At 37.0% G+C, this 72089-nt stretch overlaps 4 protein-coding genes across 8 annotated transcripts in view; 3 read left to right on the forward strand and 1 right to left on the reverse strand.

The window, feature by feature from the left end:
- The first annotated feature begins 10613 nt into the window (after positions 1-10613).
- LOC122306990 (aldehyde dehydrogenase family 2 member C4-like) lies at positions 10614-14973 on the forward strand. Of its 2 annotated transcripts, none has more exons than XM_043119579.1 (9): positions 10614-10906; positions 11750-11892; positions 12217-12600; positions 12708-12812; positions 12927-13100; positions 13492-13629; positions 14108-14245; positions 14365-14426; positions 14534-14973. In XM_043119579.1, exons 1-9 carry the CDS (start codon positions 10804-10806, stop codon positions 14805-14807), a joined length of 1521 nt encoding a protein of 506 aa, XP_042975513.1. In that variant the 5' UTR covers positions 10614-10803; the 3' UTR covers positions 14808-14973. The 2 variants fall into 2 exon arrangements, with proteins under 2 accessions (XP_042975513.1, XP_042975514.1); XM_043119580.1 differs by having other exon boundaries at positions 12708-12797.
- A 1345-nt stretch (positions 14974-16318) lies between these two features.
- LOC122306492 lies at positions 16319-16897 on the forward strand. Its single transcript, XM_043118923.1, has one exon. The coding sequence runs from the start codon at positions 16319-16321 to the stop codon at positions 16895-16897; it is 579 nt and encodes a 192-aa protein (XP_042974857.1).
- A 33622-nt stretch (positions 16898-50519) lies between these two features.
- Positions 50520-55704, forward strand: LOC122308162 (aldehyde dehydrogenase family 2 member C4-like). Its single transcript, XM_043121346.1, has 9 exons — positions 50520-50622; positions 51203-51345; positions 51694-52077; positions 53620-53709; positions 53839-54067; positions 54363-54457; positions 54950-55087; positions 55207-55268; positions 55386-55704. Exons 1-9 carry the CDS (start codon positions 50520-50522, stop codon positions 55594-55596), a joined length of 1455 nt encoding a protein of 484 aa, XP_042977280.1. The 3' UTR covers positions 55597-55704.
- A 15015-nt stretch (positions 55705-70719) lies between these two features.
- LOC122308316 (trihelix transcription factor ASIL2-like) overlaps positions 70720-72089 on the reverse strand; it is a 2858-nt gene continuing 1488 nt past the window's right edge. Inside the window, exons 2-3 of one of the 4 annotated variants that reach the window (XR_006241982.1) lie at positions 71576-71848; positions 70720-71028 (exon numbers count right to left, since the gene is read on the reverse strand). Coding sequence is in view for 2 of the 4 variants with exons in the window: in XM_043121575.1 (XP_042977509.1) it covers positions 71000-71031 (32 nt within the window). In the remaining 2 variants the exon portion in view is untranslated. Of the gene's footprint in view, positions 71032-71575; positions 71849-72089 lie in introns of all 4 variants that reach the window. The other 3 variants (XR_006241981.1, XM_043121576.1, XM_043121575.1) reach the window with 3 other exon arrangements.

Below are 72089 nucleotides of genomic sequence, written 5' to 3' on the forward strand. Positions count from 1 at the left end.
AACCTGATCCCCGCATGTTCCACACGAGCATATGATCTATCATGGATTAAGTTTCTAGGGTTGGGCCTTAACCCATCTAGACTTGCGCACAGAACCGCCATTCATGCCTTGTAACTCCGTGACACATAGACTTGACCCAGGGTCAGATCCATAGTCATTTGCTTTGTCAACCTCAACCACATTTTCCTCTTAAAAAAGGACCTCAAAACGATTACTATGTGACACACGTTCCTCTCCCTCCTCAAAACCATCCAACTGGGCATAGAGGTGAGTTCGGTCCAGTCCGGGAAGGTTTTGTGGACCGGACCGGACCTCTTCAGTCTAAGGTTTTCCCACCCTGGACCAGACCGAACTCCCTCAGGTCCGGTCCGGTTGGTCCATTAAGTCCACAGTTGACTTTTGTTTTTTTTTTTTTAATCTAATGACATTTTTTTAATACTTATGTAATATATTTAATATATATACATATAGTATACTATTATATATATATATATATATATTAGTAATACACCAATACTATTAGTCTATTAGTAATAATACTATAACTAATAACTATACGTAGTAATAGTAATAGTGATAACTATATATGTAACTATATGTAATACTAATAACTAATACTATTAGTCTATTAGTACTAATAACTATACTAGTACTAATACTATAACTAATAACTATATGTAATGATAATAATACTATATGTAATACTATATTATCTAATAGTAATATTCTTATTACTAATACTCTATGTAGTTATAGTGATTTAATACTAACATATTACATATTAAGCTAACTATACTAATACTATTATAAATTTACAAATATATGATGTATTATAATTTATTCTATAACTTTTATAATATGTTAATACATTAATATATATACTAGTACTATATATATATTTTTGATCGGTTATACTAGTATTATAGATTATAGTTAATAGTTATACATTAAAGAATATAGTAATACATTGATTCTAAATATATATAGTTATAGACTTATAATGATTTAGTTATTATGAATTTATTATTAGTATAACTATATAATTGTATTAGTATTAGACTATTAGTAATTCAATTTGGTTATATTATATTTGTAATATTAGTTATGTTGAATCAATTAGTTAGTATAACTATATTCTACATCATTAGTATTAATATAAATATTAGTATTAGTTATAACTATATAGGCTATATTAGAATTGAGTCTTAGACTATATAATAGACTAATAGTATTAGTACAACTATATAAGTATATTGTATAACTATATATTAGTTTTAATTATAGCGATTAGTAAAACTATATAATAATAGACTATTAGTATAACTATATATTAGTATTAGTTATATTGTTACAGTGATTTAGTATATTATAATTTATATATTATATTTATACTATAACTCTTATAATATATTAATATATACTAGTACTATATATTATAGTTATATATTAAATAATATAATAATACATTCATACTAAATATATATAGTTATATTTCTAGTGATTTAGTTATTAACTTATTATGATTAGTATAACTATATAAATTATAATAGTATTAGACCATTAATATAGCTATATATTAGTAATATTAGTTATGGGAAATCAGTGCTTTAGTATAATTATATAAGTATTAACTATAATGATTTTTATATATTCATTAAATATAAGTATAGTGATAATTAAATTATATTAATTAAAGTGATAAATATACTATATAGCTATACATAGTATTAATTATAGTGATTAATATAACTATATAAATTATATAATAGTATATTAGTATTAATAGTAAATTATTAGTCTAGGTCACTATAGCTATTGTTGAAGTATTAGGTATAGTGATTTAATATAACTATATTAGTATAAGTATAACTATAGTCTATATTAGACTATTAATATTTTTTTATATCACATATAATTATATAATTAATTATATACAACTATTATATAAATAATATTTTTTTTTTATTTTTATTCGGTCCGATCCGAGGTGAAAAACCCCCAGACTGGGACCAGACCGAATCCTTTTGGTCCCTTAAAAATTGGACCAGACCGGACCAGTCCCAATTCGATCTGATCTGGTCCGGTCCAAACAGGACTGGTCCAATCGGTTTATCCGGTCCGGATCGTCCGATTCTCAGCCCTAACTGGGCAGCCTCAAGCCCAACCCCTCCAGGAGAAACTTATCGAGGATTCGCTTCATCCATAACCTCCTCAATCCCCCAAGTCACCAATTGTTTACACTCCCCATCCTAAATCTACCCTAACTCGCACTCTGTATCCATATAGCCATTGTCTCTCCGAGCCGACCCCTCATCATTTTCTTCCACTACAAGAAGGTCACACTCCTCCACCACAACATTTTTCCTTTTCTCAACATGTACATTCATTTCCTCACCTGAAACATCCTTCTCAAGCTCCATAATAAAGACCTCCACAATCTAATCTCCCACAACCACTTCCTTCAATCTATCTTCCCTACCAACCATCTTCCACACTGCATCAATACCATGTTTCCCAACCACCACTGCATTCTTTTGTTTAATAGGCCTGGCCTTAGCAAGTTCTCCCACCCTGCACACGACCTTAGTGTGTCCTTGACGAAAGCATTTTTTGCAATAAAAACCACATTTCTCGTAAACCATTTCTTGCCACACATGATTATTGTGCCCTATCACCAAAGGAAAACCTTTGACAAGTTCATCTTGAAGATCAATTTCAACACAAATTCTAGCTGTAGTCACTCTAGGATGATATAGCATCGCGTTATCTATTCCAAGGAACTTCCCAAACCTAGTCACAAATATTTGCAAGCAATCCAACCGATACAAATGCAACGACAGATCCAAAAGAAAAATCCATTGAGGCATAATAGAGGGTTCCTTGTTCATATTAAAATCCACAAACCAGTTGAATAGCCTAAATTGATTCCCATCAACAGCCCTTCCCTCCCTCACCTATGCATGCAAATAGTCCTTCTCATTGGTTAGGTGCAACAAAACATGCCGATCATTCATGAAACTGACTGTGCGAACCTCAAAAAAACCCCACATCTTAATAATCTTTAACTGCAAAACATCAATCGATGGCCAAGTTGATAAGAACTTCAACACAAGGGCACTTAAGGTCCTCAGCCACCCGATCCATTTTTCCATGTCCGTGAAAGCAAAACCCAGTTCCCCATGAATCAGTTCAGGCTAACCTTGATCCGCTACCACCTCCACTCTAGGCTCGCTCCCCAGAGAGCCTGAACCTTCCCCCTGATGTCCAGACAAAGGATCCAACGCAACCCCACTGGCACCAAGGGTCACCGAAGGGCCCCCCAAAAGGAGAAAAAACAAAGAAACCTAGGGTGCACGAAGAAAATCGAAACCCTAGCAGAGCCACAAAAGAATGCCAAAAATACCCTCCAACACAATTAACTAGAATTATATAACAAATTATATTGCAATTAGGTAATGCAAATGGCTAATTGACACAATTTTAGATAAGTACAATCCATGAGGAATCAAACCAATTACATGGTAAGAGGTCATGAAGAGAACAATACATCAAGTTGTGCTATGCATGTAATGAGGGGTACATAATTTAATCATTGCCCAAAATCCTTCGATATTAGAAAAATAAAGAATAGAATCCAACAAGGAGATGTCAAAAAACATAAAAGTGTAAACCAGGACTAATATAGTCGAAGAAGGCCGACAACTTTAAACATCCAAAAAAAAAAAAAGTCTAAACCTGGTGTTGTGAAACATGCGGCAATTGCTGATGAATTGTACGAAATGATCAAAAAAAAAATAGAAATTGACACATAGATTTAACGAAGTTCGGTGATGTGCCTACATCCACAGGGAGTGAGCAGCGCAAAATTCACTATTAGTTAATAGGTTGAGACGTCTCCCATCTAGCACTTGGAGACATTAATCAAGTCCAAGCAATGCTTGAACTTATCTTTGCTAACGGGCTTTATTAACATGTCTGTTACATTCTCAAAAGTGTGAACTTTCTCAAGTAAAAGTTCACCAGAAGAAACCAATTCCCTGATCCTGTGAAACCTCACATCTATGTGCTTGGTTCTCGCATGATACACCTTGTTCTTTGCCAAGTAAATGACACTCTGACTATCACAATGCAACTAAACTCCACCTTTGAATACCTAGCTCCTTGACCAACCCTGTAAGCCACAAAAATTCCTTAGCAACTTCAACCACTGCCATATACTCTGACTCAATAGTAGATAGTACAACTAGAGACTAAACCATGGACCTCTAACAAATAGGCCCACCCACAAGAATGAATACATAACCTGTGGTACACCTCCTGCCATCGAAGTCCCATGTATAGTCTACATCCACATATCCTACAATTAAAGGATCACCCTATTGTCTACCAAACACGATACCATAATCTAAAAATCCACTTGACTACATCTAATGTTGTCATCCCGAATTTTATAGAAACTTGCTCACCACACTAACAGTTCGTGCTAAATCCAGTCTTGTACAAACCATAGCATACATCAAGCACCCTATTGTATTGGCATGTGAAACCATTGACATGTCTTGAACTTCATCATCTATCTTCGGGCACTGAGCAGTAGATAATCTGAAATGATTCGCCAAAGGTGTACTTATTGGTTTTGCATTACCCATGTTGAACCTATTCAACATCTTCTCAACATAGCTATGCTAAGATAGCCATAATCTCGTGGAAGCTATGTCCCTACAAATCTCAATCCCAAAGAATCTTTTTGGCCACACCCAAATCCTTCATGTCAAATTCTTTGCTCAACAAAGTCTTGAACTTGTTGACCTCGCCCATACTCTTAGTAGCAATCAGCATATCATCTACATAAAGTAACAAAAAAATAGATGAATCATCATCAAGACTCTTCACATAAACACAACAATCATACTCACATCGTCTGTAGCCAATCCAGATCATATAGGAGTCAAATCGCTTCTACCATTGCCTCGAAGATTATTTCAGCCCATAAAGTGATTTCCTCAATTTACAGACCAAGTGTTCCTGTCCAAGTTAATTCTGGCTGTAAATCTACTCCTCTAAATCACAATGAAGAAAAACTATCTTTACATCCATCTACTCCAATTGCATGTCAAAATGTGCTACCAAACCTAACACTGCCTTGATGGAAGTGTGTCTGACCACAGGAGAGAAGATCTCATCATAGTCAACCCCTTCCTCTGTGAGTAACCCTTTGCTACTAGACAAGTCTTGAACTTTTTCCCCTCTTTTTTTGACACTGCTTCTTTCTTCTTATACACACATTTGCACCTTATCTCTCTCTTCCCCTTTGGAAGCTCCGCTAATTCCCATGTCTGATTCTTATGCAAAGACTCCGTCTCCTCCACCATAGCATCCATCCATCTACTTTTCTCTTGGCTGTGTACCGCCTTCTGAAAAGTAGTAGGATCCTCTCTACTATTAATGAGTGCATAAGAGACCAGATCCTCAAAACCATACCTGGAAGGTGGCCTGATAGTGCGTTTGGGCTTGTCTGTGGCTATAATGTGATGCTGCTGATCTCCTGAGCTAGAACTTTCTGCATTCTGAACATTGTTTTCTCTACCATGGTTTTCTACCTCAACCTGCACCACATGTTTATTGGTGCTACAATTTTCTGGCACCTGTTTCTCATATTTTTGAGTACTTTGTAACATGGCTTTTTCATCAAAAACCACATCTCTACTGATCACCACCTTGTTTGCCTTCAGATCCTAGAGTTTGAAGCCTTTCACCCCTTTCTAATACCCCAGAAAGATACGCTATCTAAACTTCGCATCAAGCTTGGATCTCTCCTCACTAGAAATATGCACGTAGGCTGGACATCCAAACACTCTCAAACCAAAGTAGTCTACTGCACTGTCTGTCCACATCTCCTCTGCTACCTTCTCATCTAGTGCTGCCCTCGGTTATCTGTTAATCAAGAAACATGCCATATTCACTGCTTTTGCCAGAAGTTCTTTGCAAGACCTACATTCAACCTGAGACACTGAGCTCTCTCAGCTATTGTTCTGTTCATCATTTCGGCCACATCATTCTACTGTGGTGTCATGCATACTATGAAGTGTCTCTTAATCCCATGCTGGTCACACAACTCCGTGAATTTTGAATATGTGTACTCGGTACCATTGTTGGACCTGAGGCATTTGATCTTCCTCCCTATCTAGTTTTCTACTTTAGTTTTCCATAAATTGAACTTGGCAGACATTTCTAACCTATGCTGCATGAAGGACACCCAAACTTTTCATGAGTAGTCATCAATAAAACTTACAAAACACATATGTCCTCCTCGTGATGCTACCCTTACTGGCCCCTAAATATCTGTATGAACATAGTCAAGAATCCCCTCTGTCTTGTGTGTGCTTGTCTTGAACTGCACTCAGTTTTGTTTCCCAATGATACAATACTTGCAGAAATCAAGCTTGCATGTTTTGACACCCTTCAATAGATTTCTCTTATAAAGCTCCATCATCCCACACTCACCCATATAGCCTAACCGCATATGCCACAAGACTGTACAATATGACTCAAACTCTGCAACTGCAGCTCCACCTACAACTATCGTACCTTGTAGTATATAAATATTTTCAGATAGTTTCTACCCTTCATCACTGTTAAGACATCTTTACTCACCTTCATTACTCCACTTGCAGATTTTTAACTATACCCATTACAATCTAAAGTGCCCAATGAAATCAGATTCTTCCTTAGATCCGGTATGTATCTAACATCACAAAACGTTCTAACAACACCATCAAACAAAAGATCCAGAATTTACCAACCTGTAGGTGTCAAACAAATCTTTATTAGGTGTCATGTGATACGAACATGCTAAATCCAAAATCCAAGAATATGCAAGATGATCTGAACTTGATGAAACATAAAGCATATCCCCATCACCGCTCTCTGAGTCTTCTTCTTCCACTATATTTGTAGACTTTTATGGACCCTCTTTATTCTCTGAATTTCCCTTATTTTTCTCTGGACAATCCCATTTTATGTGCGCCTTTGTCCCGCACTTAAAACATGTTATGTCCTTCATCTTCCTAGATTTAGACTGAGCTTTATTTTTACTCGATTTGCTCTGGGACTTGTTTCTTTCCTGTTCTTGATTACCCTTCATCACAAGCCTTTCACCTTGTGAATTCTTATCACTAGCTTTCTTCTTTTGATAAAAATCTAATAGAGCAATTGTCATCTCCTCCAATTCGAGAGTTTCTTTTCCCTACATTAGAGTCGTAACCAAATTTTCGTATTTAGGTGAATTCAGTAGGGAATTCAATAACATCAACGCCTTATCTTCGTCTTCAAACTTCGCATAAACCCACCACAAAACACTAATGATCTGGTTGAACACGTTGATATGTTGCCTTAAATCCGAGCCCTCTGACACCTTAAGACCATACAATTTTTGCTTAAGATAGAGCTTATTCGTCAACAACTTGGACATATACCGACTTTCCAGTTTTAACCAAACTTCCACTGGTGATTCCTCATTCATAACGTGATACATCACGTCATTAGCCAAACAAAGCTTGATAGTCACCACAACCTTCGCTTCCAATTCCTTTCAATCCATGTCGTCCATGCCCACTAGTTGCTTTTCGTATAACGCCCCCACGGTGCCCTGCTACACTAACAGATCCTTCACCCTCCTCTACCATAATCCGAAATTTCTAGATCCATCGAACTTGACCATGTCGAATTTCATAGAAGAGATCCCAGACATCATAACCTGAGCTCTTGATATCAGTTGTTGTGAAACGTGTGGCAATTGCTGATGAATTGTACGGAATGATCAAAAGAAAAAAAATAGAAATCAACACAGAGATTTAACGTGGTTTGACAATGTGCCTACATCCACATGGAGCAAGCAGCACGAAATTCACAATCAGTCAATTAGGGTTATATAATGTATATTTATACTAACCCTAGCCGTATGCTCTGTCATCTACCTACTTTCAATATATGAGCCATATACTTCAACACCTGACGTGATCTCGCTATTTGGAAACACCTTATGCAGCATGGCCTCTATTTGTACAAGAAAATCCTCATCGGTACTAAGAGAATCACTGATGCCACTCTCTTTAACAGAGACCCAAGCAGCTTGATCTATTGCTTTCTTTCCTAGCATATTTGCCTACAAGGACCAGTCAAAAGATTTATTATATCTAGCATGTATAATTTCCTGAAACTTCAGTATAATACTTCTCAGTGTCTACGACAATATACAAATCAAATGTCAAATTCTTTCTAAGAAAATTCGGCATCAACTAGTAGGCAGCAACCCATTGATGCCATGCATTTCAATCATAGAAACAACAAAGATAAATTATTATGGCAAGAATGTCAAAATTGTAGTTCAAGGTTGGCTTTCAAATATTAGAGTTTCACTAACATATAGTAGTTCAACTCATAAGGACAATTTCAGGCGAAACATATATAGAAAAGAGAAATACTTTTTGCAGTCGGCAGATACAGTCGGCGTGCAGTCGGCTGTAAAAAAGTGAATTAATACGGGACTTACATGAAAAAAAATTATTTTTATAACTTTTTTTTGTTCATATAGGTCCTCCTGAATATAAAAAAAAATTTATAATTTTTTTTTATTCATTCCGTATAGCCAACTGTACACTGACTATATTTACCAACTATATATAGAAAAGTCCTATAGAAAAGCAAGGACTATATTAGGCTCATATTTGAAACAATCTATTCAATCTCAACAGACATCCAGTGGTACAAAAGGTCCTTTATTGCAAGTACAATGTCTCTTTTGTAAACATTAAAGCACACGACAAAAAGTGGTATACACAATTTTCAACCAACCATATGATAAGTTTGAGCTATATTTTTGCGTTTTCAGGACAAGACAAACTCAGGGAAGCTAGGACCAAATTAATGGCGGCTAGTGGCCTTATTCACGTGGTTAACAAGGATTACATCACCACTGAGTACGACACACAATCTTACAAATATTCAATTTACAATCAATAAACGTCAGTGCCAATAATCACCAAGGATTTACGAGAAGACATTTACTTTTTGGAACAAAAGGGTAGGATATTTACTTTTTGGAATCAGTCTAGCTAGTGAACTGCCAAATGAATATGTCCCAATTAAGGACCTCATCATTGACCATGGGAATGCTGTGCACTCGAGAATTTCACTGTGAATTTGCAATTAAATCTGGACATCTATCCCTAGAGTTTCTTTAGCTAATTAATCACGGGTTTCTGAGGTTACAACTGTAACGTGCAGCCCCTTTTGAACCAACTTTTGTTCTTACAGTAATACGATTACAACTCATGTCCCAGCAATAAAGCTTGTTGGTTCCCTTTTCTCTCATGTCAACTCACGTTTCTGCATCATGCGCATCCTCAAATTATTTTAACCAAAAAGTCTGAAAAAGAATCATGGTCATTGCACTGTACAAAGAAAAGCCACCACATGAATATATCTCCCCGTTTTATTGTACTTGAAAAAGTATATGTACTGACAGAAAAGGGAAATTTAAAAATAAATAAATTTAAAATTTACATAATAAAATTATTTTTTTAATCATAAAATCTATTTATTTTTTAAAATAAATATGCAGGACTTACACACGTCACTATAAAAAATGATGTTATTTTTTTAATATATGGGTGTGTCTACCAATTATTATGTTCTTAATATTTCTATTTTACCTAACCGATGATCAAGATAAAATAAGTGTAAAACACTCCTACAACCAATTCAGACAAATAAGTTGCAGCACATACCGTTTTACTGTGACTTTTAGTCACAATTTAATAATATATTTAACAGACTACTCAAAAATTTTTTCAAACAGCTTTCCTTTAGTGAGAAATGAGTGTGAACTAATTTTTTGTTACAAAATTTTCTTTTTATTTTTACTAGTGTTGTATTTTATTTATTTTAAGATGATTATTGGGGACTCGATCCTATTAAAATTTATATTATGCAACATTTAGGTTTATTTATGAAAGTACTCTTTTTAGTTTTAAAAAAAAATAAAAAAAAAATAAAGGAAAGAAAAGACAAAAAAAGAAAAAAGAAAAAAAAAAGAAAAGAAAAGAAAGGAGGGTCATCAACCTGCACGCTGCAAAAGGATTTACGGACAATTAAAATATGGGTGGTCAAATTAGAGGACTGCAGTACAACCCGACGTTACCTGATGGGGGCTTCTTTCTCTTTTTGCGGGGCAGTACAAAGTCATATTGAAAATAAGGTGAGATATAAAAGAGTTAGTAATTAAGATTATAAATAAAAGTAAGAGAAAAAATTAATAAAAAAATAGAGATAAAAATGAAAAATAGGACGTATGAAAGTTTTAAAAGATAAATTTAAGAGAATATAATTTTAAATTAAATTATAAAAAATTTTATGGGGAGCCGAACGAAATCCTCTTACACAATATTGAAACCAAGGAAATCATCCACCAATTGATTTTCCATTTTTAGGATATTTGACTTTCATATAATTCGTGTCAACTTTATCATTTATCATCATCTTTGATAAGTGCGTTAAACTTAAGAGAATAATGAATGTCATTTTTCTTTATAAAAGTGTAGCAAACAATATTATAGATCGACCATCTATGGCAATTTAAGGTTGTCCCTTCCCTTCAGCTTCCTAGACCGTGGGGATCTTTTACAACTTTCATCCAACTCCAAGTGACAAGCTGGTTACTCTACAGCTATATAAGGGAAAGTGTACGAGTTGCATATAACTAGGAACACCGAAAACCAGCAGCCAAGAGAAGGAAATAGATTAATGGAGAGTAATAGCAACCAGAGCTCGGTCTCTTTTGTCAAAATTCCAACGATTAAGTTCACCAAGCTGTTCATCAATGGGGAATTTGTAGATGCCGTTTCAGGTTTTTAACTGATCTCTCTGTACACAGTTTACTACTTCATATTTTTACTTCTTTTAGATCATATTTTTCACCGGGTACACTATTTTTAGTCTTGTCTGAGTTGTATTTCATGATTGAAGAGATTCGACTCTAGGACAAGCAATTTCTGTTACTTTGTGCCGAAGAGAAGATACGAAATTTTCTGATTAGTCTTGTCTGTGTTGTAGTTCAATTGTTCTTTCACTCCCAAGTGGTTATAGAATCACGACAAAATATGAGGAGAAGAAGAAGAAGAAGAAGAAGAGGGAAACGAAAGCGACGACCTCTTTTACCTGAATAGGATAATGACTTCCTATATTGAAACATCTTTTAGATAGTCCAAGGCATGTGTAGGAAGTAGAACAGAAAAATACAGGGGAGGATAATTAGCAAACTCCTCATACAGTACCGATGCTCTATTGGACAAACTTCCACAGATATTCCATTGAAAGAAAAAGAAAGAAGGGAACCTGCATCCCCTTCCACAGAAATCTATGATGATTTTGAATACATTCGAGTGACTATATTACATCAGCATCCCCTTCCTTCTCTTGGCAACCCCCATACTAAACTTATTTCTGAGAAGACTGAACTAAACTCTCTCTCTCTCTCTCTCTCTCTCTACCTTATAGTTGGGAAATTAATAGGTAATCCCAGAAATAAGAATTTCTCGTACTTATGCCTTTTTCCGTGTGATTTTATTTCATTCTAGTAATGGATTCAAAAGCCTTCCATTTTCTAGGCTGGTTGTGGGAATTGTGGTAATCGCTGAAATTCTCTTTTGTTAATATATTTTTTTTTTATCACAAAATCAAATCATAATAGGGAAAACATTCGAGACAATTGATCCGAGAACGGGAGAGATGATAGCAAGGGTTGCAGAAGGAGATAAGGAAGATGTTGATTTGGCTGTGAAGGCTGCACGACAGGCTTTCGACCATGGCCCATGGCCTCGCTTGCCAGGCTCTGTATGTGTACATTATTTTTGAAAATTTTTTTAAAACAACAGAGTACAATAGTTTTGGAAAAACTACATGAGAACTCGCACTTCTATAGGATCGTAGGTCAATGTATCAATACCCCCCACAGCTTTTAGAAAGGAAATTATAAAATTTGTTTTGAAAAGTTTTATAGCTGAGTTTTATCGATCTTAGAAACTTCTTATCAAAATTTAAAGCCACATATGATGGGATAATGGTATTGTTATTGAATTGATTTCCCATTATGCCTCTGATTACCATATTTTGCCATACGGGTGATGAAAATAGTAACTGGGTACTTAATGATGCAAGGCAAGAGCAAGGATAATGATGAAATTTGCGGACTTAATTGAGGAAAATGTAGAAGAATTAGCTGTCCTGGATACAATAGATGCCGGGAAATTGTTCAGTATGGGCAAGGCCATAGACATTCCTATGGCAGCAAAGAACCTTCGATATTATGCAGGTGCAGCTGATAAAATTCATGGAGAAGTGCTAAAAATGTCTCGTGAATTTCATGCATATACCTTGCGCGAGCCTATTGGTGTCGCAGGACTTATCATCCCCTGGAACTTCCCTAGCGCCATGCTCATGTGCAAAGTTAGCCCTGCTTTAGCCGCAGGGTGCACCATGGTTGTCAAACCTGCTGAACAAACTCCTCTCTCTGCTCTCTATTTTGCTCATCTTGCTAAGCTGGTAAGTTTGTATGTATGACCCTTTCTGCCTCATTGTCACCCTTTATGGTTTGTATGGGTGTCTCCTGCGAAACTTTTATTTTACCCCTATTTTGTTTCTTGTTCAAGGCTGGTATCCCTGATGGAGTGCTCAATGTTATAAACGGATATGGACCTAAGGCTGGGGCTGCCATTACATCTCATATGGACATTGATGCTGTAATTCCTAATTCAGTTTAATATCTGTTCTTATTGATTTAGTTATGGCTCCCATGGTGGCCACTTGACACACTTCATTGCTTTGCATTTCCACTTAGAATCTTCTCTGTGCAAATTCTTGTTTTTCAGGTTAGTTTTACCGGCTCCACGGAAGTGGGACGCAAAGTAATGCAAGCCGCAGCAACAAGCAACTTGAAAGTGGTTTCACTTGAATTAGGAGGCAAGTCACCCCTTATAATATTTGATGATGCGGATGTAGATATGGCCGCTCAGCTTGCTATCTTCGGCATCCTATTCAACAAGGTGAAGCTGTTTTCTTTTTTCTGTTATCTTAATAAACGTAGCATTTCTTCTATAGGTTTATTTGCTAGCTTCTTCAGAACTATACCTTGACTTTAACGCACTCTACTAATTAATACCATGTTATAATATTATACTTACGTGTAATCCACTAAGCTTCACTGTAATTTTGTTCCTTTTTTCCATTACTATATATAAGAATCATGCTCCTCAGTTCTCCACTAGATATTTAATTGTAGTATATCATTAGGGTTGTGTACCAACTCCATCAATGAGTCCACACACGTCATCCACGTTCTACCTACTGGCATTTAAATATTTGATCTCCTTTTTTGGTCATATGCAGCTAACCATTACTTTGTATATATATATATATATATATTTTTATTTGCAGGGAGAAGTGTGTGTATCAAGTTCTCGTGTTTATGTTCAAGAAGGGTTATATGAGGAGCTTGTGAAGAAATTAGTGGAAAAGGCAAAAGCATGGGTGGTTGGGGATCCTTTTGATCCTAAAGTTCAGCAAGGACCCCAGGTATGACTTGAGGCTTTCATTGACAGTAATGGAGACTGTATCCCAATAAAACTGGAATAGACCAGAATAATGATAAGCATAAGCATAAGAACAAACGAGTTACTAAATACAAGCTTGGGTATATTTATTTCTGCATATAATATGTTTTTTGAATAATGCTGGATACAGTCGAAGAGTCTGCAAGTACAGCGCACTCTCTTTTAGAAAAAATGAGGTCCATCATTAAAAAATATTTTTTTCATGTGAGTTTCAGACTTAACCACTTTTTTCAAAAATGGTACACGAGACTTATACATTCTAAGACTGTGAATATCATTTCTCATATATCTTGCATAAACCTTTCTTATAAATTCACAAAATTTAAATAGAATTAGTCTATCATTAATTCATGTATGTTTCATATAATCATATTAATTGTTCGATTTGATAAATTTTTTTCAACCTAGTTTATATGAAACCCTTAATTTTTTTTGTGTAGATCGACAAGAAGCAGTTTGACAAGATTCTTTCATACATTGAGCATGGCAAGAGAGAAGGAGCCACCCTATTAACAGGGGGTAAGCCCTTAGATGGGAAGGGATATTACATTGAACCTACGATTTTCAGTGAAATTAAGGTATATATATTGCTCGCGTCACAACATGCATGCACGTCAGTATCATAATTTGTCTCAGTTTTCCTATGTTGTTTTATCCTCATCGTCTAATTTGTTATTCTTGTGGAGTTGATGATCAGGAAGAAATGCTTATTGCAAAGGAAGAAATATTTGGGCCTGTTTTGGGGCTGGCAAAGTTCAAGTTAGTACAATTAATACTTGTGAAACATCCAATACAAGTCATTTACTTTTCCAAGAAAAAATGAAAAATGGTCGATGGTTGAGATAGATTTTTTGTCATGAATACAGAACAGTTGAAGAGGCGATTAAGAGGGCAAACAGTACTAGATATGGACTAGCAGCGGGAATCGTGACCAAGGACATCAATGTGGCTAACACTGTATCAAGATCAATCCGAGCAGGCAGTATTTGGATCAATTGCTATGCTGCTCTCGATTTTGACTGTCCTTTCAGCGGGTATAAGATGAGTGGATTCGGAAGTTCTCTTGGATTAGAAGCCCTTGACATTTATCTTAAAGTTAAGTCGGTTGTAACTCCCCTTTTTAATACTCCCTGGCTTTGAATGTATAATGTTTGCTACCATCATCATGACAATAATGATAATACCTCAGAATAAACATAGTCAAACTGTATTTGGTAGAGCCATTTGCTTCGGACATCCAAAGTTTACTGGGAGTTTGGTTGAATTTTCACGATTATATGCCATCAGTTGTCCAGTTTCATATGTACCTTACTACTAACCGATAAAACAAGCTCCCAAAGGAGCTCATTTTCAACTCCAGAAACTTATGATCAGGGAGTTGAGACTTGGATCGTTTTGTTGTCATATAACTCACGTTTCATAGGCAAATTATGTCTACTATAAAGAAAATGTTGTTATTTTTTAATTAATAATACTTATTAATTACGTTTCTTTTTATAGATGATCATTACCAACCTTTTCTTTTTAAGAGGTCATTACCATTTGTACCGTTGCTTTACGTTTGAATGTTTTTTCTCTTTAAATTTATCAGTTAATTTCTTACCGTCTCTTAGTTAATGGTCCTATGAAGTCGGTTTTTTCTTTTAAGTTGGTAATAACTGATTTCGTCTTTTCCAGAGGAAAACGTAAACTTTTCTTCAATTGGTTGTTTGATTCATCGCACAGTTACCAAATAAATTGAGGTTGGCGTCCAGAGTATAGTTTCGAATTAAGAGTGATGTTATTTCTATGTTGGATGTAAGCAGTGTGTTGTTCATTTTGAGAAAAAGAGACAGGAAAATTGTGTGTACATTTTTTAGATATTTTCCAGATAATAAAGAGGTGTTTTTTGAGTAGAGTTTTGGACTTAACCACTTGCACAGAGTTGGTTCGGGCTATACAATGATCAGTCAGTTTGTTATATCATGGAAGAGTCAAGTCAGGAAGAGTTCTGTGGCATTGGTGAATTTGAGATTTTATACACTGCAGAGAGCTTGAATCTCCTTAAAGAAAGCGAGATTTTCATGCCTCAATCCAAACTGGCTTCGTTTCAATTTTAACTTTATTGAAATTTTCATTACATTATTGTTTAATTTCACCAACAGAAAAGAATGTGTTTTGTTTTTGTTGCACTGAAGAACTGTCCAATGGAGAAGAATTTAAAGATACTGGATCTAATAGCCGATTCAGTGCTTAGGAACTGGGAGCATGAGTTTGTGTTTCTAGCAATACAAGCAACTCCTCTTCATTGCAACTTAGTTTTTGCCCTTTTCCCTTTTTATGCTCTGCTAGGGTTCAAAACAGGGTAGCGCCGTATGGCTGCAACTGGAGGCCCTGGGCCAACGGCGAACGCTGGACGGCAGAGAAACTTCGCAGACATGGTGGCACAATCCCCTCAGCCCTTACCGGAGGTCGATATCCCTTTTCGTCCGGCCAAACTGATTGATGGAGAAATTTGTGTGATTTTTTCTAAAGAAGAGATTGAGAGGTCTGCCGTCCCTTTCAAATACTCCATGGTTTTGAAGTTTATCAAGCAAAGGCCATCTCTAGATGTCATTCGTGCCTTTATTCGGAGTTGATGGCGCTTAGAGTTTCAACCTGTGATCTCGGCAATGAGAAGAGCCAGAAACGTGTTCATTCGGTTCTCAAACGAACCAAATTTTGTTAAGGCGTTATCGAGGGAAGCAACGGATGTAGATGGAGTTCCTTACCGGGGCTTCCACTGGCATCCGGACTTTGATGAGGAGGCCGAACCATCCCTAGTTCTGGTGTGGGTGTTCCTTCTAGGTTTGCCTCCTAATTTTTACCATGAATCTCTTTTGAAAAACATCACCTCTCCTTTTGGGCGTTTCCTACGCCGTGACAATGCCACAAGATGCGCCACCAAGACGGATGGAGCGAGAGTTTGCTTGGAGATGGACGCTGCTGTAGAACCAATCCGAGGGATCTGGATTGGCATGCCCAACCATAGTTCCAGCCTGTACGTGAATATTGAGTGTGAAACACTCCCTGCCTACTGCTCTATATGCAGAGTCCAAGGCCATAATCTCCAGAAGTGTAAACGGAAAGAGGGGGCCAAGAGCGTTGGTGTTAAAAAAGGGAAGGAAAGGGAGGAAAATAAAAAAACTTGCCAGCTTCAGAACCTAACAAATGGAGAAGAAGAAAGTAAAGAAACAGAGCACTTACCGTAGCTGAAAATGGTGGGAACTGGGGGTGCTGGTCCGAGTGGTTTAAAGGTGGATAATACCGTGAGTTTACAAGCGGAAGCAAGAACTTGTTGGATGGAAATGGAAAAGGAAAAATATAATAAACAGGGTGCAAATGTAGAGGTCGAAACAAAGGCTAATGAGCTAGTGATGTGCTCAGAAATGAGGGAGGTAGCTAACGGGGAAAATGGTGAGAATAATGAGCCAGTTATTATTGAGTTGCTGAACTACCGAACGGAAATGGGGGAGGTAGCTATTGGAGAAAAAGGTAAGAATAATAATTCAGTAATTATTGAGTTGCTAAACTACCCAAATACATAACCAGTGATTGCCGAACCAATCCAAGAGACAGAGACTAATTTTTCGAGAATAGGGACGGTCTCAGCTACAAGGAAAAAACTAATAACAGAAGGGCTTTTGACGGAAAGAGAAGAGGTACAAGATCCTACAAACAGGGAGGTAAACACAGTGGAACTGTGGTCGTATGAAAGGGAACAGGAAGCAGTGATGGGAAACATTGAAAACCAAGTAACGAAAGCTCAAGGTAATTCTCGTAAAACTCCAGAACTCTCACCGATAGGGGAACATACTGCAAATTTGCTCCTACGCTTAGTGATGAACTAAGTGTGGAAATGGTGCCAGAAGTGATGAACTAAGTGTGGAAATGGTGCCAGAAACTAGACCAGAAGAAATATTTATTCAAGAGACGCAAGATACCGGACAAGGGGATCAATATAACTCCGGCAATATACAAGATGGTACGGCCGAAGCAAGTTACTCAGAACCAGAAAAGGAAATTGCGGAACACTTGAGTAAAAATAAACAATACCCATATATCGGACAGTGATGAAAATAAGGAGAAAATTCGAGGAAAGAGTAGGAAAAAACTCAGAAGCTCAACTCGGGTTCCTCGCAAGCCCGTATGCTTGGATTTATGAACTGTAGTCCATTATATTGGAATATCTGGGGCCTCAAATCATCCCAGATAAGATTGGGTAAGTTGGTTAGAAAGTTGAAATTAAATTTAATTATGCTTGCTGAACCTTTTGCAAATGAGAACAGGTTGGATATGTTAAAAAATAGACTGAAGTTCGAACACAGTTTCTCCAATCAGCGTGTTGGTGGGAAACTTTGGGTACTTTGGGAAGGTGGATTACATATCACAGTTTTTAATTTCAGCTCCCAACACATCACCATATCATTGGTTATAAATTCTCAAAGTTACTACATATCAATAGTTTATGCCCGATGTAGTTATTTGGAAAGACGAGAACTCTGGAGGTCGTTACAACTGGATGCTGTGCAAGACACTCCTTGGCTATGCCTTGGAGACTTTAACATTATTCGCAGGAGGGAGGAGAGAAGGGGCGGGAGACCTCGTTTGAGGATTGCCATGGATGATTTTAATGAGTTTATTGGTGACAGTGGACTCATGGAAATGAAATCAGTAGGAAGTAAATTCTCTTGGTGCAATCTAGAAGCTGGTCGAAGATTGACAGATGTATGCTGAATTCACTGGCTACCAACTGCTTACCAGATGCTTTTTGCAGGTACTTAGCTTGAACAACATCAGACCATGCCCCAATGTCTTTTGTTCTAAATCCCCTTGGTACTCGGTATGGTCCAACTCCCTTTAAGTTCCAACAAATGTGGGCCTCTCATGAGAACTTCAAAGATGTGGTAAAAAATGTGTGGAACGACCCAATTGTGCCTAGAGGTATTTTCAGTTTGACTACCAAATTGAAGAAAATGAAAGGGATCTTAAAGGAATGGAATCGGCGGGTTTTCGGGCACACTGAAGCCAACATACAGAATCTAGAGAAGCAGATTGAGGATTTAGAAAACCAACTTCAGATTGGTTTCTCGGAATCTATTGAATCAGATTTGTTAATTGCTAAAGAGCATCTTGCTACATGGCTTCAGAGAGAAGAGATCAGACTAAACCAACAGGAAAATCTTAACTGGATAGAAAAAGGAGAGGCATCGGCACAATTCTTCAGAACCTATGTATCAAGATCCAAGCCTGTGGTTCAGAAGATGAGACTTCAGGATAGTTCACTTTTGACCACCCCGGAATCCATTCATTCAGGTGCAGTGGATTTCTTCAGCTCATTTCTTCAAGCGAGACCTCATAGAGATCTCCCAGATTTGTCGGCCTATGTTCAGACCACTATTCTGGACGAGGAGAATGACAGCCTCCTAAAGCTCCCTTCGATCCTAGAGGTAAAAGAGGCTATGTTTTCGATCCCCGTAGATAGTAGTCCTGGTCCTGATGGGTTTGGCTCAAGATTCTATAGAGTGTGTTGGGATTTGGTTGAATCTGATGTGGTGGCAGCAGTCAGAGACATGTATAGTGGGGTTCCAATGCCAAGATTCTACTCAGCATCGTACATCGCTCTCATTCCGAAAATGCAACAACCCACAGGTTTTGATAGGTTTCGACCCATAAGTTTGTGTTCGGTAATTTACAAGGTATTTGCAAAAATTCTGGTGCGGCGGATGTCCCCTATCCTAAGCAGAATTGTATCTCCTAAACAATGGGCCTTCTTGCCAGGGAGAAGCATTTTTGAAAATATCACTTTGGCCCAAGAAATGATTCACATGATAAACAGAAAGACTCGTGGGGGAAATGTACTCATCAAAGTGGACATAGCCAAAGCGTACGATAGTCTTGATTGGGATTTCTTATTACATGTAATGACATCTTTTGGCTTCTCTACAAGGTTTTGTGAATTAATCCGACAATGTATTTCGACTCCATGGTTTTCAGTGGTTATGAATGGGTCAGCTAAAGGTTTCTTCCCCAGTGGTCGTGGATTGTGCCAAGGTGACCCTCTGTCTCCTTACTTGTTCATTTTAGTTCAAGAAATTCTATCTCGCTTGCTAAAACATAATTTTGAGATGGGGAAAATTGCACCTTACTCCCACCCTCGTGGCACTCCACTGGTCTCTCATCTATTTTATGCTGATGATATTGTGGTCTTTGCAAACGGGGCTAGAGCCTCCCTGCAAGCCATTTCTGATGTTTTTGCCTTGTATGAAAGCTGGTCTGGTCAAGTGGTTAGTAAGGAGAAGTCATCCATTTTTTTTTTTCCCAAATATGTCAACTCGGCCCGAAAAAGAAACCTCCTTCAATTGACCTCCTTCTCGGAAGGCCTATTCCCAGTTAAATATCTGGGTGTTCCTCTCTTTAGTGAAAGGATAAAGGTGCCATATTTTGAGGACTTACTGAACTGTATCTGTGATCGTCTAGAGGGGTGGCAAAATAGGCTACTATCAATTGGTGCTCGTCTCCTTTTACTACGCCATGTGGTATCAAGCATCCCGGTTCATCTACTCTCAGTGTTACATGTTCCCAAGAAAGTGGTCTTCTCGCTAAACAGGATTATGAGCAACTTTTTTTGGGGTACCTCAAATGGCAAACAGAAGCGTAAATGGGTGGCTTGGCAAAAGGTTTGTATGCTGACCAAGGAAGGGGGGCTGGGCCTTAGAAAATTTGAAGAAGTTCAGTATTCCCTATTCATGAAGCTTGCTTGGAACCTGTTGTCCCGTGACTCTCTATGGGCAAATTTTTTCACGAAGAAATACTGTAAGGGAGAGCATGTGACATTAATTGATAACACTAAAGGATCACCTCTTTGGAAATTTATTATGACTATGGTTCCGAATATTCTTAATAATGTCTGGTGGCGGGTTAAGGAAGGACAAGTTTCCTTTTAGCGGGATCCCTGGTTAAAGTCTGGCCCCTTGGTGGAGTCTTGCGAGATGAGTGCACAACCGTCTTTAAAGGTAAGGGAGTGCAGAATTCAGAATGGTTGGGATGTGGATTTGCTAGTAAGCCTGGTGGGGGAAGCAAAAGCAGAAGAAATTCTAGATAGCCTGGGGGCACACAAAGAAGGCACAGATGTACTAATTTGGAAACCAGCCTTGAATGGGGTTTTCTCATCTAAGTCAGCTTGGGAGTGTATTCATGTTCATGCGCCAAAATTTGAATGGGCTAACTGGATAAGGCACCCCGCCCTTCCCAAGAAGTATTCGGTTACAATCTGGAAGGCTTTGAATTATAGCCTTAGTGTTGATGATCGCATTCGAAACCTGGGAATCCCCCTAGCTTCCAGATGCGAGTGTTGTGAGCATGGGTGTATAGAAGATCAAGACCATATCCTTGCTACAGGGAAGACCGCTTCCGACATATGGAGACGCACTTCTATCCTTATGGGCATGTCGTATAACCATAGAAGACCGTGGAAGGCAAATATGGAACTATGGTTTCGCAAAGCATCCCATTCAACTCAAAAAGGTACGCTTCTTGGCACTATTCCTAGTATTATAACTTGGTCTCTTTGGATTTGGAGATGTAAAGCCCGTATGGAAGGAAAGAAGCAAACTGGGGATCAATTATGGGGGACCATAAAAGCTGCCTTAGCTTGGGTTGGTTTAAGATTACGCACTAGCAAAAAGTTTAGTGATGAGGATGACAAAGTTTTACAAAACCTTGGTATCCCGATGAAAGTGGGACATAGTCTGTCACCTTGTTTGGTAAAATGGAACAAGCCAAGTGTGGGGTGGGCTAAACTTAATGTGGATGGGAGCTCTTTGGGTAACCCGAGTCAGATGGGCTCTGGTGGCCTAATTCGGGATGATAAGGGTTGTATGATGTGGGCCTATGCAAAAGAGATGGAGGTTGGGACCAATAATGAAGTCAAACTACGAGCTTTATATCATGGGTTAAAAGGAGGGAGATGTAGAATATGGTACCTTGAAGACTATTGGGACGAGATACAGGACATTCTAAATACATTGGATTATAAGGTGATGCATGTTTTTAGAGAAGGTAATGCAAGGGCAGATTTTCTAACTCGCCTGGCTTCGGAAAAGAAATCTGGAACTTGGGCAAATTTCAATTATGTTCCTCACAGACTAAAAGGGATATTAAAAGTGGACAAAATGGGTCTGTATGCCCTCAGAAAATAAAACTTGGTTCTTATTTTGGCCTTTTACACACGATGGGATGTGGTTCTTTGTTGTTGAATTTGGCTTTAGCTTAATGTATCTTTTTTTACACTTGGGTTTTGGGTGTTTCTTGTAACCTCCCAAGTGTCTGCTTTGTTCCACAGTTTTCATCCAACATACGTGAGGGCCTTTTGTATAAAATTGGGGCAGGGTCACTGGACATGTGGCCCATCCTCTTAAAAAAAAAAAAAAAAAACTCCTCTTCGAAGGACAATTCAGGAGGGTCTTGGATCTGCAAACTTTGCAATGAATTTATTTCTTAAATCCAGGGAAGCACTTAGAGAGACCAGCTTAGCTTTGCTAGAATAGATATGAAACCATGCGATTCTAGCCCTTCAAAAGAGCTTCACACTGGCTAAGGAATTGGATTTCATTTCAACCAACTGTATTAACTGTTTTAACCCTGTGTCCCTTTTGCCGTGGTTGGCGATTTACATGTAAAAAACATCAAAATAGTTAGAAGGGAGAAGTTAGGGAGGGAAAGGAGAAGTATGGAAGGGACTCTAAAGATTGTAATGGAGCTCTTGAAAGGTGAAGGAAAAGGCGATATAGTGCAGAGGGAATGTGATAATTTCTTGGAGATTACCTATATTTAGATACAATGGATAGCTCCTTCACTCAAGGAGGAACTGTTTCCTGAAGGAAAATGAAAATTGGCAGGATTGTTTGGTCAAGTTTATGGGCAGCTATAGAGAAGACAGGCTATTGTTCTCCCTCTTTTCCTCCTACAACAATTTTGGTTTTTGTGTTTCATGTTTTTTTTTTTTTTTTTTGGTTTTACTTTTCTATTTTTTCCATTAGACTGTCTGATGAAAAAATAAATAAAAATTCATTAGTCTTATCCCACGTGCACATTAGATATTAAATTGGTTTTATTTATTGCTTGAACTTCTCATATGCACGTACACATATTACAATTCTGACTCGTAGTAGACAAACCTTAAACTCCAAGTTGACATCATTTCCCCTCGCCACTCTCCCAAAGGAGAGGATGCCAAGTAATTAAGAAAAATTCTAGACGCAGTCCCAATTCTGGGCCTACGTGCTCACGAAGTGAAACGCTTCGTTTCATTTAAGTAAAAAATGCATAGAAGTAAAAACCCTCGTTTACCTTGGCTACTATTTTAATTGTTCAAGCTCTTCTCCTGAGTCCTAAATTGCTATGTAAAACTTGATTTGTAGTTCTATATCTCATAGTCAGTACATGCATTATCATTTGTATAAGCAAAGGCGACACAAGAACAATTCTTCAAGCACAGTGCCTGGCAATCAGAAAGACTTGGGTTGTCACTTTTGCTGAATGCGAATCCATTTGTAGACATCATACCCATTTTGTGAATGGTATTTTTCAAATTGAAAAGGCTTTTAGAAAAGGAATAGCGTGCCAAAATACACACAACATCTTTGTTTGCCTTGCATTGAAACTGCTAGACGATCGTGTTCATGTTGTATGCAAAGAAATCATCACATTAAAAAATGTCCGGAGTCAGATCGCACTTCTCTTCATCCTGATGTTACAAAAGGAAGAATCGCATGAAGGTCCAAATAATCTCCTCAGCTACCGAGACTCAATTAGTGAAGGTGATACTATTCAATTTAGGCTTGGATCTCCTGCTTTTCAAGAGGATCAAATGGGTATATTAGTTCAAGAATGCAAGATTGCTCTTATGATTGTCCTGATGGGGAAATTACCAATGGGAAAGATTGGAATGATTCTTTTATAGATGAACAATCAAGTTTTTCTCGTTGGAGACTAAAATTTCGGAAAGAAATTCAACTGGATCCATCTTTGAAGTGGTCTGATTTTAAGCATCTATTTTTTGGAGGACGAGGTCTATTTTTAGAGCACTCAAATGCTTCAAATGAAATTATACATGCCGATAGTGGTGGAGGAGATGCAGAAGGAACTCAAATGGTGGAGATATGTTTTCAAGCATTCGAACGCAAGGCCACTTTGTTTTGGGTTGACGTATCTAGCTCGTGTTCTAGGAAGAGAGATAAGAATCGCTGCAGAGTTATGTTGCATTGCTTGAGGGAAGAAGATAAAGTAAGGGGGTATTTTTGACATTTGATTAAAATTATAAGGAAAATGACATAAATATCCATTTCGTGCGCATGCAAGCCCCCTGCAGGGACTGTACATAGCACGTCTCAGTAATTAATCATGAAACCTTTGCCTTCACCTTTTCTTGTTTAGCAAGAAAACTTGCATTAAACCACCCTCATTTACAGTAAAATAAATAAATGGAGCTCTACAGACAACCCCTTATTTCTCTTGGGAGGTCTCATAAAATAAAATACGAACTCCTAAGAAAGGCCCATTGCTAACCTGTCAGCAACGTGGTTTATATCTCTATATATGTGACTCAACTCTACATGTAATCAATCTTTGATGGCAAACTAAAAACTGCACCAAATAATCCAACAAAGACCAATTAATCTCACCCTTCCTAGACAACTAGTTTACAACCACCAAGAAATCAGACTCTACTTCAACAGCACCAAAATAAAACTTGCAACATAGTTGTAGCCCTTTCCAAAATGATCACTCACCTCTTCTCTATATTTACTTTTTGGAATAAAAGGGAAGGATATTTACTTGTTGGATATATTATGGATTGAGAACCAGCTCTAATTCATGGAGTAGCTAAGCTCCACAACAGAATGAAAACCACATGACCAGAAAAATAAAGATACCTAGTTTTCTCTTTTTCATACGACCAGAAAAATGTCCAAAGTAAATACGTTCCGATTAAACATGGTGTGCAAGCCTTCAAACCAAATGCAAGCCGAGTAGATGCAAAGAAAAAATTAAGAAATATAATTATAGGCAATATTCACAATTATCTAAGAACTAATAACCAAAGGAAATAACATAAAGGCCAAAATTAACCGAAATCAAAGTCTAAAATTGAATAATATGACCCTTAAAGTCATTGGCTGAGTTGTTTTCCAAACCAAAACACTTCCAAATATAAATCTAAAAAATCTAAAGCTAGGTAAGGCTTGCCATCTATTCAAGGCGAGAACAACACGGTAGTGGTCAAGGCGTTCAGTGTAAGGGGTTTCACAATGGTGAGAGTGGCACCGGGGTCTAAATGGTTTTTTAGAGGGGGAGCCCTAAGAGAGAGAGAGAGAGAGACAGAGAGACAGAGACAGAGATGATTGGGTTGCCGTGAAGGGTAACATCAGCAAGGGGTAAGGAAGGTTCAGCGACGACGTGTGGCTGCGGCGGCGACATCAGTGAGGGGTTGGGAAAGTGGGAGGAGGGGAAAGGCATGGGAAGAAAGGGAGAGAGAGAGAGAGAGAGAGAGAGAGAGAGAGAGAGAGAGAGAGAGAGAGAGAGAGAGAGAGAGAGAGATAGAAGACATGACACAGTGACAGTGTGCCACATCAGTTTGTGGATCCCTTTGTGGGATCCTATTGTATCTCATGTAGGGGTGTAAAATTGAGCAGGATTTTTTCCCCGATTCGGTCTGAAACCTAGAAATCTAGGCAGATAACAATTCGGATCCTGTTATAGATTCGGGTTTTAACCCCTTTTTTTTTATGAAGAGTCGGTAGCCACCCACATAACAGTCCCGTCCCAATTTTATTAAAAAACCCTCACTTGTGGCAGAGGAATACCATAAATTATTCTCAAACAAATCAAAAAATCATTACTTCTCTCTAATACAAGTCATCCCCAACCGATCCATACGGATCAAACCTCGCAAATGTGAGTTCTCAATTCCCAAGCCAAAAAAATCAGAATTTACACCATGTGTTCCTTCATTTGCCAAAAAATCAGCTACCATATTTGATTCCCGATAAATGTGTCTAAACCTCGCATTGATCTCTGTAGAAATCTCCTTTATCTCTTCCCAAAAATCTCAAAGAAAACAAAGCTGAAAAATTCCGAAAGCTAGCCAATTCATAACTACCGATGAATCTGATTCTACTAGAACGTTCTGAAACTGTAACTATTTACAAAGGCGGAGACCATCTAGTAATGCACGACATTCGGCAACCGTATTAGTAGCATTACCGTAACAATGCGCAAAACCAGCAATATAGCTCCCATTTGAATCCCGAATCACACCACCACCCCCTGCCTCTCCCGGATTTGTACGAGCCCCACCATCAACATTTAATTTTATCATTCCCGCATTTGGCATTTCCCATTTAACATACTTTGCGGTTTCCTTCTGCGTTGGTAGTATCAGTAAGCTAAAGTTGTGCATTACCACGCTATCTCCCTTTTTTATTTGCTGAAAATTCTGCAGCATACAATAAACATCTTTAAGAAGACATTTTACATAGTGAATCATACCTTCTATATTGAAAATAATTCCTTCCATTCTCGATGAGCATCTAGCCTTCCATAAAGGCCACAAAATCAGAATTGGAAGTACACCCCATATCCAACCTGCTTGTGTTCTACTTGTTGCTCTCTGCCACCAGTACATCATCATACCCTTCCAATTCCTAATCTATGGCAATCGAATTTGACAGCTATTAGCAAAATACCTCCAAACTCTTTGAGCAGTCAGCCCCTCACACAATATATGTTGCAGCGACTCCACACACGACAATACACAGCATTGACATTAATTAGATGCAAGTGGGATATCCAACCTCTGTACTATATCATCTGTCGGCACAGCCCTTCATTTCGCCCTCCAGCAGAAGAAAGACATATTCTTGGGGATATTAGCTTGCCATAACCACTTTTTCCAATTATCCATAACCAGATTTCTTTTTTAAAAACAAACTAATTGATTCAAAAAGATGCCATTTTGCTTTCTCTTTAGATTCATTCAGGTCAGACTCCAAATTTAATTCTCTCTCACTCTCGACAAACACCCCATCTCTTTCATTCTATCTCAAGTTTCTAGGATCTCAACAAACCCTAGAGTCCTAGATTGCGCCACTACGTGCCATCCTTTCATTCCATTGCCACTATTTGCCTTGTGTGTGTGTGTGTGTGTGTGTGTGTGTGTGTGTGTGTGTGTCTCTCTCTCTCTCTCTCTCTCTCTCTCTCTCTCTATGTTACACTTCATTTTAATTTTTATCAATCCATTAGGTGTGTTACAATCTCTCTCTCATTTGTATAGAGATGTTTGTGTTCAAAACTGGATGCACTTTGGATATTAGGAAGTTGGTTTCAGTGATATGAACCCTACTAAGGATCGGGCACCATTTTTCAATTTTATTGGACTAAAATCTTCAAGCTTCAAATAATTAAACTAGAAGCAATGTTTAGACTTTCTTTGCAATTTTCTTGATCAGCAAACAGAGATACGAAGGAAAAGATAATTATTAATTAGATTCATGCACGTTCTCCCCATGTATGGAGATGATGGTTCTGTGGAGAATAATTGGAAGGCCGTAAGGCATATATATTCTGTCATGAAAAAACTTTATATGACCCGAGAGTGATTTTGAGACTTTGTTTCACGTTTATGCCATGCAAAAACACTTGAATTGATTACGGATCAATACAATATATTCTAGAAGTAGGACAAAGAATAAATTTATTTTTGGGTGGCTTGAATAAACATGAATTGAATCTTGTTTTGTGGAAGTTTGGAGGTGCTTCTGGAACAGAGTTGTCTTGTCTCCATCGATGATCACATTATATTACATTAATTTGTTCGCAAGTCCATTCCTTTAGGGGGACTTTCAAGACTCAAACTTCTCTTTCTATCAAAAAGTTGTTTGGACTTTCAAAGAGCTCAAAGATGAGGACCTGTATCTGGACCTTTATTAAAATGTCACAATCGAGCACGTGCTACTTACTTGGCAATCCTCAACATCGTTTTCTATCTGACAGTCATCTCATCTCAAGCAATGGATCATAGTATGTATTTAGTTTAAAATATGGAGTGTTTTGGTTTTTGATTTTGATTTTTGATTTTCTTTTTCTGTTTAAAGTTTGTATATAGACCTCGCACTTTTGTTTCACTTATCTTCAATCTATATGCCGTTGTTCATTGGTCAGTGACATTCTTACCAAACTATGAGCCATCTTGTTTGCTTCTTGTTCAAATATTGTACCCTCCAATTAATAAAATCTTGGCGCTTGTGAAGGACAGATTTTTTTTAACCATACACTTATTCTTTTGTATAAAAGTAAAACAGTTAAATGGGGTTCTTACTTCTCATAATATTTATTATATATAGCCGTGTATGTTAGCTGTGTTTTATGGTTAATTCATATCCTTTTCTGAATTTGTTTGGATATATATATATATATTTCTTTATTATATTTTTTTCCTGTTTTTTTGTTGATTTGATTTTGTTATATTTCTTTTTCTGTATTTTTTGTTTAAAACAAATGGAAGGTAATTTTAGTGGTAGTATTGATGATTCACCTCATACTTTATTGGACATGGATGAAAACACTAGTCCTTTAGTGTCTTCCTCCATGAATACCCAAAATCCCACACAATCCCTCGCCCTAAAGGCAAAAAGAGTCAAGAAAGCTACCAACCAATCTATTGTATGGGATCATTTTACAAGAATTGAGCATGTTGATCCCATTGAACCTAAAGCCCAATGCAAATATTGCATGAAAGTTTATGGATGTCATTATAAAAATGGCACTTTATCAATGTCACACCACCTAAGATTTACTTGTAAGGACTCACCCATTAGTGAGAACAAAAATATTGGGAAGGATAAATCACCATCACAGCCTGGAGTTAGGATGAATGGTAAAGGATCTAGTTATCAAGGATTAGGAAAATATGATCCTATAAAATTAAGTGCAAAGATTGCCAATTTTTTTATGGAATGTGAATTGTGATTCAAGGTTATAGAGCATCCATCATTTGTTGAACTCCTGGATTATTTAGAGCCTGGACACACTTTATTATCCCGAACCACCTTTCAAAAAGAGTGTATTGATTTATACAATGAGGAGAAGTAAAAGTTGAAGGCTTTGTTGAAAGGTCAAAAAGTTTGTTTGACCACCGATTTATGGACATCGGCGCAAAACAAGAATTATATGTATGTGACTTGTCACTATATTGATTGAAGTTGGATATTGAACAAAAAATTCATAATGCTTTGCGATATTCCTAAGTCTTCCATTGCTTGGATGTTATATTCCTTTATGATGAATTGAGAGACCGACTGCCTTTGTACGATCACTATCGATAGTGCCTCCTCTCATGATGTTGCTATCGATCATGTGAGAATAAGTATAAGAGATAAGAAGTTCACAATTTTGGGGGGTAAGTTTATATTTGTGCGATGTGCTGTACATATTTTAAACCTCATTATATGTGATGGTTTAAAAAATATACATGATGCAATCAATAATATTAGAGAGCTAATAGGATTTGTTAGATCTTCACCGGCAAGACTTTATATGTTTAAAACACGTGCAAATGAGCTGAACATTGAGTGTAGAAAAATAGTGTCACTATATTCCTACTAGATGAAATTCCACATATTTAATACTGAGTGTTACTGAAAAATACTAAAAAGCTTTTGTACTAATGGGAATGAGGGATGCACAACTTTTGGTACCTTCATATGAGGATTAGCAAAGGGCTTGAGTTTTTATTAAGTTTCTAAAAGTTTTTTATGATGCCACCTTGAAAATATATGGCTCATTATACATGACCTCGAATATGCTATTTCAACAACTTTGTTTAATTGAGAACACTTTGAACAAAATGTGTTTAAGTGGTGATGATGTGTTGATGAGCATGACATCTAGTATGAAGCTTAAGTTTGATAAATATCGAGGGAACACGAATAAGATAAACATGATTTTCTATATAGCTTTTGTCCTTGACCCTCTATATAAGTTTAGAACCTTAGCATATTGGTTAAAAATGTGCAAAGGGGATGAATTGGGAGATAGGATTGAGGCCAAAGTGAGATTACTCATGAACCATTTGATTGAGCAATACAATAAGTTTTATAGGCTAGGAAGTGGAAGATCAAATGTGGCCCATAGAAGTTCCTCAAGTATTAGTGGTGATCACTTGGATTGTGAAGATTTTGATACAGCTCTAGAGCAATATCTTGAGAAGCAAAATAGTTTAGTATTTAGCTCGGAGGTGGATAGGTATTTCTTAGATATCCTTGAACCAAAAACACCCGAGTTTCAGATTTTGACTTGGTGGAAGAGGAACTTGCGTAGATATCCCATCTTTGCGGAGATCGCATGTGATGTATTTATCATCCCTATTTTCACAGTTGCATCCAAGTCTGCATTCAACACCGGTGGACATGTTTACACCCCCTTCAAAACTCATTAGCACCAGAGACTGTTCAAGCATTAATATGCACGCAAAATTGGTTGGGTTGTAATCCAATTAATTTGTGGGAGGTGGAGGAGCATGTAAAAGGCATTGACATCGAAGGTAAATGTTTTTATTTGTTAGTTTTGAATTTTTATTACTAATTTACCCATTTTAACTTATATTATACATTTTTTTACTTCTTAAGGTAACCCTCATTCAACTTTAACAACTTCAACTTTAACTTATTCATAACTTAAGCAATAAGTTATGATGAATCTATCTATATGTACCTATATATGTTAGTAGTTCTATTTATAACTTTGCAAATAATATTTACAAGCTACTTTTAAGTGTTGGAACAATTATTACTGAATTCAAACAGAGCTTTTTGGTAAGAAATAAATTTTCAATCATGTGAATAGAATTTCGGGAATTTGTTTGCATGTTGCTGTCAACTCTTTTCCACATGTGACAACCTTTAGTGGGTCTCCTGGTTACAATTAACTTCAAAAGAAAGGTTTTATGATGAGTTTTAACTTTCAAGCATACCCTATTAAATGTGGTGTTAGTTTTGAATCTCAAAGAGTCAATGACTTCTCGTGACTCCCCCAACTCCAACGTACAGACATGTGGAAATCGAGGCGTCGAGATGATGACAACACGGGTCATACATCCCATCATTAAGTGCCAATGTGTATGTGTACATAAAAATAACGCAATGGTGATAAAAAGTCTTTCAACTAAGTACCAGAATTTTGTTTAAATACAAACTCACTTAAAAGCAAGCATACTAATAATATTACAAATAACCAGTAAAAATATAACTCCAATCAAAAATAGGAAAATAAACCACAATCCACGAGTGATCCCCAATCACTCCTCCGTTGAAGTCGCCTCCTCGGGCTCAGCCTCCTCGTTCTCTGCATCAAAATCTACGGTACCAAAGACGGTACCATAGGTAAGTAACAAACTAAACAAACCTCAAGATAAAAATATATTCATGCAATAATCAAATGCATGAACATGATGCCATATGCATATATTCCGAAAATCCTCATTTTTCCATGCACACCAAAATCTCATTTTGGCCCAAAACATTTCATTTAAAACATTTCCTCGCCTTTATCCCAGATAATGGTCCAAAAATCCAATCTCACCATTTTTCTAGAAAATTGCCCATTAACCAAATCATCAGAGTACTATAGGTGGGACTCTACCCTCATCCCTGCTCACCACCATCCTTACGCGTGCACCGTAGGCGAGAATCATAAGCGGGACTCCATTACCATCCCTGCTTACCACCATCCCTACAAGTCCGTATGTAGCTGAGACTCTACCACCATCCCTGCTCACCTCATCCCTACACCTCGTGCACCATAGGTGGGAATCGCAGGCGGGACTCTACCACCGTCCCTACTTACCACCATCCATACAGTACCTCTGACTCTAACCAGCCAATCCAATCATTCAAATATACCTAAAAATTATTTCTCGCTTGAAAACTCAATTTTCAAGTTCCAACACATGAACATGCATGCAATTACACAAAAACTTAGTTTTCATTTTTAAATATGAACATGCATGCACTATGCAATGCTCACAACAAGATACCAAAAATAACCAACAACAACAATTTCCAACGTCAAACAAATATATACACAACTCCGTCCTCAAATCCAACCGACCCCCGAACTCCTTGGACTCAGTCCGGTACAATTAACCAGTCACAATTTATTGTTAAAACAAAAATATATTTAAATCTAAAAGAAAATTTGAAAAATACTTATAGTACTATAAAATAATTTTTGAATGATCCACGAGCTGCAAAAGGTAGAGGAAAGGCAATGTAACAGTGCAAATAGGGGTGTAACCGGTCCAGTTCGGTCCGGTTTTGTACAAAATCTAAGACCGAGCCGGTTGGTACCGGTTTTGTATTTTTTAAAACCGATTACGCACCGATTTTCCTCCTAAACCTGTATTCTGGTTTTACCGGTTTCCGATCCGGTTTTAATAAAATATAAATTTTTTATAAAAATTCTGTTTAAAAGAAAAAGCTGATTTAAAAAATTCTGTTTACCATTTACAAAAATCTGCTTTAAAAAAAAAATCTGCTATGTAAAAAAATTCTGCTATCAAAAATCTGGTTTATAAAAAAAAAAAACAATCTGCTATGTAAAAAAATTCTGATATAAAAAATCTACTTTATAAAAAAAATATGTTATATAAACAAAATTCGCTATATAAAAAACTGCTATAAAACAAAAAATAAAATAAGAAATCTAGTGTAAAAAAAAAAAAACTCTGCTATAATCCTATATTAGACGATTAGTATTAGTATATATATATTAGTATTAGTTATAGCTATATAATATATTAGACAATATAATAGTATTAATATTAGACTATTAGTATAGCTATATGTTAGTATTAGTTTTGATGCTTTAGTATAACTATATTAATATGAATATAACTATAATCTATATTAAAATATTAGTATTAGTATATATGTGATTATTTTTTATGTGATTAAAAATTATATATAATACAAAATTTATTATATATAATATTAATATATAAATAGTACCGGTCCGGTCCGGTCCGGTCCAAAACTAACCAAAACCGAAACCGGACCAGTTCCGGCCGGTTTTTCATTTATGAAAACCGGTTCTGGACTGAACCGGTCCAAAACCGGCACAACCGGTTCGGTCCAGTTTGGTCCGGGCCAGTTTTCCGGTTTTTTTTTACACCCCTAAGTGCAAAATGTATTGTGGTCGTGGGTTATAAAATACCCACTTTTAAATGGGGATGGACCAAGGTTTGGGATTGATAGGGAATGGTTTATGAAACTAGTAAAAGTGAGGGGTGGCTGTGGGTGGTGGCGAAAACGGCGGTGGAAGTAAAAAATGGCCAAAACGAAGTTGAGCTCATGAGGGTTGCTCTAGCAATGGATCAGAGCTGGAAATGGGTGATTTAGGTCGGCAAAAGGTCGGTGAAGAAGTGGTGAAGAAATTGTGGCCTGAGGTAGAATGACCGTAGCGAAATGGAGGAAGAATCGTGCGGCTTGGAGGAGCACGTGTGGCTTAAAGGTGGCGCCGGAGGGGCTGAAATTTGGTGGGGAGGTGCGCCGGCCGATGGGGAGTTGAACGAGAGGGGTGGTGTAAGCTACGGTGGCGAGCGGCGACACCCTGGGGGATTCGAGGAAAGAAAGAAGAAGAAAAGAAAAATAAAGAAGAAAAAGAAAAAGGAGAAAAGGAAAAGGGAAAAAGAAAAAAAGAAGGAAAAGAAATGAAGTACAGCCTTTCCCAACTAAAGGTCTCAAACAGATCCAATGAAAATAGATTTTAAAATGGCGAGTTAAATAAAATAATTTAAACATAGTGACTAAATAAAATAAAATAATTTAAACATAGTGACTAATTTAAACATAGTGACTAAATAAAATAAAATAATAAAATACAACATTAAACTACTTCAAAATAAAAAGAAAAATAAAATAAATAAAAACACTACAACTCAATATTAATAAAATAAAATAGTTAAAGCCCAAGAATAAAATAATTTAAAATAAAGAGCATTTTAAACACAAAACAATAATTATTAACAAGAAAGCACCTTAAAATAAATTTCACAACTAAATAAATCCAATTAAAATTTGATAAGTTTAAAATAAAAGAACCAATATTTTAATTAAATTAAAATACTCTTTTAATAAAAATACACGTAAAAGCGGGGTATCACATCTCAGTTATATCAGAAGCCTTTTTTTCCTCAGTCTGGGCTTTTTTTTTTTTTTTTTTTTTTTTTTTTTTGCCTCTTGTTCTACTAAAAATGAAAAATATATGCTTGTCCTCACTGATATCAAATAAATGTCATTGACCATTTTTCTAAATACTGTTGCACACAAAACTGTCCAAGAATCACACAAAATGATATTTAAGTAGTTCAACAATTTGCCTACATCTATTGGAGCCAAAATTCAGTATGTTTGTATAAGATTACAAACACTCAAAAATTTCTCACATCCACCCTGTTTTTGCACACACACACACTTCACACATCAGAGCTCTCCTTTTATAGGAAAAGCTCTACTAAATATCTACTAAATATCAACCAACATTGATGAGGAATAGTGAGCTACAACAGCTATATATAAGATAGTGCAGAGCTTGAAGTTGGACGGTGCAGAGCAGACTAAGCGGATTTTTTGGTTTTACACTTTGGTGGTTTTCAAGAATTACCCCCACCACCCAAGTGTGGCATACTAGACTACTTATAAACTGTTGTAACCTTCAAATGATTGCACATCTTTCTTTGATATAAAAGACCTCTACTGTCAAATGCACCATACAGCGCCAATGCACCCAAAGGTGTTTAGCAGAGTGTGATATTGATCAAGTTCAAGTAGTGTTAGAACTTGATCCCTGTGATGACTTTGGTCAACATATCTGCTAGATTTTTTTTCAGTGCCAATCTTCTAAAGTATAATGTCCTTCTTCTAATATTTCACGTACAAAATAAAATCGGACCTCTATGTGTTTCATTCAAGAATGATACACTTGATTCTTGGCCAAATGAATTACACTTTAGCTTAAAACCCAAATCTATTACCAGTCCTTGTAACCAAATGACTTCTTTCACGACTTTTGTTACATCCATATATTCCAAATAATAGTGCAATTGTAGACTGCAAATTTGATCGCCAACCAACTGATCCTCCAGCCATAGTGAACACATATCTAATTGTCGATAGGTGTTTGTCAAGATCATCTGCGTAGTCTGAGTTAGCATATCTAGTTACTAGACTATCTTTATTTTTCTCAAACTTCAAACCAAGATCTATGGTCCCTAGAATATACCGTAAAATTCATTTAGCCGCATATCAGCATATCTTTCCAGGTTTATGCATATATCGGCTGACAAAGCTGAGGGCTTGGGAGATATCAGGACGTGTACACACCATGCCATATATTAAGCTTCCAACAACACTTGCATACGGGACATTCTTCATGTAGTCCCGCTCTTCATCATCTTTAGGAGACTGCAATGCACTAAGTTTAAAATATTGGGCCATTGGAGTACTCACCGGTTTTGTCTTTGAGTCCATGATGAAGCGTTATAATACTCTCTTTAGATACTACTTCTGAGTAAGATGAATTGTACATTTCACCATATCTCTGTTAATCTCTATCCCCAATATTTTTTGTGCTTCTCCCAAATATTTCATTTCAAACTCATGACTCAACTGAGTTTTCAAACGATTTATCTTCACCTTACTTTTACATGCAACCAACAAATCATCTACCTATAAAAGCAAATAAACAAAAGATTCATTTGCAAATTTTTTGAAATGCACATAGTAATCGTATTGGCAACAAGTGTGTTTCAAGTCCATCATAAAGCGGTTAAACCACTTGTAGCATTGCCGAGGTGATTGCTTCAATCCATAGAGAGACTTTTTCAAACTGCAGACCCATTTTTCTTTACCAGCTTCTTTAAAACCTTCTATTTGAGACAAATAGATCTCCTCTTTCAGATCACCATGTAAGAATGATGTCTTCACATCAAGTTGTACTAGCTCAAGATCATTTTGTGCAACCAAAGTGAGCAATATCCAAATGGATGAATGCTTCACAATAGGAGAGAATACTTCACTGTAGTCAATTCCCTCTATCTGAGCGTAGCCCTTAGCAAAATCTAGCTTTGTATCATACTCCATTTTTAGCAATTTGATCATCTTTCTAATTAAAAACCCACTTACAGCTAATTGACTTCTTCTTTTTTTTGGAAGCGGCACAAACTCCCATGTCTGATTCTGGTGAAAAGACTGCATCTCCCCATTCATTGCCTTTGTCCATTTAACTTGTTCACTGGACTGTATAGTTTCTCTGTAAGTGGTTGGGATCTCACCCCCTTCAGCTAGTAGTGCATATGTCACAAAGTCTGTATAACGTGTCGGTACACGTTTCTCTCGTCTCTACTTGTTTGTTGCTATTGATTCTAGTTGACTTGAAGGTACTGTGATAGGACTATCAACATCATCTTATTCATCCTCTCCATATGTGTCTCCTGAATCCTTTGAAGTAGTAAACTCCACAGTTTGCGAATCAGCAAGTGTTTCATCATCATAGCTGCCTTCATTGGAATCTTTATGCTTATGTGACTTACGCATCTAAGATTCATTAAGGGTAATCTCTATTGATGATTACCTTCTTAGACTCTATGCACTAGAATCTATGCCCTTTTACACCAGTACTAAAGCCTAACAATTTTCTTTCATGGCTCTATAATCAAGCTTACTTTCTTTAGCATAATAGTAAGCAGGACAACCAAAATCGTGTAAAGAGTCACAATCAGTAGTCTGTATAACTTTCCATATTTCAATAGGTGTTTTCCTGCCATTGGCAGTGGTGGGTAGTCTGTTGATGAGGTGGCAGGCATATGTTACAGCTTCAGTCCAAAATTATTTACTAAATCCAGTATCCAATAACATAAATCTCACTTTCTCTAGCAAAGTACACTTCATCCGTTCTGCCACACCGTTTTCCTAGGATGTTCCTCATATTGTGAAGTGTCTCACAATTCCCTCTCTTTGGCATACTTCCATGAAGGGGTCTAGAGTGTACTCCCCTCCATTATCTAATCTAAGCCGCTTGATTTTTCTGCCGGTCTGAGTCTTAATCATCTTTTTCCAAACAAGGAAGATATTCAGCACTTCATCTTTATTCTTCATCGTATACACCCACACACGATGAGAATAATCATTTACAAAAGTTACTAACCAATGCTTACCTCCCAAAATATAATTTTGGTAGGTCTCCAAACATCGGAGTGTACATAGTCAAGTATCCCTTGTGTATTGTATTGTGAATAGCGGTTCCGAACTTGATCCACGTCTGATTCCCCAATACACAGTGTTCATAGAAAGACAATTTAGCAATCTTGGTACCTTTAACTAAGCCTTGCTTCACTAGTGTTTGAAAAAAATTTTCTTCGGCATGTCCCATACGCATATGCCAAAGACTGGTGGTGTCAGCATCAGTCTCATCTAGCTTCTCACAGCTCGTGGAAGTTCTACCATCAACAGTACTTCCTTGCAAGAAGTACAAGTTTTCTCGCCTTAAACCCTTCATAGCCACCTGAACTCCCATTACTACTTTGAAAATTCCGTCTTCAATAATGATTTTGAATCCCTTTGAATCTAGAGATCCAAGTGAGATAAGATTCTTTCGCAAGTTCGAAACGTACCAAACTTCTATCAAAGTCTTGACAGTTCCATCGTGCAGCTTTAATTGAATGTTTCCTATTCCCTAAGTCTTACAAGCATTATCGTTGCCCATAAGTACTGCTCTACTATCAATCTTTGTAAAGTCAATAAACCAGTCCCGATTGGGACACATGTAGTAGGTACATCCAAAATCCATAATCCATTCATCGGAATGACAAATGGATGATAAACTTATCAAGGCAATTTCTGAATCTTCATCTCTGTCTACGACAATGGCTGTGGTAGGTTGATTCTTCTATTGTCCCTTCAGTTTGGGATAATCATTCTTCCAGTGTCCTTTGTTGTGACAAAAAGAACACTCGTCTTTGGCGAGTTTTCTCCTAACTAATGAACCACGTGATGTGGCTCGAGTTTTCGATTGAAAACCTTTCTACTTTGCTGGATACTTTGACCGTGTTCTCCTTCTTGCTTTTAATGCTTCACTTGATGTATCTAGCTGTACCTGCTTATCTTTTCTGTGGTACTCATTACTAATCAGAGAACTAGATACATTGCTAAAACTGATTTTTTCCTTCCCATACAATAGTATAGTAATTAAATACTCATATGTATCAGGTAAGGAATTTAATAACAGTAAAGCCTTATCTTCATCTTGGATCTCAACATCCAAGTTTAGTAGTTCAGCAAGAATTTGATTATAACTATTGAGGTGTTCAGACATAGAAATACCTTCAAGAAATTAGAATCTGAGGAACTTTTCCATCAAATGTAAATGGCTCTCGATGCTCTTCTTTATGAACTTATCTTTCAATTTCTGCCAAAGTTCACTTACATTTCTCTCTCTCATGACAAAGTACTTATGTTCTTTGGCCAGACACAAACGGATTGTACTACAAGTTTGGGTATTAAGCTTCCTCCAATCCTTTTTTATCATATTATATGGTTTTTCCTCTAACGCGATATACAACTCTTGTTGGATCAAAATGTTCATCACTTTATATTGTCACATGCCAAAGTTGTTAGTTCCATCGAACTTCTTAGTTTCAAACTTGGCATTCAAAACTGTGGACCTACGCCCAGAGCTGCTAGCATTTACAGAGCTCCTATTTCCCCTAGAACCTTTCATATAAATTTTGAAAAATTAAAAAATAAATTTCAAAATTCTAACCATATGAATGATTCTGGAATGATCCAAATAGTTAGAAAGCATTATTTGATCATTGAAATCGGACTTCAAATGGCTTAGATCAAGCCCAAAATGGATCTAGAATTTGAACAGTCCAGATCATCTGACTCGTGTGCTACATGCGCTGATGCAAGGCGTCTGGGGCATGTGAGGCGCATGTGGTTCACGAGCAGAGAGTAAGTAGGGTGCATGGGGGCGCATGAGTGCTTGTAGGTCAAGCGTCTTCAACCTCAGCTGTGCGTGGGGGCGCGTGGATCTTCAAATGTCTTCAACCTCCAGTTGTGAATGGGGCGCGTGAGTGCACGCTCCAACCTTCTAGAGGAGCGTGCGGGCTCCTACATCCACTTTTGATTTCGTTTGCGACAACGAATTCCTTGACGCGAGGAACTCATTAGAAGTCAAAAGTTGATTTTGATCAACTTGATTTCTAGACAGTGCAAACCAATGGCTCTTATACCAATTGTTGCGCACAAAACTGTCCAAGAATCACACAAGAATAGTTTTAAGTGATTCAGCAATTTGCCAACATCCACTGGAGCCAAAATTCAGTATGTTTGTTTCAGATTACAAACACTCAAAAATTTCTCATGTCCACTCTCTGTTTTTGCACACACACACTTCACACATCAGAACTCTCCTTTTATAGAAGGAGCTCTACTAAATATCTACTAAATATCAACCATCATTGATGAGGAATAGTGAGCTGCAACAGCTATATATAGGACAGTGCAAAGCTTGAAGTTGGACGGTGCAGAGTAGACTAAGTGGACTTTTTGGTTTCACACTTTGATGGTTTTCAACACATACCAAACTTATTTTAGTTAAGTTTGCGGTTTGCCTTTCTATCTCCTAACTGCATATTTTTCATGAGGAGTTCTGAAAATGTTTATTTTATCCAATATATGTTATAGTTGCTCTACCTCTGAAGATCCTTCTCTTACTCTTTCTTACCGGCATACTTGATTAGGATATGCACTGATCCTCATTTGCACCAGGTAGATCCGGCTGCACCCCGCAACTTTCGCTTTATATTACTAGGAACTAAGATTGACTAAGATGGTGGAAACTGGAAACATCCAAGTGATGGACATGTGGGAGATCTTTTTTTTTTTTTTTTTTTCATGTTGTAGAGGCAAAGTTATTTTAAGTATGATCCATGCTACAAATAATGATGTTTTCCTAGTAATAATGGTAGGCACTTGATTGTAGTCTCCACCTATACTATAAAAATGCTCAAGATTTTGGCATGGTTGTTTGCAATCTTTAATTGTTTTACGCACTCAACAAATCAATCCATTGTTTTCATTGGCTTTTACCTGTAGTTTCACTTTCATTGCCTCAATTGCATAACACATGCAGGACTACCAAGTCATTGCAATTGCTTCCTTGTAGGCCAAAGATGAAGCACATTCAGAACCAAGTTCGAGAAGATGTGATGAATCTCGTAATCTCTATCAGATATTGAACTAAGAGGATCTTGTGCATGCCAAACTTGGTTCCAGCTTCCCATGGATTGGATCCTTCTATCAAGCATTTACGGCTATTATAATTCTTTTATTGTTGTTGTTTTTATTGTCTTTGGGTGATAGGGGAGGCGTTTGTTCCTTTTCAAGTATTCTAATATGCATAAGAATGGTTATTAGGTGGTAATATACATCAGTATTCTTGTACTCAATGAACATTAAAGCATGTTTGTCTGCAAATTTGTAAATTGATCCTTCTACCTCTGCAAATAAAGATAGTTATTATTATGACACAGTTAAAGGGAAAAAAAAAAGCACCGGATATCATCTTACAATCTGGATATCTGGGTACAAATTCGGATATCCGCCCAGATTTGGACCGAATTAATCAGGGCGGATACCCGCCCACTTTTCAAGATCCAAATCTGGATCTAGATGCATGATTTGGATATAAAGATATTTTTAACTCATATCATCATTACAACTTTCTCAAATTTTCATATAAAATATAATAAACAATTCAACTTTTTCAAATCTCTAAAGAATAATAATATTAAAAAAATAATGATCTAACAATATTTTATTTAATTTTCAACTTTTATCTAAAATTATCTTATCTCCTTTCACTATCCAAATCTCATCTAACAGTCCTCCATGAGGAATACATGTACAAAACCCACAGGAAGCACTCTAGCTAGTGAACTGACATATGATTATGTATCAAGTAGGCCTGTTTAGGAAATCGAGTGACCTGGCCCGCCTGTGAACACCGACTTAACCCAATCAGAAAAAAATGGTTTTGGCTAGTGGTCGGATTCGACCCGTACAACTCGCTCAACCCCTAAGCTTAAAACTTATGCCCACGTTTCTGCTTTGCTTGACAAAAGCCTTATTTCTATCTCTTTGTTTTCTTTCTGGATCTCAAACTTTCTATTGTTGGTGATGAAGACAAAATGGTTGACGAAGGGCTTAGGAATAGGGAGTGCTCGTGCACACGAGTTTCTCCCCGAGAGACCGTTTTAGAGTTGGGGAAACTATGGGAGGGCGCTCATGGAGACTCAGTTGAGGTTGAGGGATCAGGTCCTGACTCAGTCCATGAACCAGACGGAGCTTGTGGAGATAAAGGCTTGGAGCCAGCATGAGATGAAAAAGACGCTCACGTGGTTGGATCTCATGTGGTTCCGCATCGGTGTGTCATCGGTGCTGGTGTCTTTGTTTTTACGGGGTACTAGGGCTAGGAAAATGCGGGCCTGTTGTCGTCTTATAGTCCGTCATCTCCGGCGCCTCCAGTATACTATATGTTCTCTGCTACACCAAGTTCATAGTGGGGATCCAACAAGCTATGTGCCTATTCCGATATTCTGAGCGATGTCAGGTTGATCCAACTCTGGTGGATTGGTTTGTGTTTTATTATCTTGGGAATCGGGCCAAGTTGGTTTAGGCCCAAACACAACCGGGTTGGTCGGGTAGCAGGCCTAGTCTCAAGGACCTCATCATTGACTATGAGACTGTTGTGCACTAAAGAATTTCATTGTGAATTTACAACTATCCCCAGAGTTTTGGTAAGTATAATTTTTACATAATTTTTATTACTCTTTTACTTATTACAAATATTGTTATTTTTTTCTTTTCATTTTATTTTATTTTTATTTATTTTTCCTTATTTGATTAATTTGTTTAAAGGAATGAGATGGAAGATTTGTTGGTTGTCAAGTTGAGGAAATTGTTGATGATGTGGTTAGCGAAGCAAATTTTTTTGGAATCAAGAGGAAGAAGGGACGCTTAAAAAAGACAACATTTGATTTAATCATTTCATCTGGAAGGACATTTGGATATAAGGGGCCATGAGCGAGAGATGCGGTAGGTAGTTTGATTCATGTGAGTTTAAATTAAAATTGGAATTGATGGACGAAGATGGAAGGGATAAGGATAAATTTGGATTGATGGAAGATGAAGGTTGGATGCGAGAAAGAATTTGTTGTGGAAAGGACTACATGACATCTTGAATATTTAAAGTTGGCGTATCAAAGTTGGATGGAAAGGGGACATCAAAAAAAATGTTGGATGGAAAGGTAGATGTATCTTATTTGAGGAACGCTTCTAACAGGTGTCTCCTACACTCTCTAATTATTGGAGACCAATAGGTACTCGCCACGTAAGGGTTTTATTAAAACCCATGGTGAAACGCGCAACAGGTGAGCTGAAAACACACCCCACCCTCTGCTTCATTTCTCGAAAAAAAAAATCCCTAACTTTTCTCTCTCTCCCCTCTCTCTGCTCTCATTCTCTCTCAGTCCGAAATCTCTCACCTCTCTCTCTCCTTCCCCCTATCTGCCCTCATTTTCTCTTGAGAAACCGATTTCCCACTGTTGGCGCATATTAATGAATCCTCTCTGCATACTGCATACATAGGTTGCTTTGAAGTTTGAATAAATTAAATTACTGAAACTAGTTTAAAAGTAAAGCCTAGTACTTCGGTATGGGAAAAAAAGTAGGTGTTTTCTAGATTCCATATATGCAAACCCCATCTGCAAAGAGGGACCCAAGAAATCATATCATTCAACTTTTGCATCTAAAGGGTACGTGCGTGAGGACATCTTTCAATTTTATTATGTTGGAGTTTATTATTAATTAAGATAAGTGAATCAATTCATGCTAATCTTTCATATGCATTGCACTCCTGATCAATGATTGCAGTAACCATACTGCATATGTGTAACAATCAATCTTTGATCAGTCTTTGCATCAAAACGGATCGAGCTTTCCAGATTTTGAAAAAAAGATGATGCTCTCGACTCTGCAAGTTGGTGAGATATATATGGTACTAGCTAGCTATGGAGTTTAGGAATAGGAATTTGGGACAGATAAAGCATACAAAATGCTCCTTTCCATATGGTAGGAAAAGAGGTATAAATCCATAGTGAATATTCTAATATGGAGAAAAGGTGAGGTTGAGGGTCAAACCTTCTATATATCCGTAGCTTTGGATAGCCTGAAGTTTGAAGCAGAAACAAAGAGAAATGCAGAGCTTCGGTAGAGAGACACAGAGAACGATTCGAGGGAGACAGAGAGGGAGGGTTGGGGAGCGGGTCTCAAACCGACAGAAATTATTTTTTTGTTTTTTGATTCCCTGCAGCGCGGCAATGAGGATGGGAGATAGAGGAGTGACGTGTCACTATTTTATTAGTTTCCAATAAATGAAGTTTATAGGAAGCATCGGTGGAAAGTTTTTCTCATCTTATTTTCAAAACTTGAATTGTGTGGTGAGGTTATCACATTTTCAAATTTTGAAGTGGGTCATCATCGGTTTGGTGAGAAAAAAGGGGAAGAGAGCAACAATTGGGAAGGGAAAAAAATAGTGGCAGCATTTTTCAACAAAAGATTAGGTGGATGTCTGCCTAAGAACGGTGAAGGCTGCTACCAAAGTCTCCATGAAGAGAGATTTTCAACATTCTTAAATGCTTTATCAATCTATTTCAAGCAAAGAGTCAGAAAAAGAACCATGATCATTGTAATGCACAAAGAAAAGGCACCACATGAATATATTTCCCTGTTTTCTTGTCTTTGAAAGAGTACATCTATTTTAAATAAGAGAAATAATATTTATAGTAGTAAATATAGAATTTGTATATTACATATTTTCTTTAAAAAAAAAGATAAATTTAAAATTTATATAATAAAATTATTTTTTAATCATAAATTCTATTTATTTTTCATAATAAATATTCAGGAGTTAAACCAATGAATCTAGCCTCAGATAAGCACCAACCAGGCTGGAAAAGGATATATTAGGATGATGAAATTATGGTTGGTCAAATTAAAGGGCTGCAGGAGAACCAGACATGTGACATTACCTGACGGGGCTACTTTCTCTTTTAGCCGGGGGCATTACGCAACGCGGAAACGAAGAAAAGCCATCCACCAATTGATTTTCCATTTCCCTACAACAGAAGCAGATTTTTGTGATCTTATTTCTGTACGAAATAATTTTTTAATTATTAAATTTTAATCATAAAAATTCATTTTTCTAATAATATTTTTAGGATATTTGACTTTCTTATAATTTGTATTAACTTTATTATTTATCATCATTTTTGATAATTAAGTTAAAGAATAATGAGAGGAAAGTCTCTATCAGGACTAGTAGAGGAGCAGTAGTTTTAGTCCACGCCATCTCTAAAGTTCGGAGTTTAGAGGTGGAGGCAATGGCGGAACCACACGCATCTAAGGTGGCTCCCAAATTTATTTGAAAAATTAAAATATACTTTAATTTTTATTCATAATTTTATTAATATAAAACATGGCCCTTCAAAAAATATATAATCATTATATACTCTATAAAATTTTATAAAATTCTAATATATATAAAAATGTCTTTTTAATTTTTTTTTCCTATAGTCTCAAAATTTTGTATAATTTCTATATATTATTTATTTTCAAGAGTGTGGTCCAGTAAAATTAAATCAAAACTAAGTTTAGAAGAAATAATAAACTTATTAATATGGATCCTAAAGTTTTTTGTTATACAATATTATGCTTTTTAATTTGGAATCCAAAGTAAAAATATAAGAAAAATTATTTAAGTTTTGTGATCTATATGGAAAATAGTTAAGAAATTTTATCCTCTAGATTTCATTGAGAAAGAAAAATCTTATTTAAGGTCTCTATTACTGTATTATATGCTTAATGTGACATGAAAATATCTAAAATTTACATAAAATTTAATAAACTAGCTTACATATATACTAGAATGAAAGTTGACATTCTAAAAGTCACTTAATAGTTTATGTGAAGTAAATAAATTCTAAATATTTCATGATAAAAATAATAATAGATGAATATTACTTTATGAAACATTATCGTCAAAAACTTGAAAAATATATGAAGATGTTTTATTTTTAGAATTTTATTTTTACATGTATATTTCAAATTATCGAGATCTAATTTTATATATATTTATGTTTTTATGATTTTTAAATTTCAATATGTCGCACACTAGAAAATTTGGCCTCCTCTCAAAAAAATTACTGGTTCTACCACTGGGTGGAGGGTGAAAGTTCCTTATTCTTTCTAAAGGGGAATTGAGGAAGCATGGAGAAGTTGGAGGAAGTATGGGATCGATTACAATTAAACAAGGAAGAAAATGTTCCTATCGAGACCAATCTAGAGGAGGAGTTCAGAATGAAGGTGAGAGGAATCTACTGGGAAAAGTGATCTCAAACAGAACCATTGGAATGAGGTGGAAGAGAGAACCTGCATGGAGAAGATTTGGAGAGTGGGGAAGCCATTAGAATTTCATGAGTTCAGATATAATAGTTTTATAATTACATTTGCAAACCTAGGGGATAAGAATCGAGTGATGGGGGGTAAGTTGTGGTTGTTTGACAATTACTTGTTTGTCTTGAAGTTTTTCGATGGTATTACCCAACCACACAAGATATGTTTCAAACAAGATGAATTATGTATACAATTGCACAACCTATTACTAGCTTGCATGAATAAGACTATCGGGAGTACAATTGGTAAGGTGGTGGATGTGGATGTCCGTGAGAATGGATTGGGATGGGAAAACTATCTGAGGGTGAGATTTGTGTGTGATCTGACGAAGATGGTGGACTGAGGAAGAATAGTTAATCTCTAGGGGAGGAATATGTTGGTTCCTATGTCATACGAGAAAATGCCGAAGATGTGCTTTAAATGTGGTAAAATTCTTCATCTATCACAAGGGTGTACAGGAGGGGTAGATGGATCGGGAGGCCAGTTTGGCCCTTGGTTGAGAGTAGGCCAGTACAAAAACAAGTGGCCAGAGGAGTCGAGGAAGATGGTAGAAGAGATGGTGAGTGAGGAAGGATGTTAAGAGAAGGTATAGAATCAGATGGAGGAGGTGAGAGTGAAGGAGGGAAGTCGAGTTATTGACGAAGTGAACTCTCAAGGGGCTTAGGGAAATGAAGTAACTCAAGACTTTAGTGGTGAATCTAGAAAGATGTCGAAGGAGGGAGAACTAAAGGTGACTAATATGGCATTAGAGAAGACTGATGTGAATGGGGATATCCCAACCCGGAAAAAGGATCCATCACAATGAAGAGAGTGGAACGTTTGATTAATGAAGTAAGGGGAGATGACAAGAGGGAGAGAAAATGCAGAGTGAGGAGGGAAAGAGGGGATGACAAAAAGGCTATTGTGTCTATTATGGCGGAGGTTGCTAGGTAGCCTCACCGATCCCCATGAGTCTGTTAAGTTAGAACTGTCGAGAGTTTGGGAACTCTCGGACAATTCAAGACCTCCAAATGATGGTGGAGGAGAAGAAACCTAAACTAGTTTTCTTAATTGAAACCGAACTCAGAACAGAAGGTATGGATACAGTCAAGAGGAAATTGAGATTTGAAGGATGTTGTGTGGTAGAACCTATAGGTTGGAAAGGAGGACTAGCCTTACTATGGAGAACTAAGGAAGATATGGAGATTTTCAATTACTCTCAGAGGCACATCAGTGCATGAGTGAATGAAGTAGAGTTGAACATGAGGTGGCTAGTGACTGGCTTTTATGGCCATCATAAAACTGGTAGAAGGCATGAGTCCTAGAGATTGTTGTGCTAACCTGATACCAGCATAACAGATTGCTTGGTGCGTCATTTGAGATTTTAATGAGATTCTCACACAAGCTGGAAAGAAAGGTGGCAAACCAAGAGAGGAAAGGCAAATGGGCCAATTTAAAGAAGCACTAGAAGAGAACTATTTGGTTGATTTGGGGTACAGGGGGGATCATTTCACATGGAGTAATAAGCACTCTGACAACACCTTTACTAAAGAAAGACTAGAAAGGACAGTGGCAAACTCACAATGGATGTCAACCTTCAAAGGGCTGGTGGTGGAGGTATTAACAGGTCGATGTTCTAATCATAGGCCATTGTCCTTATATCTAATGGAGGTATCAAACCTAAATAAGAGAAAACAATTCTTATTTAGGTTTAAGGCAACATGGGTGAAACAAGAGGGGTGTGAGAATTTAATAGCAGAAGAATAGTCAAAGAGATGTGAGGCCACATATCCAATAAGGAGAGTCTAAAGATTATTGAATGGGTGCAGGGTGACTATGGAGATGAATGAAAAGCTATTAAGGGAGTTTACTAGAGATGAAATGGAGTGTGCAGTGCAGCAAATTAGCCCTTTGAAATCCCCTAGGCCTAATGGGTACGGGGCTTGTTTCTCTCAAAGCACCTAGAGTATTGTGGAAGATGAAGTGTGTACAACAATGCTTAACTATCTAAGATGAGGGTGTATGGAGGTATCTCTCAACCATACAAATTTAGCCCTTATCCCTAAAATAAAAAAAATAAAAAAATCTCATTTCAGTGAGTAATTTTTGACCTATTTTCCTATGCAATGTCTTGTATAAGATTATTGCAAAAATGTTGGCAAACAGGTTAAAGTTAGTTCTTCATGAGATCATTTCAAGTAGTCAGAGTGCCTTTATTCCTGGAAGGATTATTACAAACAACATAATAGTGGTGTATGAAGCCCTCAACTTGATGAAATCAAGGAAAAAGGCAAAATTGGTTATATGGGTCAACAGCTGGGTAGGATGGTCTTTCTTGGAAGCTATGATGCTAAAGTTGGAATTTGATGAAAGGTGGGTGACTTTGATCATGGGCTGTGTTACCACTGTTTCCTATGCTATTTTAGTTAATGGAAATCCTGATGAATTTGAGGGGATTAAGGTAGGGTCTTTGATGTGTGTCGAGGGGTTTAGTACCCTAATCAACCAAGTATAATGTGGTGGAGTGATAAAAGGGATTAAAATGGGCAGGGGAGGACTCAGAATCACCCATTTGTTATTTAGAAACGATTGTATGATTTTTGGGAGGGCTAGTAGGAAGGAATGGATTAAGATCAGTAACATTTTAGAAATTTATAAGGCAGCTTCTGGGCAATGTTTGAATAGAAGTAAAACTACCATTTTCTTTAGATCGAATATTAATAATTCTGAAAAGCAATTGATTAAGAGAGGTGGGAGCAAACATCATCAATAATTATGAGAAATACCTAGGATTGCCTATAATGATAGGTAGATCAAAATATAATGCATTCAGGGGTATTAAGGAGAAGGTGTGGCAAAAACTAAGTACTTAGAAAAATCAGTTCTTATCCTTCACTGGTAAGGAAACTTTAATAAAAGTAGCGGTGCAAGCTATTCCCACATATCATATGAGTGTCTTCAAACTCCTTATGAGACTATGCAAGGAAATGCCAGCTATGATAGCACGCTTTTGGTGGGGCCATAAGAATGAGGGGAAGATTCATTGGAGGAGTTGGGATAAGATAAGGGTGGCAAAGGAAAATGGAGGGTTGGGGTTCAAGAACTTGGAGAACTTTAACCAAGCTATGTTAGCTAAGTAATGCTAGAGAATTCTCAACAATCCTAACTCTCTGGCAGCAAGAGTCTTGAAGGAGAAGTATTTCAAGCAATCAAACATTCTCAAAGAAAAGCTGGGGTCTAGGCCCTCTTTTATATAGAGGAGTCTATGAGGGTCTCTTGAGCTATTAAAGGAATGTCTCTTGAAGAGGGTGGGGAACAAGCATAGCATCAACATATGGGAGGATAAATGAATTCCTAATCCTTCTTCCTTAAGTATCCAATCACCAATGAAGGTGATTGATAAGAATTCAAAACTAAAAGAGCTTATTAATGAGAACAACAGATGCTAGAAGGAAGCTTTACTTCAGGAGATTTTTTTCAAAAGAAAAAGCTGAATTGATTTGCTATATCCCTATTAGCCTAACTGGCCTTCATGATAGAAGAATATGGGCTTATGGAAAGAATGGACTGTTTTCAATAATAAGCGCATATCATCTAGATATGACTAGGAAGCAAAGAGGAAGAGGTGAGTCCTTAAGGGGCACATAAAAGGATAAGGACTAGAAAAGACTATGGAATTTAAATGTTTCTAGCACATTGAAGACTTTTCTCTGGAAGGCTATCAATAACTACCTTCCTACTAGGGAAAACCTATACCAAAGGATGATTAGTATGTCTCAATTAAGTCCCATATGTGAAAAGGAGGTGGAAACAATGTGTCATGTGCTATGGAGTTATGGGGTTACCTCAGACATGTGGACTGAATTTTCAAGACCAATTTAGAAATAGCCTTGCACCAAGGAGGAGTTTGGTGTTTTGTGGAAAAGGATTTCTAAGACCATATTAGTAGAGGAGTTGGAGATTGTAGTAGTGATTATGAGAAGTCTGTGGATGCGCAGAAACAAATTCATCTATGAACAGACTTTTGCTAGCTGAAGTATTTTGGTGCAAGCTGCAAGGAGGACCACAAAGGAGTGTCAGAAAGCCCAATGTCGATCTCCGTTATCAACTGAAACCAGTAGGAACATGAGAAACCAGGTGAGGTGGAAGGCACAAGAAGTTGATTGGGTAAAATTGAATTGGGATGCAACACAGGATTTAGAAGGAAAAGAATGGAACTAGGATTGTTATTAGAGATTATAAAGGGGAAGTGCTAGTGGCTTTGTGTATGAGCAGAGGAGTTGTTTCTTATCCATTGGTTGCTGAAATAATGGCATTGTGGAGGGCAATGAATTAAACATTAATAGAGTGGTATTTAAAGGAGATGCCAAGGTTGTGATAAAAGCAATGAGTTGCAAGTATAGAAACAGTCATTCCTCCCCCTAAAAGGCCTAATAGGAGGAGTAGGTTAACTCCTTATAAAGCCGAGGATGAGTTTATTCTTAAGTTGTATAAGACTTATCAATATGCCCCCTCACGTGTGGGCCGATATTTCCAGTACCATCATCGTAGATAGGTCACAAGAGTCCATCTTCAAACTTAGGTTAGCCTACTTTTATACTATATAAAAACACTCATTTCTCCCCCTAAAAGGCCTAATAAGAGGAGCAGTGTAACTTCTTATAAAGACCAAGATGAGTTTATTCCTAAGCTGTGTAGGACTTCTCAATAGCAAGGAGGATGACTCATGGTATGGGAACTTGTTAGAGGATGTTAGAAGCTGCTTCAACTGTAGGAAGCAAAATTCAACATGTTTATAGGGAGGGGAATAAAGTGGCCCATAAATTGGCAAAAATAGCCTTGTCTAGAGTTGAAGAGGTTGTTTGGATGGAAGAATGTCCAACGGAAAGTAGAGAGTATGAGTTTGATAAACTTTGTACAGATAGTTACAATTGATGAATGAGAATACACAACACTTTTTCCATTGGAAAAAAAAAGGTTAAGAGAATAATGAATATCATTTTTCATTAAAAGTGTAGCAAACAATATTATAAATCGACCATCTATGGCAATTGAAATTTAAGATTGTCCCTTCTCTTCCTAGACCGTTGGAATCTTTTACAACTTTCATCCAACCCCACGTGACAAGCTGGTCACTCTACACCTTTATAAAGGGCAAGTGTAGGTGTTGCATATAACTAGGAACACCAAGACCCAGCGGCCAGAGAGAAAGAAAGAGATTATGGAGAGTAATAGCAATCAAAGCTCGGTCTCTTTTGTCAAAATCCCAACGATTAAGTTCACCAAGCTGTTCATCAATGGGGAATTTGTCGATGCCGTTTCAGGTTTTTAATTGATCTCTCTGTGCACGGTTTACTGCTTCATATTTCTATTACTTCGTACCAAAGAGGAGATATGAAATTTTCTGATTAGTCTTCTCTGTGTTGTACTTCAATTGTTCTTTCACTTCCAAGTGGTTATAGAATCACGACAAAATATAAGAAGAAGAAGAAGAAGAAGGAAACGAAAACGAAGACCTCTTTTACATGAATAGGATAATGATCTCCTATATAGAAATATCTTTTAGATAGTGCAAGGCATGGGTAGGAGGTAGAACAGAAAAATACAGGGAGGATAGAGGTCAACCCATTCCTAATTGGCTGTTAAGATTTTTTAGCTTATTGGGAGATGTTCATATATATATCTATCTAGCAAACTCATCATACAGTACCGATGCTCTATTGGACAAACTTCCACAGATATTCTATTGAAAGAAAAAGAAAGAAAGAACCTGCATCCCCTTCCACGGAAATATATGATGATTTTTAATACATTCGAGTGACTATATTACATCAGCATCCCCTTCAGAAGAATTTCTCTTTTGTTAATATATATATGTTTTATCACAAAATCAAATCATAATAGGGAAAACATTCGAGACAATAGATCCGAGAACGGGAGAGATGATAGCAAAGGTTGCAGAAGGAGATAAGGAAGATGTCGATTTGGCTGTGAAGGCTGCTCGACAAGCTTTCGACCATGGCCCATGGCCTTGCTTGCCAGGCTCTGTATGTGTACTCTCTACAACCAATTTGTTTCTGTTAGATAAATTATAAATTTTTGAAAAAAACAGAGTACATTATTTTTTTCAAAAACTACATGAGAACTTGCACTTCTATAGGATTGTAGGTCACTGTAACAATACCCCAACAGCTTTTAGAAAAGAAATTATAAAATTTGTTTTGAAAAGTTTTACGGTTGAGTTTTATCAAAATTAGAAACTTCCCATCAAAATTTAAAGCCACATATGATGGGATGATGGTATTGTTATTGAATTGATTTCCCCTTATGCCTCTGTTTACCATATTTTTCCATACGGGTGATGAAAATAGTAACCGGGTACTTAATGATGCAAGGCAAGAGCAAGAATAATGATGAGATTTGTGGATTTAATTGAGGAAAACGTAGAAGAATTAGCTGCCCTGGATACCATAGATGCCGGGAAATTGTTCAGTATGGGCAAGGCCATAGACATTCCTATGGCAGCAAAGGCCCTTCAGTATTATGCAGGTGCAGCTGATAAGATTCATGGAGAAGTACTAAAAATGTCTCGTGAATTTCATGCATATACCTTGCGCGAGCCTATTGGTGTCGCGGGACTCATCATCCCCTGGAACTACCCTAGCATCATGTTCGTGTGGAGAGTTAGCCCTGCTTTAGCTGCAGGGTGCACCATGGTTGTCAAACCTGCTGAACAAACTCCTCTCTCTGCTCTCTATTATGCTCATCTTGCTAAGCTGGTAAGGTTTTTTTTTTTTTTACCAAAGAGCCAGTAGCCACACGTACAGTGACTTTGTCCCAAGTTTATTAAAAAATCCTCACTTATGGAGGAGGAAAACCGTGCTTACAAGCCAAGCAACAGGAGGATAGTAAATGCCCTCAATTTGAAACCAACAAAATCCACAGCATAAAAATCTAAACAAGCCTAATCCCATAGCAAAGCTAAACAAACCTAAAGAACAACAAAAAAAAAAAAAAAAAAAAAAAATCAAGAAATACGTATATCTCCCGATCCCACCTAGTCTAGTCTATACAAACCATGGACCTTGGGGCCTAAATGAGCCACCTCTCGAACCATATTATTCACCTCAAAGGCCCCCTCACGAGCAAGGAAATCCGCCACTTTATTACTCTCTCTAAAACAATGACTAATAGTGTAATGAAATTCATCCAATAATATCAACAATTTATCCCAATAATCCTAAAGATACCAAACTGTACAAGTGTTTGCTAATATCCAAGAAACCACCACCAAGGAATCACATTCAATATCAATGCAAAGTAAACCCACTTCCTTGCACCAAATGAAACCTTCCAATACCGCCCGAAGTTCAGCTCCATTGTTAGAACAAACACCACAAGATTTGGAAAAGGCAAAGATGAAATTACCCCCCCCCCCTCCCGGCCCCCAACCACCAGGTCCAACGTTCCCAAAACTACTGCCATCAAGTTTGAGTTTGAACTTGTCCCTTGGGGGTTTAACCCACTTCACAAGTTGAACTCTTTTAGTTTTTGGTTCCACAATTTCCACACCTAGTCTGGTAAGCAAAATTCTATCCCCCCTTGACAGCCGCTTCACTTTATTCACATTACTAGCAATAACTTTAACCCAATACATTATAGAGCTAAAAACCAAATTAATGGATTCAGACATACCTTCCATTCTCGACTTACAGTGACACTGCCACAATCTCCATATAACCACCGAAGGGATCAACAAAATCACAATCCCCAATTGGGTGTACCGAGAAGCTCTATTAAACGACCCTTGAACTCTTTCTTTCCACCCTTGTTGAGCAATGAAATGTAAACCAAATTCAGCACACACTCTCTTCCATACCTCCATAGCAAACTCACCCTTATTCAAAACGTGTTCAAGGTCTTCCCCATGCCCCTCATTACAGCAATTGCAGCAGGAAACCAACGGGATGCCACACCTACGCACTTGATCATCCACTAGAAGACAATTAAACATTGCTTTCCACATTCAAATGGAAAGTTTTTTGGGGATCCCCTTGTTCCAAATCCAGCCTGACCAATCAATTTTCTGAAATTTAACACAAAGGATGTCCCAAGCCGACTTAGATGAAAACAACCCATTTTTGTCAGGCAGCCAAATAAGAATATCTTGAGCCAGTTTTAAACTGCCTACCAAGGCAATCACCTCTAGTCAAGTTCCCACCAAGTTTGTATACCCTTTTCTGCCTCATTGTCACCCTTTATGGTTTGTATGGGTGTCTGTTGATACTTTTATTTTACCCCTATTTTCTTTCTTGTTCAAGGCTGGTATCCCTGATGGAGTGCTCAATGTTATAAACGGATATGGACCTACGGCTGGGGCAGCCATTACATCTCATATGGACGTTGATGCTGTAATTCCTAATTCAGTTTAATATCTGTTCTTATTGATTTAGTCATGGCTCTCATGGTGGCCACTTGACACACTTCATTGCTTTGTATTTCCACTTAGAGTCTTCTATATGCATATTCTTGTTTTTCAGGTCAGTTTTACCGGCTCCACGGAGGTAGGACGCAAAGTAATGCAAGCCACAGCAACAAGCAACTTGAAAGTGGTTTCACTTGAATTAGGAGGCAAGTCACCCCTCATAATCTTTGATGATGCGGATGTAGATATGGCCGCTCAGCTTGCTATCTTTGGCATCCTATTGAACAAGGTGAAGCTGTTTTCTTTGTTCTGTTATCTTAATAAACGTAGCATTCCTTCTATAGGTTTATTTGCTAGCTTCTTCAGAACTATACCTTGACTACCTACTAATTAATACCATGTTATAATATTATACTTACGTGTAATCCACTAACCTTCACAGTAATTTTGTTCCTTTTTTCCATTACTATATATAAGAATCATGCTCCTCTGTTCTCCACTAGATATTTAATTGTAGTATATTATTAGGGTTGTCTACCAACTCCATCAATGAGTCCACACATATCATCCACGTTCTACCTACTGGCATTTGAATATTTGATCTCCTTTTTTGGTCATATGCGCCTAACCATTATAAAGGCATATATGACGAGGTTGTGAAGAAATTAGTGGAAAAGGCCAAAGCTTGGGCGGTCGGGGATCCTTTTGATCCTAAAGTTCAGCAAGGACCACAGGTATGACTTGAGGAGGCTTTCATTGACAGTAATGGAGACTGTATGCCAATAAAACTGGAATAGACAATAATGATATGCATAAGAATTGTAACAAACGAGTTAATAAATACTAGTTTTATATTAGTATATATATTATTGCATATAATATATTTTTTGAGTAATGCTAAATATAATTTAAAGGTGTGCAAGTACCGTGTATTTCTTTTTAGAAAATGAGGTTTATTATTAAAAAATATTTTTTTCATATGGGTTTCGGACTTGACCACTTTTTCAAAAAAGTTTCATGGGACTTACACATTATATTAAATCTGCAAATATCATTTCTCATACTTTTTGCATAAACCTTTCTTATAAATTCACAGAATTTAAATAGAATTAGTCTATCATTAATTCATGTATTTTTCATAATCATATTTATTGTTCGATCTGATAAATTTTTTTCAACCTCGTTTATACGAAACCCTTAATTGTTTTTATTTTTTTTACGTGTAGGTCGACAAGAAGCAGTTTGACAAGATTCTTTCATACATTGAACATGGCAAGAGAGAAGGAGCCACCCTGTTAACAGGGGGTAAGCCCTTAGATGGGAAGGGATATTACATTGAACCTACGATTTTCAGTGAAATTAAGGTATATATATTGTTCACTACACAACATGCATGCACGTCAGTGTCATAATTTGTCTCAGTTTTCCTATCTTGTTTTATCCTCATCGTCTAATTTGTTATTCTTGTGGAGTTGATGATCAGGAAGAAATGCTTATTGCAAAGGATGAAATATTTGGGCCTGTTTTGGGGCTGGCAAAGTTCAAGTTAGTACAATTAATAATTTAATACTTTTTGTGTTTGTCTAATACAAGTCGTTTACATTTCTAAGAAAAAAGGAAAAATGGTCGATGGTTGAGATAGATTTTTTGTCATGAATACAGTACTGTTGAAGAGGCGATTAAGAGGGCAAACAGTACTAGATATGGACTAGCAGCGGGAATCGTGACCAAGGACATCAATGTGGCTAACACTGTATCAAGATCAATCCGTGCAGGCAGTATTTGGATCAACTGCTATGGTGCTCTCGACTATGACTGTCCATTCAGCGGGTATAAGATGAGTGGGTTCGGAAGTTGGACTAGAAGCCCTTGACATTTTTCTTAAAGTCAAGTCGGTTGTAACTCCCCTTTTTAATACTCCCTGGCTTTGAATTTATAATGTTTGCTACATAGCATCATCATAACGATAGTGATAAAACTTCAGAATAAACATAGCCATGTTGTAAATATATGTATTTGATAGATGACCATGTAAACTATATTTTATTGTGTTTGTTATACATGTGATTGACTTTGTTGTTGTGTATGTGATAGTTTGTTGTGCATGTGAATGGTTTGGCACAACAAACTACCATGATGTTGCCTATAAAAATATGTTTTGAGGATCATTAGTAGAAAGAAAGAGTAGTGAATGATATTGAGCTATTAAAGAACTAAGTATATTGCAATCTCTCAATCTTCCTATTTCTCTTTTGCAATCTTTTAATCTTTTGTTACTTCTCTTTAGTTTTATAACATGTTATCAACACAAGACTCTAACCAGCTATAGTATTCTTCAGATTTCTGATCTCTGGCAAGATACAATTAAGCAAGTATTTTCAATTACAGCTTTTTACTTTTATGCTTACTTTTATTATATTATGCATATGGTAGGTTATACCGCATGATTATTATTATCTGTGGCAAATTAATATTCTCATATTTTACATACTAGTTATATATGTTGTGAGTTTTTATTCTTTAGAGTTTGCATACTAGTTATATCTGTAGTGAATTTTTATTCTCATAGTTTATATACCAGCTATATCTGTAGTGAATTTTTTTTATTCTCATAGTTTACATACTAGTTATATATTTAATATATTTGTTATAAATAATATCAAATATTTCAAAATTAGAATTTGTTACTTTTGATGTTTTTGGCAACAATTACTTATATTGGATCTTGGATGCTAAGATCCATCTTGATGTAATAAATCTTAGAAATACTATCCAAGAAGGAAATGAATTGTCCCCGCAGGATCGTGTCGAAGAAATAATTTTTCTTCACCATCATTTACAAGAAGAATTGAAAACAGAGTGTCTTACAATAAAAATATCTATTGATTATATAGAATAGTATGAGGGAGAGATACTAACACTAAAAGACCATAATCTTTCCAAAGGCTCTCTATGATTTGATGCACCTAAAGTTGCAAGATTTTAAAATAGTGTCTGAATACAATTCTGCGCCTTTTAAAATAAGCTCAAAGTTGAAATTATGTGAAGAGAGAGTCCTTGATGAGGATATATTAGAAAAAGCATATACCACATTTCATGTCTCGCATGTGCTCCTACAGCAACAATATCAAGAATGCAAATTTACAAGATATTCCAAACTAATACCTTGTTTATTAGTGGTTGAACAAAATAATGAGTTTTTAATGAAAAATACCATTCTCGTCCAACTGGTTCTATTACATTCCTTGAAGCAAATGGAACCTCATTTTATAATCATCAATGAAATCGTGGACATGGTAAAAAATGTATAAGAATCAAGGAGACCGTACTTAATATTACTCAAAGAAGAACTCAATATACCACTAGAAGTGGAACAACACTGAAACAAAAAATGATGAAAATAAAGGCTTACATAATAAACTTGAGAAGAAATATGAAAATAAATGTTATAGATGTAGTATGAATGAACATTGGTCACGTATTAGTCATACACCAAAATATTTGGTAGACCTATATTAGGCCTCCATTAAAGAAAAAGGAAAGGGGGTTGAAATGAATTTTTCTTATCACAAGAATCTTGTTGATCCAACTTATACTCCAAATGGAATGGATCTCACCCACTTGGATGATTCTAATTTCTTTGTAAATTGATCAATTGTAATCTCCCTTTTAAATTAATAAAGTTATATGTGTTTTGCTTTTATAAAGAATCATTGATTTTACTGATGAATTGATTAATTTAAAGAAAATTAATGAAAATATATGTCTCGTAGACAATTGTACCACACATACAATTCTTAAAAATAAGAAATATTTTCAATGTTTAACATTGAATAGAACTAATGTCAATACCATATCTAGTTTTTTGAACCTAATTGAAGGTTTTAGAAGAGCAAATATAATGTTACCAAAAGAAACAAAATTTTATATTAACGATGCTTTATATTCTTCAAAATCTAGAAGAAATTTACTAAGTTTTAAAGATATTCGTCATAATGGTTATCATGTTGAAACCATCAATAAAGGTAATAATGAACATCTTTATATTATTTCTATGATTTTAGGCCAAAAAATCCTATTGAAAAAACTATCAGCTTTCTCTTCAAAATTATATTATATAACTATTAAATCAAATATCGTGATGTATCAAAAGTGCTATAATTCAAAATATTTTTATGTTTCTCATGATTAACTTGATCATCCAAAATCAATTATGATAAGTCGAATAATTTTTATATGGATGTTCATTAAAGAACCAGAAGATTCTTTTATTATAAAATCTTCCCACTATGAGGAGAAGAAAAATTGCCTAAAGCACTAAAACAAATAAGATTAAACAATTCGACATTATCATGATTATCATATAAATTTATGTAAACTAAAGGTTCAGATAATCATTCATTGTAAATTTATTGACGGATACAAGAAGATAAAAATGTTTTATATTTTAGCTACTAATATCTCAGCGAGGATTAAAGTGCCTGTTGTACAATTAAGAAATTTAGTAATTAAATGAACATAAGACACACCTGAAACTGTGGGAGACTTATTGATACAAAGAATAAAATATCCGGAAAGAGAAAAGTACAAAGAAAAGAAATCGGTACTCCTGAATAGGCCGTACCCACAAAATAGGCAATAAGGACTATAAGATTAATCCAAACTTTATGTACAAAATTCTCTCAAAATAATCCTCCTAAAGAGTAAAATGTACCTAAAATAACAAAATCTCGATACATTATGTAAATATAGGAGAATTATTTGATAGAAATAAAAGTTGTTGTCGACAACATATTTCATTTGATGTCACCAGAAGTTAATGAAAAATAAACAAAGAAACCGTCGAAAAATACCGACATAGAAATATTGACCAAAATAAAAATAAAATATTCCTGCATAATTAATATGACCAATAAAATGTGATATGTATGAACCTGTAATCTAAACACATAAAGGGTGATAGTTGTTGATTATTAGTGAATATTTATACAAAAGAAATAAAAATGTGATATATAAATCACGATTCGGTTTCTTACAGAAACTATATATCAATATGCCCTTGAAATGAATGAAATTACAATGAGATTTTTATTAGCTTGATAGTCATAGAAAGTTTGGATATGCATGATTAACTACATGTTTATATGGATCACTAGATATAAAATGCATGAAACATATAGTCTCGAAGTATTTATTCTATCAAGTTTCAAAAATCCTTATATGATCTAAAGCAATCCAAACGTAAGTGGAATAAACTGTTTGAGAATAATTCAGTTTTCCATATATTTTCAATATCTGGATTAGCTTTTATCACAGCATCTGTAGATAATTTAAATTTCATTGAGACTCCAAAAGAGCTCATGAAAATTGCACATATTTGAAATCTAAAGAAGAAACCCTTTCGGCTTTGAGCAGAAGATGAATGAAATTATTAATCCTGAAATACCATTTCTTAAATGCAATTAGTATTTCATATTCATCTTACAGTTTTTTAAGAATAGTACATGATTAAGAGAGGAATAGATATGAGCACATAAAACACCTACCAAAAAATAGAAATATAATATGATTATTTGTAAAATATTATTTTATTATATCGAAACAAGATTACAGAAATTTGAGGCTTTTCACCTCATTCTTTAAAAAATCTTACTTTTCATAAATTTGCATGTCATTTTTGTCTGAATGAGTAGGCAATAAAAAAAAAGAGTCAATAAAGGATTTTAAATTCTTATTCTCTTGTTTTATTACTCCTACTTTCATGTTGGGCTCATGAAGAAATCACTAAAAGATAGAAGTTTTCTTGTTGAGTTTGTCATCCTCACGAGCTATAGATTGTAGTCATCGAGAAAAGACGACAATGGCTTATGAGTATCAAGTACCAAGACTCACAAGCTCATTGATAGCATCATCATCTAACTTATCAGCCAGATCATTTTTGTGTCGTATTATAGCACCTATGGCAGATGCAGAAACAACAAGTGAACGAGTTGAAGAATACCTTATATATTGATCATGAGAAAATTGCTGAACCATTGCAAAAGAAATTGCAGAGTAAGAATACAGACTGATTACAGAAAAATGAAGAAGATGAAATGCGAATGGAGATGAACTGAATACTTCTATAGAAAAAATCATAAAAGTAAGACAAAATTATATATCTTGATACAGGATACGCTAAACACAAATAGCCTGTTGTTATTTATTAGGCTGGCAAAATTAAATGCGGCTTATCCCTAAGATGTTGGACTTCTTCAGATATCCACTGTGAAATTAAATGCAGCTTGTCCTTAGTCTCTAAGAAGTTGGACTACTTCAGATATCCACCGCTTATGATCCTATATTTGAGCTCACTCTCTTTCCAGATCCTCTATATCATGGGCATACCATTCTGCAAACTGTTTTAGCTCATTATTCTCCTGCTTAGCTTCTTGTTCTTATGGCTCTTTACAGAGAGCTTCTGACACAATTCAGATATTTTATTATTGAGTTGGTTGACCTCATTCATTCTCACTAATAACTTTCGAGACATAGTAATAATAAAGGCAGCATATTGAACACTAAGAAATCTTGATTTTGCAACAACATCAAAATCAATCCCTCCAGAAAAATGCATTTATGCTCCTATCATAAGATTAACATGCTCAGAAGAATAAATGTGAGGCTGATGCACGAATGGTTCTTGATTCAAATTTGGAATAGTAATGGAAGGAAACTGTCCAGCCATAATTTTGTTATGGATAAACAAAGGCAAGATCAAGAAATAATGTGAGGATTTATTCTCTCGTGAATATCCTTCTCTCATGAGTTTCTGAAGAGAAATAATAGTCCTTTAAATAGAAATCCATAGTTTTTCAAAAAATCTTCACAAGGTCTCTATTGACACAATGTCCCTACAAGATATAAGAGATGGTAGCCTCATAGCCCTGCAACACATTTGAATCTCTCTACAAGAAACAAGAGAGCTAGCCTCATAGCCCTGCAACACTTATCTGGCCTAAACAGCTCTAAAAGAATAGTAAATATATTGCAGTGCTTGCCTAACCTAAATGGCTCCAGAAGAACAATGAATATTTTGCCAAAACTATGTTATACTCAGGAATTCTTGAAAAGCACAACTCTAGAAGAGTAATGAATTTAATGTTAAAATGATCTTAAATTAATATAGTGAATATGTTCACCAAAACATTACCAATTGCATCATTTACAAAGTTAATACATAATATTGAGATGTATCAATGCAAGAACCTTTCACTATAAAAACATTGAAACTCTACACATACATTTGAGAGGGAGCAAATAATCAGACAGATTATACCATTTTTCATTCGTTAAGGTTTAATCCCACTAGATTTTCTTTGGCAAGATTTTAATGAGACAATCTTAAAAGTATTACAAAGAACACAAAAATAATGTACTCTTTTTCTTTACCACAAGTTTTTCCCACTGGGTTTTCTTTGGCAAGGTTTTAACGAGGCATATTTTTTGTGTATGGTCATCCAATGAGGAGTGTTGTAAATATATGCATTTAGTGGATAACCATGTAGACTACACCTTATTGTGTTTGTTGTGCATGTGATTGTTGTGCATGTGAATTGGTTGGCACAACAAACTACCACGAAGTTGCCTATAAAAGGATGTCTTCAAGATCATTTGTAGTACACAAGAAAAGAAATAGTAGTGAATGATATTGAGCTCTTGAAAATTAAATATGTTGCAATCTCTCAATCTTCCTACTTCACTTTTACAATCTTTCAATCATTTGCTAATTTTCTTTAGTTTTATAACAAGTCAAACTGTATTTGGTAGAGCCATTTGCTTCGGCCAATATCCAAAGGGCAAAGGTTACTGGGATTTTGGTTCAATTTTAATGATTATATGCCATCAGTTGTCTAGTTTCATATGTACCTTTCCACTAACTGATAAAACAAGCTCCTAAAGGAGCTTATTTTCTAGTCCACAAACTTATGATCAGGGAGTTAAGACTTTGATCGTCTTGTTGACATGTTGTCGCATAACTCAAGTTTCATGGACAAATTATGCCTACTATAAAGAATGTGTTTTGTTTTGTTGCACGCAAGAATAGTCCAATGGAGAAGAATTTGAAGATACTGGATATAATGGTTGATTCAATGCTTAGGAACTAGCAATAGTTTGTGTTGCTAGCAATACAAGCAACTCCTCTTCAGAGGACAATTCAGGAGGGTCTTGGCTCTGTAAACTTTGCCATGAATTTATTTCTTAAATTAGGAGAAGCACTTAGAGAGACCAGCTTACCTTGGCTAGAAGAGATATGAAACCATGTGATTCTAGCCCTTCAAAAGAGCTTCACCCTGGCTAAGGAATTGGATTTAATTTCAACCAGTTGTATTAATTGTTTTAACCCTGTGTCCCTTTTGCCGTGGTCGGCGATTTACATGAAAAAAACATCAGATTAGTTGGAAGGGAGAAGTCAAGGAGGGAAAGGAGAAGTATGAAAGAGACAAAAGATTGCAATGGAGCTCTTGAAAGATGAAGGAAAAGGAGATATAGTACAGAGGGGAGGTGATAATTTCTTGGACATTACCTATATTTAGATACAATGGATAGCTCCGTCACTCAAGGAGGAACCGTTTCTTGAAGAAATGTTTTAGGTAAAATGAAAAATTGACAGGATTGTTTGGTCAAGTTTATGGGTAGCTACAGAGAAGACAGGCTATTGTTCTCTCTCTTTTCCTACAACAATTTTGGTTTTTGTATCTCATGTTTTTTATTTTTTTCACTTTTCCATTTTTTCCATCAGACTGTCAAGAGATAAAACAAATAAATAAATATATATATATATCAGTCATATCCCACGTGCACATTAGGTATTAAATTGGTTTTATTTGTTGCTTGAACTGCTCATATGCACGTGTACATAATACAATTCTTACTATGACAAACCTTAAACTCCAAGTTGACATCATTCACCCCCCTCCTCTTCTCTTCTCTCCTTTTCTCTCTCCCGAAGGAGATGATGCCAAGTAATTAATCATGAAACCTTTGCCTTCACCTTTTCTTGTTTAGCAAGAAAACTTGCATTAAACCACCCTCATTTTCAATAAGATAAATAAATGGAGCTGTTATTTCTCTTTGGATGTCATAAAAAATTAGGAACTCCCAAAAAAGGCCCTTTGCTAACCTGTCAGCAACCTGGTTTATATCTCTATATATGTGACTCAACTCTACATGTAATCAATCTTTGACAGCAAACTAAAAACTGCGCCAAATAATCCAACAAAGACCAATTAATCTCACCCTTCCTAGACAACTGTTGAAATCAACCCAAGTGTAAGTGTGAGTGTTAAATGAGTTTGGGTTTGCAGCCACCAACTCATGCTCACCCACCACCACCCAACACCACCTACCATAGTTAGGCCACCCACCCTCTCCCAAGTTAGAAGAAGCTGCAACAGGTGGGCTGCTCTTCTCCTATAAATAGAAGAGAGTTCTGATGATAAATGCAGTGGGTGAAGAGAGGAAGAGGAACGTGAGAGAGAGAAATAGAATTTTGTAGAGTGTTTTGTAAATCTCGTACAAATTCTATAAAAGAGGCTCCAGTGGACGTAAGCAATTTGCTGAACCACTTTAAAATTGTTTTGTGTGATTTTCAGACAGGCCGGAGGCACAACAATTGGTATCAGAGCTCTGGTTCGAGCTGTTCGAAAATTCAAGTTGCTTAAAATCAATTTTTGACAACTCCAGGGTGTTCCACGCGTTGAGACGAATCCGTTGCCGCAAACGGAATCAAAAACGGAGGTCGGAGTAGCTCACACGCGCCCCTAGAAGGTCCGCGCGTGCACTGCTATCATCCACGCGCCCCCACGCGCGTCGGAGGAGGAAGATGACTGAGCCACACGCGCCCTCACGCGCCCCCACGCACCCTACACAGGTTCAGCGCGTGACTGACACGCGCCTCACGCGCTCCCCACGCGCAGAAAGTGCTGTAGCGCGTGTATTCCACGCGCCTATTCGCCGCCCACACGCACTGTTCAGCGCATGCATCCCACACGCCAGACAGATCACAACCGTCCATTTTTTAGATCCATTTTCGGCTTGATCTAAGTCATTCGGAGTCCGATTTTAGCAATCAAATAGTGCTTTCCTACTATTTGGATCGTTCCGGACTCATCCGTATGATTAAAATTTTGAAATTTTGAGTCTAAATTTTTTAAATTCAAATGGAAGGATCTGGAAGAGACAGGAGCTCTGAACATGCCAGTAGCTCGGGATGTCGGTCCACTGTGTCAAATGCCAAGTTTGAAGTTGAAAAGTTTGATGGAACAAGCAACTTCGGCATGTGGCAGTGTGAAGTCATTGACGTGTTGATCCAACAAGAGTTGGATATTGCGTTGGGAGGAAAGCCAGATGATATGACTGATCAGGGTTGGAAGAAGCTTAATACTCAAGCTTGTAGTATAATCCGATTATGCCTTACCAAAGAACAAAAGTATTTTGTCATGAGAGAGACAGATGCTAGGGTACTTTGGCAGAAATTGGAGGATAAGGTCATGAAGAAGAGCATTGAGAGCCGTTTGCACTTGAAGAAAAAGCTCTTCAGATTCCAATTTCGTGAAGGTATTTCAATGTCTGAACATCTGAATAATTATAATCAAATTCTTGCTAATTTGTTAAACTTGGATGTTAAAATCGAAGATGAAGATAAAGCTTTACTACTGTTGAATTCCTTGCCTGATACATATGAGCATTTAATTACTACTCTATTGTATGGGAAGGAAAATATTAGTTTTGAAGATGTATCTAACTCTTTAATTAGCAATGAGTACCGGAGAAAAGATAAACAGGTACACCAAGATACATCAAGTGAAGCGTTAACAGCAAGGGGGGACCACAGTCAAGGTATCCCGGAAGGAGGAAAGGTTTTCATTCGAAAACCCGAGCCACATCACGTGGTTCATCAATCGGCAGAAAACTCGCCAGAGACGAGTGTTCCTTTTGTCACAACAAAGGACACTGGAGGAAAGATTGTCCAAACCGGAAGGGACAACAGCAGAATCAACCCAACACAGCCAATGTCGTGGACAGAGATGACGAGTCAGATTTTGCCTTGGCAAGTTCATCATTCATTTGTCGTTCCGATGAATGGATTATGGATTCTGAATGTACCTATCATATGTGTCCCAATCGGGACTGGTTTACTGACTTCACAAAGATTGATGGTGGAGCAGTACTTATAGGCAATGATAGTGCCTGTAAGACTCAAGGAATAGGTAGCATTCGGTTAAAGCTGCACGATGGAAGCGTCAAGACTCTAACAGAAGTTCGGTACGTTCCGGACTTGCGGAAGAATCTCATCTCACTGGGATCTTTGGATTCAAAGCGATTCAGAATCGCCATTGAAGACGGAACTCTCAAAGTACTAATGGGAGTTCGGGTGGCAATGAAGGGTTTGAGGCGAGGAAACTTGTACTTCTTGCAAGGAAGTACTGTTGATGGAAGAGCTTCCACAGGCTGTGAGAAGCTAGATGAGACTGATGCCGACACCACCAGTTTTTGGCATATGCGTATGGGACACGCAGGAGAAAAAGTTTTGCAAACACTGGTAAAGCAAGGCTTACTCAAAGGTGCCAAGACATGTAAACTGTCTTTCTGTGAGCACTGTGTATTGGGGAAGCAGAGGCGGATCAAGTTTGGAACCGCAGTACACAATACACAGGGAATTCTTGATTATGTGCATTCCGATGTTTGGGGACCTACCCAAAATGCATCTTTGGGAGGTAAACATTGGTTTGTAACTTTTGTTGATGATTATTCTCGTCGTGTGTGGGTGTATACGATGAAGAATAAAGATGAAGTGCTGAAAATCTTCCTTGATTGAAAGAAAATGGTTGAGACTCAGACCGGCAGGAAGATCAAACGGCTCAGATCTGATAATGAAGGTGAGTACACTTCAGACCCCTTCATGGAAGTATGCCGGAGAGAGGGAATTGTCAGACACTTCACGGTACGAGGTACACCGCAACAGAACGGTGTGGCGAAACGAATGAATCGTACTTTATTAGAGAAAGTGCGATGTATGTTGCTGAATGCTGGATTCAGTAAACAATTTTGGGCTGAAGCTGTGACCTATGCCTGTCACCTCATCAACTGACTACCAGCAGCTGCCAATAATGGGAAGACGCCCATTGAAATGTGGAGAGGTAAACATGCTACTGATTATGACTTTTTACACATTTTCGGATGTCCTGCTTACTATCATGCTAAAGAAAGTAAGCTTGATCCTAGAGCCAAGAAAGCAAAATTCTTGGGCTTTAGTATCGGTGTAAAAGGGTATAGACTCTAGTGTGTAGAGTCCAAAAAGGTAATCATCAGTATAGATGTTACATTCAACGAATCTGAGATGCTTAAGTCACATAAGCATAAAGATTCCAGTGAAGGCAGCAGTGATGGCGAAACATCAGATGATTCGTAGAGTGTGGAGTTTATTACTTCAAAGAAGTTGGGAAAGCATGGACAAGATGAGGTTGATAATCCAGTCACAGTACCTCCAAGTCAACCTGAGTCAATAGCAACCAACAGACCGAGAAGAGAGAAACGTGTACCGACACGTTATTCAGACTATGTGACATATGCATTACCAGCTGAAGGGGGTGAGATCCCAACCACTTACAGAGAAGCCGTACAGTCCAGTGAACAAGTTGAATGGACAAAGGCGATGAATGAAAAGATGCAGTCTCTTCACCAGAACCAGACTTGGGAGCTTATGTCGCTTCCGAAAGGAAAGAAGACAATTGGCTGTAAGTGGATCTTCAATCAGAAAGATGATCAAGCTGCTAAAAATGGAGTGCGATACAAAGCTAGGTTGGTAGCCAAGGGCTACGCTCAGACAGAGGGAATTGACTACAGTGAAGTATTCTCTCCTGTTGTGAAGCATTCATCCATTCGGATATTGTTAGCTTTGGTTGCACAATATGATCTTGAGTTAGCACAGCTTGATGTAAAGACAACTTTCTTACATGGTGATCTGGAAGAGGAGATTTATCTATCTCAACCAGAAGGATTCAAAGAAGCTGGCAAAGAGAATTGGGTATGCAGTCTGAAGAAGTCTCTCTATGGCTTGAAGCAGTCACCTCGGCAATGGTACAAGCATTTCGACCGCTTTATGTTGGATCTGAAATACACTCGTTGCCAATACGATCATTGTGTATATTTCAGAAAACTTGCAAATGGATCTTTCATTTATTTACTTTTATATGTAGATGATATGTTAATTGCATGTAAAAGCAAGGGGGAGATAGATCGCTTAAAAACTCAGTTAAGTAATGAGTTTGAAATGAAAGATCTAGGAGAAGCATGAAGAATACTGGGAATGGAGATCAGCAGAGATAGGGTGAAAGGTACAGTTCACCTTACTCAGAAGCAGTATTTGAAGAGAATATTGCAACGATTCAACATCGACTCGAAGACGAAGCCGGTGAGTACTCCTATGGCCCCATATTTCAAGCTCAGTGCATTGCAGTCTCCTAAAACCGATGAAGAGCGGGACTACATGAGGAATGTCTCATATGCAAGTGTTGTTGGAAGCTTAATGTATGTCATGGTGTGTACACGACCTGATATCTCTCAGGCCGTTAGCTTGGTTAGTCGCTATATGCATAATCCTGGAAAGGTTCATTGGCATGCGGCTAAGTGGATTCTACGATATATTGCGGGGACCGTAGATGTTGGTTTGAGGTTCGAGAAGAGTGAAGATAGTCTAGTAACTGGATATGTTGACTCAGACTATGCAGGTGATCTTGACAAACGTCGATCGACAACTGGTTATGTGTTCACTATGGCTGGAGGACCAGTTAGTTGGCGATCAACTTTGCAGTCAACAATTGCACTATCATCAACTGAGGCTGAATACATGGTTGTAACAGAAGCCGTGAAAGAAGCTATTTGGTTACAGGGATTGGTAACAGATTTGGGCTTTGAGCAGCAAGAGGTTACCGTTTATTGTGACAGTTAGAGTGCAATTCATTTGGCCAAGAATCAAGTATATCACTCTCGAACAAAACATATAGATATCAGATTTCACTTTGTACTTGAAATATTGGAAGAAGATGACATCAAACTTCAGAAGATTGGCACTGAAGATAATCCAGCAGATATGTTGACGAAGGTCGTCACAGGGACCAAGTTCCAACACTGTTTGGACTTGATCAGTATTGAACGCTGCTGAGCACCCTCGGGTGCATTGGAGCGTATTCGATAGCAGAAGTCTCTCATGTCAAAGAATGTGGTGCATTCATTTGAAAAATGAATCAGTTTGTAAGCATCCTGGTATGGCACACTTGGGTGGAGGGGGTGATTGTTGAAATCAACCCAAGTGTAAGTGTGAGTGTGAAATGAGTTTGGGTTTGCAGCCACCAACTCATGCTCACCCACCACCACCCACCACCACCTACCATAGTTAGACCACCCACACTCTCCCAAGTCAGAAGAAGCTGCAACAGGTGGGCTGCTCTTCTCCTATAAATAGAAGAGAACTCTGATGATAAATGCAGTGGGTGAAGAGAGGAAGAGGAACGTGAGAGAGAGAAATAGAATTTTGTAGAGTGTTTTGTAAATCTCGTACAAATTCTATAAAAGAGGCTCTAGTGGACGTAAGCAATTTGCTGAACCATTTTAAAATTGTTTTGTGTGATTTTCGGACAGGCCGGAGGCACAACAACAACCAGTTTCAACCGCCAAGAAATCAGACTCTACGTCAACATAGTTATGGCCCTTCGGCCCCTTCCCAAATTGATCACACACCTCAGCTCTAATGTTGGTACCATATCCGTAGCTAGAGGAGAAATTCAGGATCCCTCCCTCCCACCCAAGGCCCGGATTCCCAAAGCAGCTTTAACCCAAGCAACTTTAGATCTCAGCCAAGTCGGATACCAAGTTGGTTGGTGAAGCAAGAAGAAGGCAATCTCTTCACTGCACCATATTAACTACGTTCAACCTAGTTTAAAAAAATTGACAATAATAATAAATAAATAAAATCTACTCGTATTACTCTTCTACGATTGCAAAAAAACAAAACGAACATATATCTATTGATAATTTTTCAGTGGCATTTGGTTTCATAATGTGAATCAAAGTTCTGGCACAGTCTATTATGGAATCAACTATGCTAAAGTGGGCAAGGCAACGTAATTCTCTAGTTCTGTACATTCCATATTATCTCTCTTCCAAAAATATCAGGCATATTACACAAATGCCCACCACGCCATGATTGCTAGCTTTAAAATATAACCCAAATCGCCAAAGAACACCACCTTCATGGACCTCTTGACTAAACTATTAAAACCCTCAAACAAACCCTCTTCAATCATGAAATATTAAGGTGCAAGCAACCAGAGCTATTGTCATTATGTTAACCATGACACCTCCTCTGTATAAAAGATATCCTTAGCTACATATTCGTAATACCCTCTAAATCATTTCCATTATATGCTCTTCTGGACAGCATGCCAAGAACAGCCCAAGCCCTACAGTCGAACAATCCGATGTACACAGCACATATTTTCAGGGAATCTGTCAGGCTTGTACTTCTTCATCCAACCCATTTCCATTCAATCTCTGTCTTCCTTTTCTCTCCTCTCCCCATCTCTCTGCTCATCTCCCACTTCCTCATTCACCATTTTCCCCAAATACCAACCTCTACAATTGAGTTTACACGTAATTTACTCGGAAATTCCCTGCCCATAATACATGCCAAAAGCATTGTTCACATCATCATCTGTACTCCTTCATCCCTCACCTTCTCTATTCTTGGAAGAGCTGCCACTGTTCAAGCAGTGTCGGACAGTTACAAGGGAATAAACCTTGATGGAAGAAGGCTATTATTGAGAAGTGGGTTGGCTTGGATCAAGCTTCTCCACACAAGTTTTTGCGAGTTTGTCATTGTATTCGGCCTCTTTGGAGTTATGGCGGCATGCTTGTCAATAGTACCAAAGATACTATTTGCATGTGGCATACATTTGGAAATGTTAGGACGCTGGGGTGTCCTGGGGTGTCTAGGAGTACCCTTTTGTGTGGCGTTTGCACATGTTATGGTTGTGGGGAACCTAGCAAGAGTTTTATCAGTAATAGAGAGTGAGTGTTATGGGTTCGAGTCATTGTCGAAAGCCAATAGTCTCATAAAAGGGAAGCGACAAACAGCACTAGTTATGGCTTTGTGGAGCAATATGGGTCTTGGACTAGTTGAGCGTTTGTTTGACTTTAAAATGTGCAACGGAATCGGAGTTTGGGAAGGACCCCTGTTGGTTTCCATGTATGCATCGGTGCTTGTTTTTGACACTATCATGAATGCTGTATTTTATTTTGCGTGTAAACATTAACATTTCAACGTCTCATAGCCAGCAAGCGTTCTTTGTACGGTGGTTGATTTTATGTTTGTTAAGGAAATGACAAACACATTTGATCTATAAGCCAGAAAATGTACCTCTCAACGAGGGTTGTTTGTTTGAGAAACAAGATCATCTCTAGTGAATGTCTCCTATGTGCATTCCTTTGTCGGACAATATGGCCCACCCAAAACCCTGGGCTTCAATTTTAAGTTGAGTCAGACTTGTCTCATGTGAGAAAATCATTGAATACATCCCGTTAAAAATTAGAGTCGGGTTACTTATCACCCAGCTCTTACGGCTGAAGGTGCGGTCCAGTTCATTTTTTTTAATTTTTTTTCACATTTTCTTAATATATTTAAATATTTTTTAAAAATTAAAAAAAAAATACACTAATACACTTAAAATTACTTCTTTAATCATTAAGTTAAAAAAAAAAAAAAAAAATACCAAGCAGCACACTTATGCGGTACCGCCCAGGAGGCACACATGCTTTATCCTAAAAATTAAATGAAATACAAGATCGATTATGAGAATAACATTCACAAACTACTTTTGGGAAGAAACTGTCAAATGGGAAAGCATTTACATGGAATCCCCTTGCCAAGAAACTTAATATGAGCACTTGCATCATATGAATTGCCAAGAAACTAAATTTCCAACCACAGACAGGCTCAGATGGGGCAAAAGTTGTGAAAAATTAAGATCATTAGTAACAAAAAACAATTAGCACGAGTTGCTGCGCATTAAATTAGAAAAGTGGGATATACTCCATATAAAAACCTCAAAATATCCAAAGACTTTGCATAAAAGCTGAAACTTCCAAAAAATGCCGGTCCGTTCACTACCTTTTTCTGGGTACAAAGGCTTCATGATGTTAACACATCCTCCTTTACCAAAAACCCTTGAAGTAGATCAGATGCCATCCAACTCAGAAATTTCAACTGCTGCGGAAAAGAAAAAACCTATTACCAGATACCTCCTGAATGCCATCATATCTAAGCAAACTGATTCGACCTAGCAGAGTATTTACTAAAATCTAGTCTACATACATAAAAACGCTTCCATCTTTGGCAATAAGAAATCTGTCTATCAGATTTATATCTGGTTTGTATTCTAATCAAAACACAACCAACAGAAGAGGTAGCAGAATATTTAAATCTGACAGGTAATGGATGGACAATATGCATAGGTTCAGATCAAATGCAGAGCTGATGCGCACATATTACTCATTCTGTATCGCACATATTGATCATGTCGTGTCACATGTGAAATGTCTTATAGTTGCCTAAAAGCAGAGTATGATGAGCTAAGTGCAACTAGTTGAAAATCGTCAGGCCTCACTACCAGGTATTAATCAACTCAAAACACCACAAAGCACCGACATTAACAACAGGAAAAGGACAGATATTCAATGAAAAAGAAAAATGCAAAGTGGTCAGATATTAAGACTGTCAATGACAAGTTTCACTAAAAAATTCTGGAACTCACAAGTTTTCTCTATAAGCTTTCAGAGGCAATGACAAGAAGACCTCAACGACGTTGTGCCTGTCCTAATTTGCAGTCCTCCAATAAACTGACACCCATAACCTTTCATCCAAGCAGAATATCCAAGTAGTGTCACTAGTTCGAGTCCCCTCAGGGCCACTGAGGTTTACCTGTGCGCTAACTTCAGGGCCCCGTGGGATTAGTCGAGGTGCGCGTAAGCTGGCCCGGACACCCAAGGATATAAAAAAAAAAAATATCCAAGTAGTACTTAATTTACTGCATTAAACCAGACACCATATTAGTGTGAAATAATGAGGGTTCGGCTTCTTGCAGCATTAATATTTGCACTTGGATTCTGGACTTCTTACAAACTTCATGTTCTAACTATAGCACTTCACAATTACTCTCAACAAAGCAAATCAAACGTTTCCCAAACAAGAGATTGGAACAAACTTACCAATAAACCAAAACATTCCCGTACCAACACGTTGATCATCAATAGTTGGTGTAAAAAAGG

Source organism: Carya illinoinensis, chromosome 4, assembly GCF_018687715.1.
Source record: "Carya illinoinensis cultivar Pawnee chromosome 4, C.illinoinensisPawnee_v1, whole genome shotgun sequence".
Taxonomy (NCBI): domain Eukaryota; kingdom Viridiplantae; phylum Streptophyta; class Magnoliopsida; order Fagales; family Juglandaceae; genus Carya; species Carya illinoinensis.

Coding starts and splice junctions, on each gene's coding strand:
- LOC122308162 (XM_043121346.1), top strand. CDS start 50,520: ATGGAGAGTAATAGCAATCAAAGCTCGGTCTCTTTTGTCAAAATCCCA. Junction 52,078..53,619: donor ATGCTCATCTTGCTAAGCTG/GTAAGGTTTTTT, acceptor TTCTTGTTCAAG/GCTGGTATCCCTGATGGAGT. Junction 55,269..55,385: donor TTGGGGCTGGCAAAGTTCAA/GTTAGTACAATT, acceptor TCATGAATACAG/TACTGTTGAAGAGGCGATTA.
- LOC122306990 (XM_043119579.1), top strand. CDS start 10,804: ATGGAGAGTAATAGCAACCAGAGCTCGGTCTCTTTTGTCAAAATTCCA. Junction 12,601..12,707: donor TTGCTCATCTTGCTAAGCTG/GTAAGTTTGTAT, acceptor TTCTTGTTCAAG/GCTGGTATCCCTGATGGAGT. Junction 14,427..14,533: donor TTGGGGCTGGCAAAGTTCAA/GTTAGTACAATT, acceptor TCATGAATACAG/AACAGTTGAAGAGGCGATTA.
- LOC122306492 (XM_043118923.1), top strand. CDS start 16,319: ATGAGAAGAGCCAGAAACGTGTTCATTCGGTTCTCAAACGAACCAAAT.